The sequence below is a fragment of the Raphanus sativus genome, unplaced genomic scaffold (genome assembly GCF_000801105.2).
Source record: "Raphanus sativus cultivar WK10039 unplaced genomic scaffold, ASM80110v3 Scaffold0183, whole genome shotgun sequence".
Classification (NCBI taxonomy): domain Eukaryota; kingdom Viridiplantae; phylum Streptophyta; class Magnoliopsida; order Brassicales; family Brassicaceae; genus Raphanus; species Raphanus sativus.
The window spans coordinates 1-54964 of NW_026615503.1; the positions used below are offsets into that span (position 1 = coordinate 1).

General features: G+C 31.2%; 5 protein-coding genes and 4 long non-coding RNA genes across 21 annotated transcripts; 4 read left to right on the plus strand and 5 right to left on the minus strand.

Moving 5' to 3' along the window:
* The first annotated feature begins 7238 nt into the window (after positions 1 to 7238).
* On the plus strand, positions 7239 to 7676 carry LOC130501391 (uncharacterized). Its single transcript, XR_008939644.1, has 2 exons — positions 7239 to 7270; positions 7345 to 7676. It is a non-coding gene; the product is annotated as an uncharacterized LOC130501391 (long non-coding RNA).
* A 3051-nt stretch (positions 7677 to 10727) lies between these two features.
* On the plus strand, positions 10728 to 14535 carry LOC108819280 (myrosinase MA1-like). Its single transcript, XM_018592284.2, has 12 exons — positions 10728 to 10916; positions 11039 to 11099; positions 11172 to 11233; positions 11412 to 11487; positions 11562 to 11727; positions 11826 to 12081; positions 12203 to 12318; positions 12404 to 12624; positions 12736 to 12770; positions 13705 to 13822; positions 13934 to 14036; positions 14108 to 14535. The coding sequence occupies exons 1-12, from the start codon at positions 10743 to 10745 to the stop codon at positions 14355 to 14357; spliced, it is 1638 nt and encodes a 545-aa protein (XP_018447786.1). The 5' UTR covers positions 10728 to 10742; the 3' UTR covers positions 14358 to 14535.
* On the minus strand, positions 14304 to 30488 carry LOC108835279 (uncharacterized). Of its 4 annotated transcripts, none has more exons than XR_008939653.1 (4): positions 29860 to 30488; positions 29610 to 29754; positions 29409 to 29451; positions 21448 to 21948 (listed from the first exon to the last, which is right to left on the minus strand). It is a non-coding gene; the product is annotated as an uncharacterized LOC108835279 (long non-coding RNA). The 4 variants fall into 4 exon arrangements; XR_008939650.1 differs by lacking the exons at positions 21448 to 21948; positions 29409 to 29451 and adding exons at positions 27030 to 27594; positions 28581 to 28683; XR_008939652.1 differs by lacking the exons at positions 21448 to 21948; positions 29409 to 29451 and adding an exon at positions 14304 to 14442 and having other exon boundaries at positions 29860 to 30486.
* LOC108821192 (uncharacterized) lies at positions 15959 to 17820 on the plus strand. Of its 2 annotated transcripts, none has more exons than XR_001944506.2 (5): positions 15959 to 16172; positions 16282 to 16387; positions 17077 to 17124; positions 17208 to 17256; positions 17346 to 17820. It is a non-coding gene; the product is annotated as an uncharacterized LOC108821192 (long non-coding RNA). The 2 variants fall into 2 exon arrangements; XR_008939649.1 differs by having other exon boundaries at positions 15959 to 16145.
* On the minus strand, positions 23668 to 25338 carry LOC108821786 (isochorismate synthase 1, chloroplastic). 8 transcript variants are annotated; one of them, XR_008939647.1, is made up of 7 exons: positions 24922 to 25336; positions 24726 to 24840; positions 24527 to 24658; positions 24290 to 24436; positions 24125 to 24205; positions 23953 to 24038; positions 23668 to 23852 (listed from the first exon to the last, which is right to left on the minus strand). XR_008939647.1 is itself a non-coding variant. In XM_056996300.1 (7 exons), the coding sequence occupies exons 4-7, from the start codon at positions 24362 to 24364 to the stop codon at positions 23826 to 23828; spliced, it is 258 nt and encodes an 85-aa protein (XP_056852280.1). In that variant the 5' UTR covers positions 24365 to 24436; positions 24527 to 24658; positions 24726 to 24840; positions 24922 to 25336; the 3' UTR covers positions 23668 to 23825. The 8 variants fall into 8 exon arrangements, 3 of the variants coding, with proteins under 3 accessions (XP_056852280.1, XP_018450282.1, XP_018450281.1); XR_008939648.1 differs by having other exon boundaries at positions 23967 to 24038; positions 24922 to 25335; XM_056996300.1 differs by having other exon boundaries at positions 23967 to 24041.
* Positions 30489 to 32591: 2103 nt separating the features above from the next.
* LOC130501392 (uncharacterized) lies at positions 32592 to 38394 on the minus strand. Its single transcript, XR_008939645.1, has 4 exons — positions 38155 to 38394; positions 37631 to 37869; positions 34918 to 34960; positions 32592 to 34520 (listed from the first exon to the last, which is right to left on the minus strand). It is a non-coding gene; the product is annotated as an uncharacterized LOC130501392 (long non-coding RNA).
* Positions 38395 to 40564: 2170 nt separating this feature from the next.
* LOC130501393 (myrosinase MA1-like) lies at positions 40565 to 43511 on the plus strand. Of its 2 annotated transcripts, none has more exons than XM_056996297.1 (12): positions 40565 to 40781; positions 40891 to 40951; positions 41037 to 41098; positions 41214 to 41289; positions 41378 to 41543; positions 41639 to 41894; positions 42022 to 42137; positions 42216 to 42436; positions 42553 to 42587; positions 42681 to 42801; positions 42920 to 43022; positions 43124 to 43511. In XM_056996297.1, exons 1-12 carry the CDS (start codon positions 40608 to 40610, stop codon positions 43368 to 43370), a joined length of 1638 nt encoding a protein of 545 aa, XP_056852277.1. In that variant the 5' UTR covers positions 40565 to 40607; the 3' UTR covers positions 43371 to 43511. The 2 variants fall into 2 exon arrangements, with proteins under 2 accessions (XP_056852277.1, XP_056852278.1); XM_056996298.1 differs by having other exon boundaries at positions 41037 to 41072; positions 41212 to 41289.
* A 517-nt stretch (positions 43512 to 44028) lies between these two features.
* Positions 44029 to 46420, minus strand: LOC130501394 (vacuole membrane protein KMS1-like). Its single transcript, XM_056996299.1, has 8 exons — positions 46148 to 46420; positions 45789 to 46000; positions 45623 to 45701; positions 45250 to 45549; positions 45029 to 45177; positions 44840 to 44956; positions 44573 to 44752; positions 44029 to 44489 (listed from the first exon to the last, which is right to left on the minus strand). The coding sequence occupies exons 1-8, from the start codon at positions 46203 to 46205 to the stop codon at positions 44334 to 44336; spliced, it is 1251 nt and encodes a 416-aa protein (XP_056852279.1). The 5' UTR covers positions 46206 to 46420; the 3' UTR covers positions 44029 to 44333.
* A 353-nt stretch (positions 46421 to 46773) lies between these two features.
* LOC108822888 (uncharacterized) lies at positions 46774 to 48959 on the minus strand. The gene is made up of 9 exons (XM_018596084.2): positions 48754 to 48959; positions 48520 to 48614; positions 48373 to 48437; positions 48141 to 48184; positions 47822 to 47899; positions 47575 to 47728; positions 47292 to 47480; positions 47145 to 47201; positions 46774 to 47060 (listed from the first exon to the last, which is right to left on the minus strand). Exons 1-9 carry the CDS (start codon positions 48903 to 48905, stop codon positions 46965 to 46967), a joined length of 930 nt encoding a protein of 309 aa, XP_018451586.1. The 5' UTR covers positions 48906 to 48959; the 3' UTR covers positions 46774 to 46964.
* Between the last annotated feature and the right edge of the window lie 6005 nt (positions 48960 to 54964).

A 54964-nucleotide genomic window follows, 5' to 3' on the forward strand; every position in this document is an offset into this window, starting at 1 on the left:
TTTATTACTTCGTTTTTTTTTCTCTTTGAAATACCATGTGATGAGATGGTATTTCATCCTAGTAAATTTGAACGGCAAATCATTTTTTCAATAATCCCAAATAATCATTGATATATTGTTGGTGAAATCCATTTTTTCAAATAAGGGAGATTTTATAGGATTTGTATAAAATGATCAATCCAATAACCATGGATTTATAAGAATTTTTAAAAATACCAAATCCAATAAGGAGAGATTTGAGAAAAAAAACAAAACAAGATGAAATTCCAAGTTCAATAAGCCCCCCTTAGTGAGCTCTAACAAAATTGGAGTTTTACGAAAAAAATTAAAGCCCAAACAATAAAAGAGTTTTAGAGTTAACTTTAAATGGATTTTCCATACTATTATGAATTTCTAGCATACGAACTCAAAATGAATTCCAGGTAGATTGTGTATTTATAAAACAAGTAGATAGCAATATGTGGAAAAGCGAGTTTTTATTTTCTTTTACAGTGCATGAGTCAGTTTCTGCATGTTTGATCTTAATGTTCACGAGCACTAAATCACTGTTGTGAGGGAACCATAATAAAAAAATCTGCACCAAAATTTGCAACTAAATGAAATATATATATTTCAAATGAATTTGAGAAGAACATTGTTTTTTGGTGAAATATTAAATTTATATTAATCTGAAGAAAATTTTATGTACAAAAATAATCAAAGAATGGTACTGAAGCTACTAAGCTATTCAAGAGACTAATGACCCTGGAACCAATGTTGGAGCAGTCCCGTAAGCTTTAAATTCTCAAAATAGCGTGTAGACATGATCCTGTTTCGCAACAGTTTTTTATCAATAAGAGTAATTATCTGATCCACTGACTTGCTCTTCCTGTGTGAATTCTCTCCTTCCATAAGTAGTAGATTGAGATTTGAAAGGCTAGCCGCAGCAGTATGAAGGTTATCCTGTTTATACAGGTTCTCCACAAGACGAGCTAGAGTTGTCTCCCATCTGGATCAGCTTCGGTTCCCAGAAGATCGCCAACAGTCGCCAGCCATACCATGAAAGTGTAGGGACAAGCGAAAAAGAGGTGGTCCCTGGACTCATTTGGTTCCCCACAAAACACACAGCCTTGTACAACTCCCCCAATGTGCCATACGAGAGCCAGTTGATAATCTATCTCGAACAGCAAAAAAAAGGAGAATGTTATCTTTGTTCAAACAGAGCACAAGTATATATGTTGTCTACTAATATTGCAATAAGTTGAGTATCACCAATTTACCATTCAATAAACTTGGCTACAGAACATACTATTTTAACATAATAAATTAATTATTATGTTAAAACAATTTCTGGGTTTATTTTGATCTAAGGTTTTCTTGTTCTCCCTTTCAGGATTTTTTGTATTTTTCATGTTTATATTATTCATCTATATATTTGAATTCATTAAAACAGGGTATAATTAACTCAGAACTCAATAACCTAACTCCTGAATACCCAATATTACTTGTTGGACCAATATAACTAGCCGGACCAATATAACCAGTATAACGTAGTTGAACTAGTATAACCTAATCGAACCATTATAACTATATCAGTGTAATTATACCAGTTGTATTTGGCGATAACTAAAATTTGAAATTTTAAAATTAAGAAATTATAAAATTTTCATATTTTCCAGTTAAATATATATATATAACTTCAAAAAATAAGTAAGAGTAAAAATCAAATTTTCATTTTTATTAAATAATGGAGGGTATTGAAATTAGCAAGAGATCTAATAGATTTGTTTTTCTTCTAGAGGGAGATAATGGCTCCATAGTCGGATTAGTAGATTTTTTGGTCAAAAGTCGGATTAGTAGATTATAAAACATCAAACTAGATTTTGACCTGCATATTCGTGTGGATAATCTTTCATTTTATAAAGATAAAAAATTTATGCTATATTTTTTATATAATCATTTTCAGATAATATATTACTGTCATTTTAAAATAGACAAATAGATAATATATAGTTCTAAATACAAAAAATTAATATATGTAACAATTTTATTTTTTGGAAGAAATTATTACATAATTAACGAATTTTAATCATTCTAAAAGGTGAATGATACTTTTATTTATTTATTAAATATGAAAGTATTTTTGAAAATATATTAGTTTACCAGCTAATATAATTTTTATATGTAATCCATTTATTACTTCTATTTTTAATATTATATAGAATACGCTTATAAAAATTTAAAAATTATCATATAATTTATTATATTTTGTTTGTAATAAAATTTAATTAAAATTAATTTATAATAATATTATACTACTAATTACGAAATTAATCAGTACATAAATTAAAATATTTTGTTAGATTTTTTCTAAACAGCTTTTTTATTACTAAATCTATTTTAAATTTACAGTTAAAATAGATTTGTTATTAATATCCTTATAACTATTTAGAAATGTTATACATTAAATAAACTAATGTAAAGAATAAAAAATGTAATTGGATATATGGACATAGTATGACTATTTTATAGTAGATAAAATAGTACTTCTTTTTTAAATAAAGAAGATGCCGTGGAGAGTAATAATAAGCCATTCAATGTAAAAAAATATACTTTAGGCCACTATATCATAATTTCTTCTTTCTTTTTAACAAGGCTGCAATCATCTCCTATAAATTAATAGATAAATATTTAAAAAGTTGTAACTTTAAGTTTGTATTAATTAAAAAGAGCTTTGCTTATTTGTCACTTAATTAAAATGTGAATTTGGCTTACGTGGCACCACAACAATCAGTTGAAAAATTAGTAAGTCCAAAATCGAATTGTTAGGAAAACTTAATATTAATCCATACATAAATGTATATGATATGATAAATTTAATATTCGATGATCTCATTAAATTAATAGTCGGCGAACTCATTAAATGAGATTTTCTTTAAATGACTCAAGCTTGATTTATATTGTGATCCAACATAATAATTTGTTTTATAAAAGTGTAAGATATACTCTTAGTCCGTATTACAGGGTCATCAATTTAAAATAAAGTTTGCTATATATAATGGCCTAAGTATTCATGCTTCTGCTATAAATCGGAAATTGATGATTTTTTTTAATTAATAGCAAAGAGACGCTTGATTAAAAATAGCAAAGAAATGCACCGATTCAAAATAATATATTAATAAAAGAAAAAAGGAAGAATATTGTTTAGTTCTCAGGTCTTCCTCGTCTACATAGATTTATATAAAGAGTAGTTGTTATTACAAGCAAACTTATATATCAAATATTTTTCCTTGCAACAGAATTTTATAGAACTTAAATAATGAGATTGATATTGAAGATTAAGAAAAAGCTTTGGCACATGCCTAAGTGTTTTTCGTAGTCTAGGAAAACATTAATAATGACCTTTCGTAGTAGTTAATGATATACTAGGTGTTTTCCTGCACCTTGTGCAGTAAGAAACTTTTTAAGTTTAAGTTATATTAATAAACTTATTAAAATAATCAAATTTATTATTTTTTTTTTGATGAAATGTGAAATTTATTGATCATGGTAAAAGAATAATCATTTACAAGAGGGGATAGTAACTGAAACTATAAGCTATGAGCTATATACAGGTAAACGCAAAAGACCTATGTGTAGTCAATAATAATCAAATTTATTATTTCTTAACAAATATTTAATATAAAATTGTTAAACAAAAAATTAAGATAAAAATATTAATGAAAATTGATATATACACACACACACATATATATATATAATATATATATATATATATATATATATATTTTAAAATAATAATCTTAGAAATATATGGGATTGATTTATATATATTAAAATTGTATAACTATCAAAAATTGATTTATATGTATATAATACATTTAAAATAATAATCTTTGATATATTTTTATCATTTTATTTTGGTTAAATATATAAATCAATCGGTATAAATTTATTTAATTTAATGATGATGTATGAGTTACTATTATATTCTAAAAAGATTACAAAAAATAAATTTCAACATTAAATGTAATGTATGAGTTATCGCCATATTCTGAAAAGTTTACCAAAAAATATAAATCAATATTAAATGTTATTTTCCATATCATCTATTTTGTAAATATGTCACTTTATTTTGTGAAAGTGATTGTAGAGAGCACATGTGGCAAAATCACTTCTCAGATAATAGCTAGAGGATATCACATAACCTAATTTTCATCATATACAAAGTATCGGTTGCAAACAAATAATATTATCATCTTTATATTATCATCTTTCTATATTTGGGCTTAAGTATAATAATAGTCGGACTGCAAAAATTTTATTTTGTCTTACTATGGTCCATAACCAAACTATACTCAAATTATAAGTTTAATCCAATTTGTAATTGTCTTTTTTAATATTTTAATTTTCCATCTTATGTTGTCAAAAAGAAAGTAGAAATCTGATATTCTGAAAATTAGTGTAACTTCAAAATCAAAAATATATAAGTTTTATTTACTGATAAGTCAGTAAAATAAAATATCTAATTGTATCGGCCCAGCATATAGATGATTATATAGACAAACAAATTGTATACATATAAAAATAATTCAATCATATATAATCTTAATTTGTCAATACAATATGTTTAATTAGAAAAAACTACTTATTTCGGATTATTTATAATTGAGGTAACTTAAATATTCTTTTTAATTTCAATGAGCTGAAGGAGGATCAATCGTAAACTGTTGCTATTATTACCGTTAGAAGACAATAAAAATACTAAAATCCGGACCAAAATTTTCTGATACACAATTTTAGAATCAAGCTCTTTTAGTGAGTTTAAATTAATTGTTTTATACCAGACTATTTAAACTAATAAGAAACTTTTCCACCAAGTAATGCTTCCACCGAATTTTTAAGTTTTGTACAAAATTTTGAAGAAAGTTCAATATGATAAGTTTAATTTAAGATAATAATATACTTTGTCACCAAGTCTATAATTCGACCGCTAAAAACAACTTGTCAAATATACTTGTTGTAGTTATTGGAAATTTACATAAATATTGGTTCAATCTATCACACTAACATATGGTTTCTAGATAATTAATGCTAAATATTTTAAATTTCCAAAAAATCTGAAAATCTACATATGTCTACTATACATATACAGTTGAGTTTTTCCTTAGAATATGCTTGTTGTAGTTATTGGAAATTTACATAAATATTGGTTCAATCTATCACACTAAAATATGGTTTCTAGATAATTAATACTAATTATTTTAAATTTCCAAAAAAATCTGAAAACCTACATATGTCTACTATATATATACATTTGAGTTTTTCCTTAAAAATACCATCAATGATATGACATTTTATTTGTTTGATTTGGACTTCTATACTTTTTCTACGAGTACCAAATATTTATAGTTAGTCAATTATTCTATACTGGAAAAATATAAATATCAAATATACTGTGATCACAAGAACACATGTATTCAGAAATCATCAGATTTAACAATATGAAAATATAAGTTTTTTAATAAATGTTTCGCAATACGCAAGGCGCATGTCTATCCCAGTAATTGTATAATTCGATTTTACGTCTCTCAAGAATTATGTGATCTCTACTGTGCTTTCATATAGTTGTCTTCTTATTTCTTATACGGTTCATGTTCTATTTGTTGTTGTTGTTCATTGTATACATATATATATATCTAATTATATAAAGTACACTTCCTTCTCTCCAGGTGATGCCACGTCTGATTACAGGTCAGAAAATCAGCTGCTGTACGTGCGACATCTGTCCAATATGATGAAACTCATCGTTTCATTTAATCCCGTGTGTAATGGGTTTTATCGTTTAAGATGTGTATGGGTCTGCATCCTTATTAAAATGGCCCATTTGTAAGTGGAAAATTTACCACTATAACTGTTTCATCTTCTCTTTTCGCCGTCAGACTGGTCAGCTCAAGGTCGAGAATAATATTTCAGTCGTTACGGAATCATATGAAGCCAAGCGACGCCTTTAACCCACATTAAACAAAGCTTTTCACTCCTACCAGATTTCTCCTTGAATGCATCTCCCCTAATTCTTTGTTGGGATCTTTGACTATAAAAAGGTATGTTCTATACCCTCAAATTCATCAGTTTAAGCTTCTTAGTCATAAGCTTTCCAGAAATCCATCTTTTATTTATGGGAGAATATCTAGAATTCAATTTTGTTGGTTGATTTTGTTTCAATTTGTTCTTTTATTGATTTTGTTTTGATTCCTCTCCCTTTGATAATTTCCCTTATGCTTGCCACCTTCGCTTGCTGTTCATTTTCTAGGGTGTTAGAGTAACGCCTCACAGAAAAGTAAATAACTTTATTTGCTACTTACGTTAGATGTATTGTTCTCAAACTTTATTGATGATCACATCTTTGTCAGCTTCGTTATGATCCCGTTCGGGTTGTTAAAGGATACGTCAACAGAAACTTCTTATTGCAGTAGAATGGCGAATGGATCTCTCTTCCTTGGTGATTTGAAGGCTGTCCGGTGTTCTTCCTCCGTCGAGGTTTGAATTCTAAGGTTTTGAGAAGTCATGAACGTCAAACGCAGTCGAGAGTTTATGGGTGTGGACATGCTCCTCCTTGACGCCAAAGGTAATTCCGCTGAAAAACTTATGAACATCATGTGCTTAAAAACAAAAGGTTGTATTAGAAGTCAGTATAAACAACCTTTTGATTCAACAATATTTCTTAAACACATTCGTAAGATGTTTTTCTCATGTTTGTTGATTTTGTTTCGTTATGATCATGTATTGATTATAAAATTTATTGTTTATAAAGCTTTTGTTTATGGGAGTCGACGTCTTCTGAGTCTTGAGATCAGAGCATCACACAGTATCAGGAGGACTTTTGGTCGCTGAGAGAGAGCTCAGGGATTCCATAAGTTGGCAGAAAAGAGATTATAAGAGACTTAAGGAAACAGCGTTGAGGATTCTTTTGCCACACATTGTTTTCTACCTAGGTATCATAATTGAGTCCATCATAATTTGAAATAACACTGTTCTTTATTTCACTATTGAACAGACCCATAAAAATAAGTTACAAAAAACATATCTGACTCTTTGAAGAATACATCCTGTTTGAAATTATCTCAACCATCAAATTATGAAGTTTAGTTAATTGTAACGAGACTAAGATTGAAGGTTCTAACATCAAATAATTTTATCCAAAAACATAAAAAATAAATTAAGAAAACAATCACTAACATAAAAAATAAATTAAGAAAACAATCACTAACACCAGCTGTATAGAACACAGGTAAAAAACAACAGAACTCATAGTGTGGTGCTCTTATCTAGATAAACATCTGATGGAGATTGTTTATCTTTCAGCAATCTTTTACTGCCAGTGACAAAAAGGGAACACCGAAAGACGGATTTAAGGAAACCAGTGTGATAGCAGAAGTGGCTGAAGAGATATCACAAAACGGTGTTGCAGAAGTTGCCAGCGCATGGTGAATCTTATGCTGAGTGCAGCAGCAAGCTGCTTACTTTATCTTGGGTGGTTTTTTTTGTCCGTTTTCACCACCTAATTTGCTCACTCTTTCTTAGGAGTTTGGTTTTCTTTTGGTAGTTGGGTTTTGAAGATGTAGAAGATATATAAGTAAAAATGATTTTGAAGGCTATATATATATATATATATATTCTTATAAATTCAATGCAAATATATCTTCTGTATGTTTTTTTAATCATTTTTATTTTGTTATAAATATTTAAACTTCTTCAATCACAAAATTACAATCAGAATTTTAACAGTTTATTAGTTTATAATCATTTTTACAGTTCAAAACATAACATATAAGAATCATAAGGTGAGAAGGATATTTAGCAAGGCTGGCATAAGAAAATAAAAAATGAGCTTTATTATTTACTCCGCAGAAAATGAGTTGGTTTTTGCGGTATCTATAGAATGTAAGAATTATTTTACGCGAGGAATTCTTTGTTGGTGGTAAGTTAGCGGTGAATGGGACTCTAATGGCTGAGCTAGGGATAGATGCTTACCAACCTAATATCCTGGCCCAATTTTTTTTTTAATAAAAACCTCAAAAAAAATTCTAACAATTTACTCCTACATCTCGATCACAACTTACACAATACTAATAACTTCTCATTTAAATATATAAATAACCAATGATAGTAAATATTAGATGCACCACATAAGTTATTATATGATAATAACATCTAATACAACAGCATAAATACTCATTAGATAGTAAATTATAAGCATATAATATATATAGTTTTAACCCAACAAAGCATTTGATTATTTGTCACTGATATATCAAATTTAATGTCGATATATGATACTTTAATGTTATTTTTCTGGTTTACATGATAATAATTACCCGTTCTAATAAGAAATTACAAAAAATGATGTAATGCCACATCTAATTCTAATGTATAATTAGAGCATATATTTTTAACAAAAGAAAATTATCTAAAAACTTTTACAATGAAAAAATAACTAATTTTCAAGATAACATGGTTTATTTATTCTTCAAGTAAAATAACATGTACAAAATTTAACAAATATGTTTTTAAAATGTTATATATGTTATAATATAGAGTTCTGTTCTAAAATGTTTGCCGCACAGATTAACAAATATCTACTAAATGGGAAAGTAAGGTAAACTTATTTTTAATTAACTATTTGATTTTAACCCGCACGTACGTGCGGATATTTTTTATTTATAAAATGTACTTGATATTATTACAAAAATTGAAATATATAACTTCTATTTTAGTATTATATATTGTGTAACTCTAAAATACTACTATTTATATTTGTTATTTGGTATTATAATTTATAGTGATTTGTTAATACATTTATTTTGTTATTAATTTATTACTTACTAATATATTCCAAGTTATATACAAAAAAAATAAAAATATGAAATTAATCAAATATATAACCTCCTTCAAAATATATTTTTCCTATAATTTTATACATTTTTGCTATCATACATTTTTAAATATTTATTTATTTATTTATATTAAAAAATAAATATGTTTAAGATCATTTATATTTACATGTTGTGTGTTAAAAATATACTTAACATATATTATTTTAGTATTATGGAATTTATAAGTAAAAATATTGTTTTGTTAGATAATATAGCCCTATTATTTTACATAGTAATATCTATCATGTTATTTTAGTAAATTTTATTGATATAGGATTTTTGATGTTATGATATTAAATTTATTTTTTATTTTTAATAAGATTTCAAACTATTACATTGTTTTACTTTTTACAACATATACATTTTTTGTGGTCATTTCAAAAATTTATTCTTTATCATTTATGATTTTATCTTTGTAATATTTTAAATATTTATCATTTTGAATTTGAATATATATTTTCAAATTTTTATATTTTGTCAAGAAAACTTTGAAAAACACACTACTATTTTTGAGTTTGGGAGATTACATGGATTTTGAATTTGTTTTGTTACTTCATTATTATATTATTTACAAAACAAATATTTGAACTTTTGGTAATACTTCGTAAATTTTTCTTAACAGATATTTTTATACTTAAAAAAAATTATAATTAAAATTTGATTGTCATTAATATTTTAAATGAATTACTAAAATTTCATAGTTTCTAATAACATAATTTTAAATAGTATATGAACTAAAATGTTATTATATACTATTATATTTTTGTATATAAACATTTTAAACAATGTATTCGTGAAACTCAAGGCCACAATAGTCGGGGTGACAGCAATATGGCAAGATCAAAGACTAGACATTTCCATAATTTTGTTGATATACTATGTAAAATGTAGAAAAGCATTACCTCACTGCTAGATATCCCACACAATGAATCGGTAAGTCCATCTCCTGCACCACAACTGTTTTGCAGATGATCAATAACGATTTAAAAAATATATAAGGATTGGTTTTTGCTTTCTTTTATCTGTCGGAGAGAAAGAGTCTCTGGTTTCATGTGATAAATCATCGAGCAGCGAAAAATCTATGCGGTGACTGTGATCGGTGAGCCGGTGAGGCTTGTGATGAGTGTGGCCTTTTGGATCACATGATAATTGTTTTTCTTTTTGTTTACTAAGGCACTGTTACTTCAGATTGAAGAGTACGTATAGTATTCCCATAGACTTTTTCAATAACTTTATGGCGTCAATTCTAACTCAAGTCAAATGTAAAACGGCACTGAACATCATCTCCACTAGAAGAAAACGTACAATGGGGAACTTTAGTACAAGGAATCTTGATGCCTGTCGCACTACTTTTGCGCAAACATCTGACTTGACCCACGCTGCATTGTATCACCGTTGACTGATCAATTTTTTGTACATTAGTGTGTGTTTTGCATATCACCTTCCGGTCGACTGAATTTTCATGCCATGCATTCAGATTAGGAGCCCACGAAATCTTACTCAACTCTTTTGATACCTTGTTCTATAATTTCTTTTGCCAAGTCATTCAAATTTCTAACAAATATAAAAATTCTACCCCATTGGTATTTAGCAGATTAACTTTAAAATGATGGTAATCAACCGATCACAGTTAATATTAAAATAATCGATCGAAGAGCCAACCACGGTAAAAAGCCACGGGTTTCATGTCACCTACACCTCTTACAATATATTAATCAAGAAACTAAGATAAGAAAATGCATACATTACTCTTCTTTGTAAAGGCTATATAAACCCTAGATTGGTACAAGGTATACATACAACACAACACACATCTACAAATTAACCATGAAGCATCTTGGGCTCATATTAGCTTTTCTATTAGCCGTGGCAACTTGCAAAGCCGATGAAGAAATAACTTGCCAAGAGAACCTGCCATTCAAATGTAGTCAAACTGGTCGTCTCAACAGTAGCAGCTTCGAGAAAGACTTTATCTTCGGTGTTGCATCTTCTGCTTACCAGGCATGTAACAAATAAAACATTAATATTGTGTTGCCAATACTTGCCATACGTCACATTTTACGTACAAAGAAAATCATTTAAAAGACTACAACCCAAAATTGCGTGTTTATTTTTCATATCAGATTGAAGGTTGCCTAGGTCGTGGACTTAACATTTGGGATGGCTTCACTCACCGATACCCAAGTTTGTTGTTTGCATATATATATAATGTCGGTTACATGTCCTTTACACTTATAGTAATGTATTTGCTTAGAGATAAATCAGGACCCGACCATGGAAATGGAGACACTACTTGTGACTCATTTTCATACTGGCAGGTAAATTCCTCAATATATATGTGTGCTAACTAAAGGCTTGAAGACCTTTTAGACAGGCGTTCCTCGACTCTCGAAAGGAGCTCACTGTTATTTCAATTACAAAAAAAAAACTGATGTTATTCACTGAATTATCTATCAACTACGTGTGATTTGACATGCAATTGTATATAAACTGCAGAAAGATATAGATGTGTTGGACGAACTCAACGCAACTGGCTACAGATTCTCCATTGCGTGGTCAAGAATCATTCCAAGTATGTAACATTGTTGGTCCATGTATATATATGTGATTGTTTGGAAAGAATAAATAGACGATACATATGAGCAGGAGGAAAGAGGAGCAGGGGAGTAAACAAAGAAGGTATTAACTACTACCACGGACTCATAGATGGCCTCATCGACAAGGGTATAACACCTTTCGTTACGCTCTTTCACTGGGACCTTCCTCAAGTACTACAAGATGAATATGAAGGTTTTTTGGACCGCCGTATCATGTACGTTATATTATGCCATGCATGCTGCTTATTAAGGAAAGACGAAACATAAAATGTTTTGGTATTGGGTTAATGAAATGATTCTGTCATATTCGCAGAGACGATTTCAAAGAATATGCAGATCTATGTTTCCGGGAATTTGGGCATAAAGTAAAGAACTGGATCACGATCAACCAGCTTTACACAGTGCCTACGAGAGGCTATGCATTAGGATCAGATGCACCCGGTCGATGTTCTCCAGCGGTTGATCCTACATGTTACGCCGGTAATTCTTCATCTGAACCCTATATCGTTGCACATAACCAGCTTCTCGCTCATGCCACGGTGGTCGATCTTTACAGGAAAAATTATTCGGTGAGTTCTCCATTTTATGACGTCTGTAATCTAACATATCTGGCTTGTAAAAAAGTAATCTAACATATCCGATTCTGATTTAGTCACATCATCGTGTTTATATATATCTGCGTAACCACAGAAACAAGGAGGTAAGATTGGACCTGTGATGATAACTAGATGGTTTCTTCCATATAATGACACTGATCCAGGCAGCATAGCTGCAACCGAGAGGATGAAAGAATTCTTCTTCGGATGGTATCTGTTTATAAAATTAAATGATATTCTTAACACTAATATATGTTGTATATATGAACTGACAGAATATATGTATGCACACCAGGTTCATGGGGCCACTAACAAATGGAACATACCCTCAAATCATGATAGACACTGTGGGTGTACTGCTTCCATCGTTCTCTCCAGAAGAATCCAACCTCGTAAAGGGTTCGTATGATTTTCTTGGTCTCAACTATTATGTGACTCAGTATGCCCAACCAAGCCCTAATCATGTTCATTGGGCTAATCACACTGCCTTGATGGACGCAGGCGCAACGCTCACATGTACTACTCTATATATTTCCACTTAGTTAAAAACTTAATTTATATCTATACATCTATTTTTTTTATTACAATATTTGGTGATCATCAATTATTTCGTATTTGTGTTTACAGATATTAATGCAAGCAATCATGTCATTGGTCCACTGGTATATATATATGCATGATCCAACCCTATTCTTCTTTTATTTGTTAACTAAAAATCTCATTTTTATTAGTATTTGCAGTTATTATTAGGTTCACCCTTAAATTGAATATGTAGGTTCATCAAATAATAGGATTTTGTTATTTCATATTCAATATTTTTATAAAAAAAATATTGTCAAATTATATTATGTTTTTAAAATAAAAAGTAAAAATAAATAAAAAATAATAGTATTTACAAAAAAGTCTTTGTTCTTTAAATATTCTTTACGTTATTAGCAAAACACTAAACCCTAAACCATTGGATAAACCCTAAATCCTTGGATAAATCTTAAAACCTAAATCAAAAGCACTAAACACTAAATCTTAAAAACACTAAACCCTTAATCTTAGCTCTTAAACTCTTGGATAAAAATAAATAAAATCTAGTAATGTTGCTAACAAAAACGAGAAATTTTTAAATACTTTTAACGCCGTTAGCAAAACATATTAAACCCAGCAGAACACATTAAACCCTAAATACTAAACACTAAACTCTAAATCCTAAATACCCAAAGGTTTATGGGTTAGAATTAAGGGTCTGGTGTTCTTAAGATTTAATGTTTAGTGTTTTTGATCTAGAGTTTAAGATTTATCTAAAGGTTTAAAGTTTACTCAAAGATTTAGGGTTTATTCAAGGGTTTAAGGTTTAAGGTTTAAGGTTTAAGGTTTAAGGTTTACTGTTTTACTGACGGCGTTAAAATATTAGAAATTTTTTTTTTTTTGCAAATACTGCTATTTTTATTTATTTTTAACTTTTTATTTTTAAAATATAATATAACTTAACAATATTTTTTTTAAAAGATACTGAATATGAAACGATAAAATCATATTGGTTGGCATGTTCACCCAAAGAGGTGAACCCAAGAACAATTCTAATATTTTGCATCCCATTCTCAGTTCGAGGAAGGCAGTGACGAAACCCAAAATTCCTATTACTACCCTAAAGGCATTTATTATGTAATGGACTACTTCAAAACCAAGTACTATAATCCCTTAATCTATGTCACTGAGAATGGTGAGTTCTATTATCCATCTATAAATTTATCTTCAAATATGAAATGTAATGTGAGATTGATTCAAGAAATTGACAAAAATTGAATTGTTCATATTATGGCGGTATAATTAGGAATCAGTACCCCCGGTAGTGAAACACGTAATCAGTCTATGTTCGATTACAAGCGGATTGAATATCTCTGCAGCCATCTCTGTTTCCTCAGTAAAGTCATCAAGTGAGTTGATGCTTCTCTCCTTCCTGTGTATGTACGTGTGACCTTTAATGATTCATTGTTCCTGCTTTTAGGGAGAAGCATGTCAACGTGAAAGGATACTTTGCGTGGTCTCTTGGGGATAATTATGAATTCGACAAAGGATTTACCGTCAGATTCGGACTCAGTTACATTGATTGGAATAATGTCACTGACAGAGACCTCAAACTTTCTGGAAAATGGTATCAGAAGTTCATAAGCCCTGCCATAAAGAACCCTCCGAAGAAAGATTTTCTCCGCTCCAGCCTCACCTTCGAGAAGAATAAGAAGTTCGCAGATGCATAAAATACCCAACCCACTTTAGTTACATCATCAAGATCATCTTCATAACTCCTCTTTCTATAGATATATCAGGAGCTTCCACCTACCACTGTATAAATTCTCAATAAAGCTCTTTGCAGACTATGATGAAAGTTATCAATAAAGAAGATGATCATTATCAATATATACTTTATTTTCTACATTATGTCGAGGGATGGAGAAAAAAAAACAACCAAACTTAATTTAATGCTTAAACTAAAACTAAGAGGGGGTTATTGAAATCAGAATTTGGAAGGAGTTTAGTGATTTTAAAAATTGACAGATTTTTGAAAGTTAAGTAGAGTTAACAAATTTCCATCACAAACTTTGTATTGATCTCTGTAGATTTTATTAATCAATATGGATTTGCATAATATATTTTTTCAAAATATTTCTCCTTATAAGGCAATGTACAATGATCTTTCTAGAACTTTTCCAAAAATAAAATTTCAATGTGAACCATATATATAAACATCAATTGACATAATGATACACATATCTCCTTTTTCATCTCGTGTGCCTCCACACAGGTATCTATTTCTTCTGACCATTATTTTTTAGGTCTTTGTATATTCATCAGCCACCATTGTTGACCATATACATAGATTTGTGTATTATTACTAGGTGTCTTCCTGCACCATGTGCAGTAAGAAATTTTTCAAAATTTAATTTATATTTAAAAATTAAATTTTATTAAATATTATAGATTTATTATTTTTAACCAATATTTAAATATAGATGTGATTTAGTTAAATATTAAATTAAGATAAAATTATTTTTTATTTAAAAATATATTGAAGAATATATATGTATATATTTAAATTATAATCTTAGATAGTATTTTCTATCTATTTATATTGTTTCAATATATTAAATCAATTTGTATAAAACTAACAAAATGATATACAATTGTGTAATTATAAAAAAATTAAACTAAACAATATTTATAAAAAAATTAGATATATATGAAACTAATGATTTTACGATTAAAAATATATATTTTTTAAGTTGTAGCAATTTTTGAAAGTTTTAGTAATACAAATTATATTATTATGAAAATAAAATAAAATAATATTTCGAAATTTTAATGTTGTATATGAATATATTTATTTTATAGATGATGTATAAGATATTACATATTTAAAAAAAGTTTACCAAACTAAATATCAATATTAAATGTAATGTATGAGTTATTATCACATTCTAAAAAATTTACCAAAAATATAAATCAATATTCAATGAAATCATTCATGTCATATTTTTTTGGAAGTCATGTCATCAATTTTAGTATGTATGTCATATTTTTTGTGAAACTGATTGTAAAAAGTACATGTGTCAAAATCAATTCTCAAATAATATATTAAAGACTTAGATTTAACTTGGTCATGAAGAAATTTGACTGAAGGCCTAAAACATATTTTATCAAATCTATATATATAAAGTATTGTTCACTCTCTCCTCCTTCTGCCACGTCATCAATTAGGCTTCCCTCGCGACGACACGTGTCCAGGCTACACTCTGCGCAGCGTTTCATTTAAGTGTTGTTTAATTGGGCTTTTTTTATTTCGTGTTTGGGCTTACGTTTTTACGCCGTGGATGGCCCAATGGAGGGATTCTCCCCTGTAGACCTAATTTTTGTCTTCTTCTTTCATCTCGCGGCGGTGTAGAGATGTCGTCTGAGCTTCTCCGAAACGGTCTCATAGATGCTTCATGATCGATCGTTAATGGTTCTCATCCCCACTACGTCGTCTTCAATGCCTCTAGATCTGAAAGGTGGTGATTTTTTTGTTATAAATATGTGTGAGTTTTCTCTGTTTCTCTCATCTTATCTTCAGCTCTTATAACTATTACTAAAAGATTATCTTATGACTAATTCTCGAATATTTTTTTCTGTTTTGAAATCCGGCAGGTGCTCATCCGCCGTCGAAACTAGGCTTTTGAGGTTCTGGGAGGCTAGAAACGTGAAGCTTGGCGATGAGTTCATGTTGGTCGACATACTGATGGTTGACGTCAACGTAAGTACCTTTTTCTTATTTTTCTGTTTAATTCAAATTATTCCGGCGAGGATCTTACTGTCGACGTATCTTGAATCTGCTAGCTCCTTTGTGTTTGCTCACCATTTTCTTTAATTTTTTTTTCTTGGGTCTTCGTGCTTATTGCTGATCATGTCCGTTGATACCTCTTTTGATATCCATCCAGTAGTTCGTAGTTTCGGTTTCCCCAGTTTTAAGATTTGAGATCTCATAACTTTAGATGTACTAGGGTTAGTTAGATTTTTTAATAGATAAGAGGATTTTTGACTACTTTCCAGATTATCAACGGATTCTTTGATTTTTGATTCTCTCGGTTTGATAATTTAAGACATGACGTAAAATCTGGAGGAAATTTGTTTGATTGTATATGTTTGCTTCGTGTATTTGCTGATGCAAACGCAGGTTGAATTCTAAACCTTGATTGTCTTCTATTGATACGCTCATTTAGGACTCTATTAGCAACCATTAAAAAATCAGACATGAAGGTTAGTTAAAACCATTTACAGTTACTACTAATACTACCAGGGAAACTGGTCAAAACTTTCTCTCTGTACGTCATGTTCGTATTTCTTTTTATATAATGATCTTGCTGGCTAATTTATTTTGAAATTTTGTGGTTGAGTTGAAGAGTTAACTTACTGGGTACAGTGAATGAATGTATTATCTTACAGGTTCGATATCAAGTATTATTTTACAGGATTTGAAGATATTGGACCTGCGTAAGTCAGATCTGCTTAAGTGTCTGTTCACAAGCGATTTGCTCTCTTGCATAATTTTATTAAGTTACTATTTCTTGAGACAGCGTGGTAGCAGCATATATAGGAACTGGATTTGATTTTGAGTATTCTTTGGTAAGCCAGGGCTTCCAAGGTTTTACTGTCTTCCAAGGAATACTTCTCAAAACGAGCTATATTATTCTTTACTATCTTACTTGATGCAGAGATTAACAAGAGACAAAACTCGGCCTCAGCCTCCGCAGCTGCATCAGAAAATGGGACCGGAAGAGGCTGGAGAAGAGCAAGGACCCAGATTTCCCACGGTGAAGCTGAGAAAACGGTGCGAGGGGGGAAGAGGTGGTGAAAGGGTTGAGAGATGAAAAACGGAATGTGAAGCTGAACAAGAGGATTTGAGTATATTCTTTGGAGATTCAGCAGTTGGAGAAAAATTTGCAAAGAAAATGGGACTCAAGATTTTAAATGAGTTAGCAGAAGGTTATGAGAGTATCTACGAAAGGCTTTCAGCTTTGCCTTCTACTGCTCATGGTGCTTTGGTACTAATCTCACTGTAAAGTTTATGTCTTTTAGTTCTCTGATGATTGTCTTATAGACTTGAAATGTATGCCAGCATGTTTTTCAGATTTATAGCAACCTCTGAGGTTTTCGGTCTTTCATTTATAACTTAGTCTTTTAGAAAAAGGAAGTCTTTCGGTAAAAGAAAAGACTGAGAAAGTTCCTTTTTGCTGTTTGGTTTTGTTTCTAAGTTTTCTCTGTTTACCTCTCTCTTTGTTATGTAGATTGAATATGAGCCAGAATATTTTATGCCAGATTTTGGATCGAACACTTCTAATCACTAAGCATTGATACTATCGAGATTCTTATTCACGACTAACGTCACTGAGAGAATTGGTAATTTTAAATTAAATTTGCTACTAAAATGTGATATTAAGATTATTTCATGATTGAAATTAGGATACTATTTTCTCTAACCTTCCACCAACTTACCAATTTTATGCATTTCAGCGATAGTTACAGATTGTCGTGTGTGCAGATTTGCTCGAGGAGTGGCCATTAAGTCAACTGAGTGGTGTTCGTAATTGACTGCTCTAAACCAGTTAATTCCTGCTTGATTTTGTGTCAGATAATTATAGATGTACTGTACGTCTGTACGTACATATTTTCTCTTCCGACACCACACAAATTTAATTATAGCTAATTTTTATTTACCTTTGTTTTCAATTACACCAATTGCAAATGAATCATATAAAAATCAGGTCCGGAACAAAGATTAAGAAATCCCATAAATTTAAAGACGAACTTATAAAAAAATTGAAAAAATATCAAATCCCGCCCGTAGGGCGGGCCTATCCTAGTAGATTAGATTTTAGAGGTACAAAAAAGTGTGTGACCAAAAAAAGAAAAGAAAAGATGTACAAATACGTGAGATTTTTTATCATCATCATGAGTCATCCCCGTATACGTGAGACAATATTATGTTTAGAAGACAGACTTATGTAATCGACGTAATACATTTTGTACAAGACTCGTATATATATAACTTTTTTTTTTACGGCAACTCGTATATATATATATCCTAGATATAATGTTAGGGTTTTAAATATTCATAAGCCATGTCATCTTATTCACAAGCCATGTCATCTATTTAAATGCGCCTTGTCATATTTTTTTTTGTGAAAGTCTTTGTAGAGATGACACATAAGCAAAATTTTTAAAATCACTTCTCAAATATAGTTTAGGGGATTGTGTTACTTTTCTTATGATAATAATCAGTTTTGTTTTAGTTTTAGCTTTCTTATGATACATAAATTTTATGGTACTTGTTAGTTTTCTTACGATACATAAATTTTATGGTACTTGTGTTAGTTTTCTTATGATAATAATCAGTTTTTTTTTCTTTGACTTTTGCGATTTTTTTAAAACATTATTCTAGTTGTCGTATGAGTTTGATTTCTTCACCATTTTCGAATAAAACGGTTGTTTTGTCAAATATGAAACTATAAAAAAATATAATGAATTACAGATCATGTGAGTTATGTTTGGTGTGTTTGTCTATCAAATATGTAACTATAAAAAAAGATAATAATCTTCTAACTATAAATCACATAAGATAGTGTGAGTTGGTTTACGTAGACAAATATGATGCATATGTGTATGTTTTTCTTATTACACAGATTTCATAAATCTTATGAGTATAGATGATATTTTCAAAGTCTAGTCTTATGAGTAAAAATAAAAGGAATCCACCTTCCAATAAGAATAGAATTTAATAGATTAGTAGAATCCATAATAACTAAACTTTATGAATAACAAAGGATTTGAATGGAATTTAAAAGTCTTCAAACCAATAACAATGGATTTTAATAAGACTTTTAAAATCTATAAACCAATAATAATGGATTCCCAAAATTTTATAAGAATTCTTAAACCAATAACCCCCTCTAAATTGAAATTTGCTTACGCACCAATCAGTTTTATTAACTAAACGATATTTAATGGTCGGTGAGGGAATAATTAACTAAAGAAATTTCGTCACAGAAATAATCCCAAACGTGCAAATTGCTCCTGGTCACGAATTTTACAATTTTAATTCAACTAGAGGGTAAACCGCGCTACGCGCGGTTTATTTATCCATAAAATTTATATATTTTAAATGTTAGATATAAATTTAAATAACAAATATTTTAAAATTAATTAACTTTTTATTATGTTATATTATATCATTTATTTGTTTTGATATAATATTTGACAAATGAGAATGAAATATTCTTTTTTGAAATATCATTAAGTTGTATTCAATATATAAAGCTTTTTTTATTAATCATTTAGTAAGATGTATATTTATTTATTAGACACAATTCAATTTTTTATTAGTCTTTTAGTAATCATGTCTAACTTTTTATTAAAATTTCAAAGATTCTATATTTAATATTTTAAAATTTTATATTATTTAATGTATCATATATTTCGTTATACATTATCTGATTTAATTATTAAAATATTATTGAAGAATAAGTAAATAAACATTTAAATTTTGTAACTATAATTTATTTTCAATATTTTTTTAAATAAATATTTATTATAAAAATGTAAATTAAAGATTTAGTGTTTAGATACTAAATAAAAGTACTTTAACATACATTGTTTGTATCTTAGAGTAGAAACATACTTTCATTGTTATTTTAGACTTTGAAATTTATTATTAAACATTTTAATATAGAGTCGTAATAGCGAGAAGTAAATTGCAAATTTTCTAAAATTTATAAAAGCATCTACAACTCAACTCTATTTTTAATTTAAAGTGAAGTTTAAAGTTAAAATGCTTCAGCCCCATTTCATTTTTTATTCTATAGTAGAGTAAAAGATGAGTTATACTTGAATGATATTCTACTTTAAAATAAAAAATAGAGTAAACCTTTGGAGACGGTATCTACCTTCTCAAAATGCATATGAATAGGTGATGTTCTCACCTAAATTGATCTTTCATTATTTGGTATAACATTATAAATAAATGATGGAAAAATCTATGGTATATATGATAGACTCGAGGTAATATTATTTTATAAAAATAGTTGTAATGTGATTTACTTAGTGTAATCAAAAGCCATAAACATATCTTAATTTTTTTTAGTTTAATAGTTCTGTATAAAACGTATAAAAGATACGGATTAGTAAAAATCACATTACATTTACAATGAGATAATTTTAGAATGATGCTTAAATTACTGGGAAACATGACTGGAATATATATATCCTCATCGATGAGATAATCTTATGTCGATTGGTTTTAGATTCACACAAAAATCTAACCTCTAACCGGAATCTTTTCGTTTTCACTTGAAGAACTTAAACGTAAGACATATCACAGAAATGAAAAATAGTTCAGAATTTTTATGGCAAACACAAAGTTTCTAAAATTAAGATTGAATGCCAACTTATATATATATATATACACTCGCCTCTAAAAGTTAGAGGATGGACCGTGGACGTACTGCCCGATGAAGACAAAGGTCTTGAAGTGAGCATCGACGATTTGACCGATATTCTCATCGACATTGTTCTGAAGCTTAATAACATTGCTATTTTTTTGTTTGTTAACTTGATGATTAAGCCTTACATTCGTGTGCACCTTCGTTTTTAAAAACAGTATAAAACGCAATAACGCTATAATACCTATATCGAAGCTGAGAGAGATGGATTTCTCAGGGGATATCAGTGAATGTAGAAAGCAAAAAGAAGAGATGAAATGGGACTGACAGAAGCTGATATATAATGGAGGAAATTCATAGGATAGAGAAAGAGAAGAAGTTGAAAACGTATGTTATTCATTGGTAGGGAAGCTAAACAGATTGAGAATAGAGCTGTCTATTTACATATTTACAATTATTAATATTATTTTTTTATTGTTTGCTTTAAAGAACCTAATCTGTGACACATTTATAGCTAAAATATCTTTAATATGCACTGAGATTAGAGAGTTGTTTTGTCTCTTCTACAAAGCCAGTAGACATCCTCGTCTGTCACCGGATTCATCTTCATTTTCAATTTTATTATCATTGATGTTGACACCAAGGTCTGAAAAGCTCTTCTCGTGGTGTATGCACTATCATGTCTTGGAGGACCACCAGAGCTTTTTCCCTTTTTCTTGTTTTCTCAGGTACAGTCCAATCTTGCAACAGCTACTGGCCTTAGTTGCCCCAAGACTGTGCAGCCATGGGATAGTCTACCGTTGGCTCAGTGTGTGAACCAGAAGGAAGAATTCTCCTCCAATATAAAAAAAGCTGAATCCTCAAGTTTCCAGCTTGTTGCCTTTCACCGAAAAAACCATAGTAATTTTAGTAGTTTTACACAAATAAAGAGAACAAAACAAACTACCAAAGGAGCGTTATGAATCACAAGCAACAATATTGGTCTCTTTCTGGAACCAACCAATTAGTCAAAAGAAAATAGAGATAATTGGTGTATTATACCTTAGTGGACTGGAAATTAGGAAACTACCCTAAAGCCATCAAAACCCACGATCACTGTGTCTTATTGTCTGTGTCTTGCCAAAAATATCCCTATAGCTTAGTGAAAGAATGAGGAGAGATAGAATTGGTTAGATCTTTTCAGTACAATCGTAGGATTGCATAGAGATGTAGGGTCCCAGCTATTTTCTTCTCCAGCCATTCGTTTGGTTACACCATTGTGTAAGGTACAATCCTATTATCTTCTTTTTACACTTACTAGGGTTTTCACCGCGCTACGCGCGGTTAATGTCTTTAAATTTTGGTAATTTATCACTTTTACAATCATATTTAGGGGTTTGGTTCTTTCAATTTTTGTGTCTTTTATTATGTAGAAAAATTTTGGTTCTTTATCAAATTTGGTTCGGTTATTTTTGTTCTCAATTCGATTCGTGTAACAATTATTATTAAGAACCGACTAATATCTGATAAACTTTTAGTTCTGTTTTGATTCCGGTTTTCAATTAATTTTAGATAATTCAGGTAAAATACATTTTTGGTTTCTTGAATAAAAAATTGTGTAAATCCATAAATTTAATAGTTTGAATAAAACTGTTCACGTAATTTGCTTCTTGGTGGGGGGGGGGGAGTTCAGATAATTTAAATATTTTGAACGAAAAATATTTGGTATATATATATATATATATATTTAGTATATGTTTTTCAGGTAACTTGTTAAGGAATATTTTAAAACTAAATTAAATAAATATTTTAGATATAAACTGTTTTTCATACATTCGTGTACTCATTCGTTTTCGGTTCAATTTCAGTTTTGGTTTTAGAAAATATGAACATATTGGTTAGTTGTGAATTTCGGTTCGGGTTTTGGTTTATATGCACATGCCTAATTATGTGGATTGTTGTATTTGATTTTATATTTTAAATCTATATATAGATTTATAATTTTCAATATTTTTCTTTTTCTAGTAAACGTTTAGTCTATGCCAATATATTTTGCATTTATAAAACATGTTTACAACTCATTAACAAAATGACTTGCATCACTAACACACTCAGTTTGGTGTTATTTTTTCTTCTTAGCCATTAATCTCTGTTGACTTCGTACGTGATATGATGTTATATTTTTTATATTTAAAATTTTTCTTAATTGTCATTTGTGATTTTAAGTATTGTTTATGGGATTATTAAATTAAATTTGGTTAATGGTGTTGTGGCGAGTATTTATCACGCACTATTTTGATTGTTTTTTTAAAATATTTTCTCTCGGTACAATTAAGAAATGATTAAAGACTAACATGAGCTTTGAGGATTCTCTAACGGTGAAATGATTAAAGACTAACATGAGCTTTGAGGATTCTCTTTTGTGCAGAACCCAAGAATATGTTCATATATACAACAATACTTAAAGGTTAACTTCCCTGAAAATAAGATTTTGCTTGTGAAGCAATGTCAGGAGATAACTTGTATATCTCTCTATAGCCCTCAAACGAATGCTTCCAAAGCAATTGGTGAGCTTCCTTTCATAATCCAGCCGATATTTGTAATTTGGCAACAAAATGTATGACAGAACTCATAAGCTAAAACATCTGATCATAAGAATTGAATACATATTGCTTTGTAAGTTAAAATATTAAAAGGGGTTAAAAATAATTGTGAACCCTTAGAATGATCCTGTTATTTAGACCTAGTAGTAGCCAAAGCTTCACTGCAGACACCTTACTAATTCTTTTGGAAAAGTCTCTCAGGCTGTTCCACAAAGATCATGTAACATAGACATGTTAATGTGAGGCCTGTTTCGCCCTAATACATGTGAACTACTGAAATCAAATAAAATGTATAAACAGACTTTTTGTAACAAACCGTGTTTCCCACAAAATCTGGTGCACCTGGTGGTTGGAGACAAAACTGATGATAAGCATCATGCCCTTGGTGCTGCTACATAATAATAATTATAGTGAGATTCACGCATTAACATTGCGTTTATAGTTCTACTACTACTATAAAAATCTATGGCACACCTGTAACTGTGGAAGCCAAGCAATGGGGTCATAATGGTATATGCTATATCTTATAACTATGCTGTTGCATGCAAGAACGACCTGATTTTTCAAAAAAGAAAACAATAAGTTGAAGGGGAATCATAATTGTGTAATAAATAGATATGAACATGGTCACCTAACTACCTTGCTAAGGGATGAACGCTTCTGCTTTATCATCTCCGAAGCCTTCTCTACAACAGGGTAATACGCCCCTTTCATAGGGGCATGAATCTTCCTCAGAATAAATACTCCTAGAGGTTCCCTTTGTAACCTCACCACAGCATAACAAACCTGACCCTACAAAGTTTTCGTTAGTGTAAAGACCATTCAATAACTCAAACCAGATTTTACAAAAAAACAAAGGATACAAAGAAAAGTAACCTGAATTCATGTGTTAACCTGCAGCATAGTCTCCTGAAGTGATTTAATATAATTTTCCTAGAGTTCTTCGTCACAATCAAAAGTTGCAGCTAACACTGAGCTCCCACCAAACTCATTAAATTCTACATGTACCTGTATCAGCCAGTTTTGGTCAAAGTACTCCATAAGTTTTCTTATAAGAATCAACTGTGAAAGTTACATGAGGCACTGCAATGTAAAATGCACCAAGAGGTTCCACTTCACAGAGATCTTGCCGTTATGATTAGCGCATGCCTTGATACACATAAATCAGAGGTGACTTGGATGTCGGAAACCTTCACAATTTTACCATTCAACAATCAGATAACTGAGAAGTGAAACACATCAAAAGCTCGATGAATCTTCCAAATTATTACCCTCGAATGGATCTCCAGTCATCATGAGAGAAAGGGAGAGAGAAATCATGATGCTGTTATTGGAGCGGAGAAGTTGAAAGATAGGAGAAAGGTTACTCTCAATAAACGCTTTAGCTTATACGGCTAATTACCGGGGGTATGAACCAATTTCATGGCCATCGGTTGATATTAAAGATGTTGTAGATTTTGGTTAGACGAAAGCTTTAATGAATGAATTTATATAGGAGGATAAACAAAGGGAGGTGAAAAGATAAAATCTGTCATGTAAATAAGAGTAAAGAATATAATTGAATGAGATCGTGATAACTGTACATGATGATATGCAGAAATCAATCGGCAACGATGATGGTAAAGTGGAAAGTGGAAGAGGCGATACAATTGGTTGCAACGAATGGGTTAGGAAGAGTTTGCTAACATGAATTGGGCCACGACAAATATTAATAGGTAAAAGGCCGCGTAAATTTTGTATCGATAAAACATGTATGACGTGGCAAAGTAGAAGTATCCTATTGGCTGATTTAAATTGAGGACGTGGACATGCTGAGAGTTGAGATTATTTTCCTTTTAGTATAGGTATGATTTTATTAGGTAATTGTGTAAGGTACACTAAGGGTTTGATAGGTAGAGCATTAGCATTAGCATTATACTCCATATTATCCAATCAACATTTGTTAGAAAAGCATTTAGAAAAACATTTACTAAATGCTAATGCTCTCTAAATGCTCTCTGGCAAATGCTCTCATATGAAGCTTTTGGAAGAACATTTGCATTTACAATTTATAAATTTAAGAAATAAATATAATTAGTTCATTTTGTTGATTTAATAATATTATAAAATTATTTTTATATCCAGAAAATGAAATTTTGATTTATAAAATAAATTTACAATATAAATATTTTTTTTAAAAATAGTATTTCACATTTAAAATATAATTTAATTATATAAATTATATTATATTTTAAATGCAAATAATATTTTTTAAAAATAGATATTTTAATTGTAAATTTAATTTTGTAAAATAAAAATTTGATATAAACATAGTTCTTGAAATTAGTAAATAAAATAAATTATTATAACTCTTTATATATTATATATAAAATAAAAAAGATATATATATATATATAATGATAATTATTTATTTTGTTTAATAATATTCAAATTATTTATATCCAAAAATAAACTTATATTTTATTTAATAATATTCAAAATTATTTATATCCAAAAATAAATTTATATTTTAAAAAAAATATTTCTTTAAATAATAATATTTCACATTCAAAATTTAATTAATTTTATGTTATTAATTGAGATTCACTATTTTAATAACAAATATATTATAATATATATTATATTTAATATATATAATATATATATATATATAATTTTTAAAATAAATATATATATTATTACTAACTTTTATAAAAAAATTAAAATTGTATACTGCTACTGCTCTACCAATCATCTTATTAAAAGTTTTAAGAAGAGCATACAGCTTCTGCAGATACTGCTTCTACAGCATACTGCTACTGCTTCTTCATCAGCTGTACCATCGAGGCCTAAAACTGAAAAAAATCTAAAAAAATCTGTATGTAGCAGATCAAGTATTGGCACTAACCCAACGTATGTGGCATGTGTGATCTTACAACGTATTAGTTTATATTGAATGTTAATGTTTGATCTTATCTGGTAACTAAAATGTCTGTGTTATTTTAATAGTTGACCTACAATCAAAGTGTTGTTTAATAGTTGACCTGCAACCAAAGTCGACATCTATACTTGATTAGATCCAGCTGGAGATTACATTGACACCTGCACCATTCAATTGTTAGCCATAATTACTTATCGTATCAATTACCATTCATAAGAGCTTTCATTTGTTAGCCTTTAACATGAAAACGTAAAGTAAATTAAATAACTGGTGACAATAACGGTTTATTATCGCTGATACAGCTATTCTCTGTTACGTTCGTTTATTAGCGTAATTCAAAATGAAATAGGTCAACATTAGCTATTAGAAACTAAGATGAAGTGTACTAGTGTTTTTGGACGTTACTTTATGAGATAACGTTCTATTGGTAACCTTAGTCTCTACTATAGTAGCATTAAAGATAGTTTACCATATAATCTGAAAATAGTATAAACAAACCTAGTGATTGTAACGTCTACTACATATCTTAGATGGAACTTTCTGAGATTACATCATTTTTTATAATTATTCCTATACCATACAAATATTATGAATATTTCGATAAGATAATGAAAAAGATTATTATTGACACCCACTAATTCCCTTGGAAGTTACGCTTCTGTTGCGACAGCGTTGTCAATGTTAGGCTTCAGATGGGACTGAACAAGGTTTGCAATATGGTTATGGTAAACAACATCGGAAGCATCCGTCTCAGGTGACCCCGGGGTGCTCTCTCTTTCTCTCTTCTCTTTGGCCTCTTTCTTCTCTTTTGCCTCCTTCTCTTTTTGTTTCTTATTTGCTAATACGAACCATGTCAGCTGCAGTCAATCCTCCAGTGAACATTGTGTTTAAAAAAAAATATCCTCCTTTTGTTAGTCCGAGAAGATTGTCGATGGCATCATCCTCAGTTTCATCCTCAGTTTCATCCTCCCATACCAGGTCCTCAGGGGGGTGTTCCATCCTCAATGATGGATATCACATCAATCTACAAACACAGATAATATAATTTGTCAACAGATTATTTCATAGATCGTAAGTATGGTAACACAACAATTAGGCATATATATTCCAAAACAAATAACTGCAACAAACACAAATAGATGCTACACAAACTCATAGCTGCTACGATAACAAGAATCACAAATATATACTCAAAGCGCTACAAACACAATTAGATGCTACAAAAACTAATAGCTGCTACGATAACAAGTATCACATATATATACTCAAAGCGCTACAAACAGAGATAGATGCTATAAAAACTAATAGTTGCTACCCAAACTAATAGCTGCTTCACAACTAACACAAATAGATGCTACACACCTGATAGCTGATACCCAAACTAATATCTGCTACATTACTAATACAAAATAGATGCTAGACAACCTGATAGCTACTAAACCAACTAATAGTTGCTACATTTACTAGTAACAACAAATATATACTGAAATCCTGCAAAGACAAACATCTGCTAAAGGTCTAATATCAACAAATATATACAGTATCTAACATTTTGATGTATGCCCCAATGATAGGCAAGAAATTCTTCTAGAACTCTGATCATCTCAACGTGCTCTAGAATGATACGGGGGAGGTGAGAAACCAAATCTTGTACTTATTCTTCACTCTAAACATACGGACGATGACAAACTGCCCAAAACTGCCGGAGAATGAAGGAAATATGATCTTCCCAAACTTGGTGTTGTGAAGGAAATAAGTAGTTTCAACATTATGTGACGCGCACTCGGACTCAGCTATCAGACTCGACCAAAATCACAGGTTCAAGAGGCTGAGCAACTTCTTTAATCAAAGGGACAGAGGCCATAAGGACGAGTTGAATAGCATCAAGATATCTAGGCAAGGCAACACTAGCTTGGGACAGACAGATTTCATCTTTTTTATTTGTAGCAGACACCAACAAGATAGATCAAATCGAAATGCAAAATTAGAGAATATTATGATTTTACTTACATATTATGAGAAGTTGGATACTGGATTGCGGAGAGTGGCGTCTCTTCTTTCCTAGTTAGATCTGAAAATGGCGTATTCTTGATTTTTCCTCTCCCTCTTCTTTCTGGGTGTAAAAAAGTGATTATTAATTATAATATATATATTGCTAACGTGTTAGTGTGGCTCTGATCTGACATAAAATACGACCTAGGATAATGTAGGAAGATAGGGTAGTAGTATATAGGTGTGTAATGTCATAGGGTTAATATGGTATTAAATTAAAATGTACAGTGCATGTAATAGTGATCGGGTACTTCGCAAATTATGGTCGAAATGGTGTATATACACCCTAATTTCTCAAGAAAATAAGGTCATATGAAAAGCAATAAACACAAAGAAAATAAGAATCTCCATCACATAAACCCCTCGATCACAATGCCAGATCGTATCACCACAGAGATGAAACTCAATATACTCTCAATCACATAGTTCTTATTGCATAAAAGCTAAATCAACCTAACTTTGCCACAAAAAAAAAGGAACAACTTTGGTCCAATCTGTGGTTTCAACTCGACATCCCAAAGTGTCAGTCTGTCGATATTATCTAAGCTCTATCCGAAACTCAATCAAGATATAGAAGAACTACAACGTAAACTAACCATAAAGTTTTAATTTCTAGTTCTAAGTTGTCTTGGTGTTTATAAGATTTGCTAATTTGCTACCAAGGTTTCTTAAACCCAATTGTAAACAACAATAGTGGTTTCGAAAATCAATAAAGGCAAAATTAGAAAAGAAGCTCAATAATATGCATCAAATAAAACGTAGATAAGCGGACGTTTCAGAGCTTACTGTAGAGTTCTCCCATGAGTGAGTCCACAGTTGGACTCAAAACCTTCATGTAAGTGGAACAAATGGTTAGGTATGATCAAATGAGCTATTCTAGCTTCTTTTTTCCAATCTCTATGGCAATAAACACGCCTCACAAAGTTGTCAACATAAAACATTTGTGTATGTGTCTGCCTTAAGCAGCTTAAGTTCTAGGTTCGATACCTGCGTTGTCTTTCCCGATTCTTCATTCGACCGATAGTAACTTCATCTTTGTCTCTGAAATCATCATCTTTCTCATCAACGCTCATCATAAAAGCAATATCTTGTATCCCTCCACTCTCTCCTTCAATTCCCATTACTCAAACCACTGATAGGAAAAAAAACCCTACAAGTTATAAAAGGAATAGATTTGGAAGAATCTAAGTAACGGTATAGAACCCTAGAAGTTAAGCTGCTTAAGGCAGACACATACACAAATGTAAGGGTTTTATAGGGTGCATATGTGGTCAAGATAGAAGAAGAACAGAGCTGTGCGAGAAACAAATGGTTACACGCAGATCAGCTACTCCATAGATCTCTTTGGGCTTCGTAAGAAGGAAATTGAAGAGAATCAATCATACTTGTTCGTCAAGCTCCCTCTCCGATTGAAGATAGAAGATAAACTGAGAGTGTCTGTGAAGATCCATCCTGCTATCGACCCTCTTTAGTTTATAGGGGTTGAATTAATTTTTCGGTTTCATTGTATCCGAAGGGAGACGGAGAGTTTGAGATTGTAAATGGTTTTAATGAAAAAAATCCTTTATTATAAAATTTAAGAATTGACAGACATTAAAAGAGTTGAAGGTAAAAAGTCATAAAGACTCGTCTTTTCACAAGCTTAGGAAAAACAGCAGGGATGGTCAGATTGAAGGGACGAAGAAGAAGAAGAAGAAGAAAACCTAATCAAACCAATAAAAACGGCACACTTTCCTCGACTAAAATATAAAACGTTAGAGCTTTGGTCGATTGCCAAATAAAACATCAGACCTTTTGTTCAAAATGGGTTATATAACTAAACATTAACCAAATGGTCTTATACCTGGCTTGGGCTTTTTGTGTATAGCTCGGAAATGTGGGTGACGTGGCCTAATTCAACGCTATGATAGGTTGATTTAATTTTTCTATGTGGACACTCTTAGAGAGCTTCATATTCTCCTTTTAGTAGTGTTATTATAGATTATACAGAAAAAAGAGGAATTGAATAAAAAATAATTCTGGGATCAGTTAAAAGAATTTATATACGTAGTAAACAAACGTTAACACAGGTTGTATGTAAGACCATCATCATTGGTCTGCCCTTAAGGCAGCCCTTAAGGGAGAAGAAGAGAGGACCAAGAAGAAGAAAGAGGGAAAACCCCTATATAAGGGATATCCAGGATATCCTTATGTTGCCTTTATGTTTTTATGACAAAAAAAAAAAAGATTAGGGATTTTTCACTTGCCCACCAATAATGATGCTCTAATACATGAAGTCTTTGCATTACTGTTGCTGTACGACGTGTAGAGATGTCAAATGGGCGGGATAAAAATGGGCGGCTCGTGTCCAAATTGATATGGTCTAAAATGGGCAGGTCCATTTTGGTCCGTAACTAAATTTTTGTCCATATGGACAAACCCAATTATATCATGGACAATATTGGACTTAACCATTTGGACAATGGGCAGCTCAAAAATCTAAAATGTCTAGGTTTAGCAAATTGGGAAAAACTCAATATTTTTTTCGACATTTTCCTGAAGCCTAAAGGTTTGATTTATAACTGTTTATGTGTGATTTTTGTTATGGAAAACATAATTTCTGCCAAAACTGAAAAACATAATTTTCCGCCAAAGCCGGAAAAAAATATAGTTGTCTGCCAAAACCGGAAAAGCGTAATTTCAGCCAAAACCGAAAAATACAAATTTCCGCTAAAATCGAAAAATCAAAATTCCCGCCAAAACCGAAAAATTAAATTTTCCGCCATAACCGAAAAATACAATTTCCCGCCAAAACCGGAAAAATCAATTTCTACCAAAACTGAAAAACCCAATTTCCCACCAAAACTGAATAATTCAATTTCCCGCCAAAACCGGAAAACGCAATTTCCTGCCAAAACCAGAAAAAAAAAACGTAATTTTTCGCTAAAACTGGAAACACAATTTTCCGCAAAAACCAGAAAACACTATTTTCCGTAAAACCGAAACATAATTTCTCGCAAAAACCGGAAAAACACAATTTCTTGCCAAAATAGAAAACGCAATTTATCTTTTGTGAACTTGTGTGTTTTTATAAAGTCTAGAACATGAAATTTAGAACTTGTATGAATTTTACTTTTTAAAACTGAAAAATTGTATTGTTTACATTAAGTGGTCGTATAGGCCCATGGACTGCCCAACAAATGTAATAAATCATGATCTTATTTGGTTTTGGTCTCATTTGGACATGGTTCTATTTGGGTTTCGACCAAATATGTCCAGCAAAAAAATAAAGCCCGTTCGGACACGCCCAAATCCGCCCGGCCCGCCCAATTGACATCTATAGACGTGGGAATAAAGAGGAATGTGGAATATAGAATTTATGAAACGTTGATATGGTATTGGGGTGTCAAAATGAGAAATCTCGCTCATCTCGGATCTTTTATAAGTTAGTTCAGCTCATTTTATTTATTATACGAGTTTTAATATGCAAATTCGAACTCAGATCATCTAGATCATGAGATAAATGAGTTAACTCGCGATCAAATATAAAAAATAAAAAATTTAAATTTAATTAAACATAAAATATAGAATATTTTTTTTTATAATATAATTAAAATTTAAAATTTCGAAGCATTAATATTAAATACTAAATAAAACAAGGCCTAATAATATATTAAATAAAAGCTAAAAATCAGTGATCTAAAAATAATTTCACATAAGAGTCTTGTGATGATTTATCTTCAAACTCTTCATCTATTCAAATCGTAAATATATATATTCTGCATGAGAATCGTAGGAACATATTTTTAATTCTAAAGATATATGATGTGAGGATTGATATCAATATTCTTGTACATTTTATATATATTTATTATTTTTTTGTTTTACATTTTAATTTTAGAAGATAAATATGACTAATATAAAAAAATACTTTTTCTTAAATAATAAAAATAGAAATCATCTATATATATAATATAAAAACAACCAAACTCATGAATCAGATCATGTTCATTAAAAATCGTTTATATAATTCGTGATCTAATTTAATCTCGATTATTTAACTCATTTATTAAATGAGCTTAAAAAATAAAGATCATACTCATGAAAAATCGAGTTGAATTGAGCGAACTCATGAGTTATAACTCATTTTGACACCTCTATTAGAGACTCATTGAGAATATTCAAATATTTGAGAAGGAAAAAAACTATATGGCAGATCTTTCTTTATTTTCATTTAGGATGAATGTTCGAAGTTTGACGTCGTAATCTATAAATACAAAGTTAAGTTTATGAGTCAATTTAGGTTAACAAAAATATTGAGAGAAAAGGAAGAAGACGAGTGTCAGTCTCATTTGGAGGGCACAATTCTACTCGCTCTCCCATGAAACAATTTGGGTTGAAGACTGTGATTGTAGATCGGTGAGAAATTTAGGAAGCGGAAATTAGGGCTTCTGGTCTTTGAATCTAGGAATGTGTCATTCTGATAAATACAATGCCCTTTATCTAAAAATAAAATGAGAAACTATAGGATAAGACACTTTTCTAAACTTACTCTACATCATTAGACACTTTCTAATATACTTTCTGTTTTTTATGTGTTTAATGTTCAAAATAGCTCTCCAACTCAAAACACCACATTGCTGCATAACTAAATTACTAGATTTTGAGATGCACTTTGAAAACTTGAGATTTGCAGTCTTTGTCACAAGACTTTCTTGCTAGCCGTGGGTACTAAAATGTGATGAAGACGTGTTCTTGCAAAGCCGTGGGTACCAAAATGTGATAAAACGTATTCACAGTCTGTCTAAAGACCTTTTTTGGCATGCCTTTGTCTTAATGCATCCTTTTTCAATTACCAGCGTTTGTCTTGATACTTTTTCATAAGCCGTGGGTACAGATGTGATGAAAAATTATTCAGTACCTTTCTTCAAGCCGTGGGTACTAAATTGATGATTCACAGTCTTTGTCTCAAAACTTTCTTGCAAGCCGTGGGTACTAAACTTTATCACACTTTGCATCCTCAAACACCCTCTATTCATAGAGCTGTGGGTAAGCAATGGATGTGGTTTAGATCTAGAGTCTTTGTCTAAAGACTTCTCTGTCAAACCGTACATACCAATACTGTCTAAAACCCTTTAACAAAACCGTGGGTAGCAAGATTTTCCAATTACTTTCCATGACTTGTGATCGTTATTTCCATCCAACAAGTTCAAAAGCAATTCATAGCCTTTGTCTAAAGACATTTTGTAAGCAGATGGTCCTTTATCCACCCTTCAATTTCATAGCTAGACATAGCTATTTTCTGTCTAAAAGACTCTTTTTTTTTTAAGCCGATGGTTGTTTTAGTAAAGCCGTGGGTACTAAAGTATGTTTTACTTTACATCCCAAACGTATCTTATAAATGCACTACCAACCAACAGTTTCCTCTGGGTCTAACCTTCACGCAACAAGGACTCGGGACAATGAATCCTTCCAACAATCTCATGGCTTCTGTCTAAATGTAAGCCTTTTGGTCCTTTATCCATCCATCCATTCATCAATTTCATAGCCTTAGACAAAGTCATTTTCTGTCTAAAAGACTCTTTTTTTTTCTTAAGACGATGGTTATTTTTGTAAAGCCGTGGGTACTAAAGTATGTTTTAGTTTCCATCATCAACCAAACATCTACCTCTGGGACAAAGCTTCACGCAACATGGACTCGGGACAATGTCCCCAAATAAGAATCTGGCAGAACACTATTAGATTAGTGTCTGCCCATGATCTTTTTGGAGTTTGATAAAACTTAAAACTAAAAGTAAGTAAGAATCAGCGGTAGAAGAACTTATCTGTTTTATGTCGCTACTTCTTTAGCCGTTCAAGTCAAAGATTAACACTTTTATCTTCAATCTGTCAATGATGGTTTCTCCACACCCCCACGTACTGTAAACATAGAGAGAGAGAGAGAGAGAGAGAGAGAGAGAGAGAGAGAGAGAGAGAGAGAGAGAGAGAGAGAGAGAGAGAGAGAGAGAGAGAGAGAGAGAGAGAGAGAGAGAGAGAGAGAGAGAGATTATCACTTACACAGTGAAAACAACTAAAAGAAACAATCTTTGAACTCAGAAATGTGTGTATATAATCAATTTGAAGTCAATATAGATAGATAGATAGTATCCATAACAGAAAATCAAGTAGCCCAAATCTAAAGCACGATCAAGTTCTAAGTTATAATACTGTAAATCAAAATATCATGGCAACTACTAAAACACAAACATTCATCTCAAAGAAAACTGTCGTCCAAACAAAAAAAAACACAATTTGCGTAGACAGAGACAAGACGTACCTCAAAGATGATTCCATTCCGATTCAAGCGATTTCCAAGATCACTAAAACAATAATTAACTAGGCTTAGTAAGACCCACTATTTCAAACTTTTTTACGCGTATATGTTATTTTAAATATTATTAATTTTCATGAGATTCTTATTTTTCATCGTCTATGTTTTAAGAATGCAGATAGAAGATATTTGGATTTGTTTAAGAGCATCATTAACGCTAACAACCTTTAAAGGGTGCTTAAATTTTTTTCTTTTTTTAATTTTTCTTTTCTGATTTAAAAAAATAAAAAATAAAATAAAAATAACCAATTACTGGCCGCCATGTGTCAGTGGGGCCCGCAAATTAAACAAAATCCGACGCTTAAAGAAGCAACATATCTGTTGCTTAGATTTTACTGGGACCCATTCATTTATTTAATTATTTTTTAAGCAACACCCCCATAATCGTTTGCCGTTGATGATGCTCTAAGCATTGGTTATATACTGTGTACTGTTGATACGTGAATTCACCTATTGACCTCCATTAAGAGAAAGAAAAATACATGTTAATCAACATCTTGTATGGTATAATCTTTTTTTGTATGGTATAATCAAAATAGATTATTAAATATAAATTAAATAATATTTTCTAAAAATAATAATTAAGAGTTGGGTTGTCATTTTTCATTATTTATGAATTTTTTTATAAAAGTAATACAAATGATTGTAAGATACTAAATTGTTTATATACAAATGCACAAAACACATATTTTAATGTTATTAAATTTACAGGAATTCTAATTCTACTATAAATTTGATATAATTTTCTGAATTTACTTTTTTTAAAATAAGTATATCTATTAAATTATTTATAATGGTTTAAGAATAATTTATAAGAGTTTATAAACTCAAATGTTATAAATTTTTGTTTGAATTTAACTTATGGTATGTCAAGCAATGTTTCATTAAATTTTGATATTATATTCTAATGTGTTTTTATCTTTGTAAGAAGTTTTCAAAAATATTCTGTATATATATTTTTACAAGTTAGTAGCTTTGAAGTTTATGATATAAAAAGAAAATTAACTATTTAAATAGGAAAGTTAATTAATTATAAAAAAATATTTTGAAATAATTGTTCTACAAATTTCTTTTTTTGATTTGCATTTGAAGAAAGGGAAACTATTATTAAACAGTCTTTTATAGTTTTCTTATGTTTAAAATTATAAAAAGGACAATTACTATCAAATAATTTCTTTTGAATTTTAGAAAAGGAAAATTAGTATTAAATAAAATGTTTGATAAATCTTTTTTGTTTAAAATTTTAAAAATAAAAAGTAGATAAAAATAATATTAAATAATTTTAATATTTTTTTGATTTTTTTTAATATTATCTTATTATATATTTTATTAATCATGAGTTATTTTAACTTGTGTCAAAATTTTAAGAGGAACATTAATATCAAATTATCTTTTACAATATCTTTTCTTTAGGATTTTAGAAAAGAAAACTTTATATTAAATAAATTATTTTACAAATATTTTTTCTTTAGGATATCTTTTTTTAAAAAAGGAGTTTTCTAGTAAAATTACTATTAAATCATTTAAATTTTAGTTTTTTTGTTAAAAAATATTGGTATTTGTTTTTTTAATTTTTTTCTCTTATTTTCTTAGTATATATGTTTTTAATCATGAGATATTCTAACGCATATCAAAATATTAAAAGGATAATTACTATCAAATAATATTTTGGAATTATATTTTGTTTAAGATTTTAAAAATGGAAAATAACTATTAAATAATATTTATAATTAATTTTTAACCAAAATCATTTGTTATAACTGTCATGTGTCACAATCATATTAATTATCAATTTTGAATACCAAGCGTAATATAATCTTTTATAATTATTTTTCATTCAGATTTTTGATCGAAAAAGAAAATCAGTATTAAATAAATTATTTTTCAAATATTTTTTTTTTTTGGATTTTGGAAAAGGAAAATTTCTAAGCAAAATTACCATTGAATAAATTTTATTAGTAAATAATTTCTAAAATTTATTTTTATCATCTAATTATATATATTTTTAAACATTATATCTATTTAAACAAATGTAAAAATACTAGAAAAATTACTATAAAATAATATTTAGCAATGATATTTTATCTAGAATTTTAAAATTGAAAAATACTATTAATAATATTAATAATTACTTTCTAACAAAATTCTATTTTTGTTATTATTTTATTATATATATTTTTAGTTATGAGATATATTAACAGTCACAATCTTAATTGTATAATTACTTTCTAATTACTTTATATACAATGTGTCGTTATTATGTTAACTAGTAATTTTGAATAACCAATTTTTATATAATAAGATAAGTGCAATTTAAGCAGAGTAGCAAATTAGCAATTGAAGATTTGTTTTTTCTTGAATCTTTCCAACAAAACATTCTCTATGGAATATCACAGGGTCATAATTTATGACCCAATAAGCCTCCAGCAATCTCATAAAGGCATAATCCCAATTCCTCCTAAGACCATCATTATTGGGAAGTCCTTAAGGCAGTCTTTAAAGGTGAAGGGGAGAGGACTGAGAAGAAAAAGTAGGGAAAAACCCTTAAATAAGGGCTGCCCTTAAGGCTGCCTTTAAGTTTTCATGACAAAAAAAAAAAAAAAAAAAAAATTAAAGCTAAGGGCTTTTGTATAGTGCCCTCCAATAATGATGCTCTAACCTTTTTTTGTTCTATAACGTACAAATCCCACCAAAACAATGCGTCAACGAGGCGAAAATGAGAAGAGAAGCTGCATTTTTCTTGTTTTGCTTTGGTCCTTCTGATGTTGGAGCATTAGAAAGAAAAATCAATCTGAATGAGTAAAAGCAGCTACTTCTTTCTCTTGCTTCTTCTTCGAGTGTCTCTGTGCAGTGGCTGTCACAATCTTGAAGAAGTTGAGGTGCATTAGCCACACTTTTCTGCATAGCACACAAACACAAACAGAGCAAATGAATACGAGCTAAAGGATGAACTAATAATTGAATACTAGGCTTAAATTACTACAGATGGAAAAATGGGACACATCAACAACTCAGTGTAATGTGTGGTTTAAAAACGAGGTATGTCTAATGTTAGTAGTTTTGTTGAGAAAAAAAAACTTTTGTTCGAACCAGACGTGCGTAGCAACCGGCATATTACTTGGCTGTACAAAGAGGTAGAATATATAAAGTCTCGATTTTTAACACAGACAGGAAGAATCTAACCTAAACCTCGACGGTTCTCCAGTCAAGAAGATTTCCAACATAGGCCTAAGAACTGTTCTGTTAGCTTATCAGAAAAAAAAAACTATTGGTTAATGAAAGAAACAGTGTTTATACGTATGAAAAGCACCAGAAAAATAACAGATACAAAGAATACTGCTTTGCAGATGCAATAACCTCCACTGTTCAATAAGATTTTAATAATATATATGCATGCGTTGGTCTTTGTTTTCTTTTATCGGTTGGTGAGAGGTGTCTCTGGTTTCATGTGATAAAGCATAGAGCAGCGCAAATCAAAAGGATATGCGGTGATTGTGAGCGGTGAGGCTCGTGATGAGAGTAGCCTTCTGGATCACATGATTTTTTTTTTTTTGCTATCTATGTTACTCATCGATCAATACATTCAATGGCGTAACTAGGTGGGGAGTGGATGGGGCAGCTACCCCCAAAGATTTTTTTCTTTTGTGTAATTTTGCTTAGAATTTTTATAATGCTCTGAATGAAAATTTGAATTTATAAATATATTACTAATGTTATGTCGTTTTGCCCCGAGTAAAAATTCATCCTAGATCTGCCACTGAATACATTACTAACCATCCAAATTAAACAAGCATAACCAGTAATGGAAGCAATGAAAGGGTAAGAGAGTCAGTTGACCCTTATCAATTTTAAAATTTTGGTTCATATAAGCCTATAACTTTTAGTATATATTGAATAGTTGTACATTTTCAAGGGTTTGACCTCTTTGTTTTTGTGAAATCTCTAATGATTTTATACATATGATTTGACTCCACGGAATTTTGTTTCTACCTCTGCTATTGTGTCTATCTAACTACATGTATATGTTACGCATAGCAATATCCCTGTGAACTACAACCGTCTAGCTAACTACTGATTTGAATCGAAACATTAGTTTCTGATTTTTCTAATTACTGATTATAGTCGGGTAGATTGGATTTAAATTGATCAAACATGAGAGTTAAAAGGTGTTAATGTTTTCAACGTTCATATGCTACTTTATGGATTAATAAAATTAAGTTTGTGATAACATCATTGAGTTGAGAGATATTGCCATGCATAACATAAACTTTGTATAGTATACATTAGTTTATTTTCCATAGATATCCTGATCAGTACTTTATGTAACTAGCAACCATTTTTTTTTCCTTAACCAAGTCACTGTTATACTATTACTATAGACTTTTTCATTAGCTTTTTTGGCTTCGATTCTAACTCCAAGTCAAACGTAAGAGGGCACTGAACTTCATCTTGTACGTACAAGGAATAGTTTTTCTTTCTTTGTGGAATCTTGATGCATGTCGTTCTACATTTGCGCAAATCGCTGACTGGTAAACTCCTTGTTCAATTAGTGTGTTCTATGCCTATCATCTCCCGGTGGATTCGATTTTCATGCCATGAATTTTGAAGTTAAGACTAGGACTTAAAAACACTCTTTGAAAAGGAAAAAAGGTATTTTAGAAGCCAATGAAATCTTAGTCAAATATTTTGATACATTTTTTTTCTTTATTTTTTTGCCAAGGTATCAAATATATGTAGACTATATCTACTCTTTGTAAAACCTAGACTTTCATTTTATATGAGATACCATGTAGCCAAAAGAATAGTACAGTAGAGGTTTTTCATATGTAGTTTCTAGATGGATATCTTAATAGAAAAAGGGAAAGTTACAATTGAAATTTTCAAAGAAGACACTATGAAACCCATTGAAAAACGGTGGTGACACACATCTTTCTTTCACTAATGATAAAAAAAATATGTGATCAAAATATTTAACCATTACCTTTATTGTTAAGAAAAAATAATCGTCTACATCTCATTTGAGACTCTCTTAATAGCAGAGTAATTAGTTAAAGTACAATTAATATTAATAACAATTTCGAGATTAGTAATTTTTTATTTCCGTGTGAACATTTTTACTAAACTGTTATTTCATTTATTATCATCATATAAAAATACTAGAAGCATGTGGTCTATATATATTATCTTGGAGTTCTATACTAAATAATATTTAGGGTGTAATTGTTTATGATAAACCAAATGAATTTTTAAAGTACAATCAAATAACATGATAAATTTCATTCCATCTTTTTGTCGACAGTTTCTCTAATTAGCTAAGAGCTAGATAGGAACTTGTCATTGTATTATATAAAATCTCTCGCCATGTTTATTACCAGATTAACTTTTAAAATGATTGTAATCAACCAATCACAATTGAGATAAAGAATACAACGTTTTTTCTCAATGAGATTTCAATTGAAGAGCAAGGCACTGTAAAAAGCCACGGGTTTCATGTCACCTAAACCTCTCCCAAAATGTTAATCAATACACTAATTAGATAATAAAATGCATACGTCACACTTCTTTGCAAAGGCTATATAAACCCTAGACTGGCACAAGGTTACATACAACACAACACAAACATCTACGAATTAACCATGAAGCATGTTGGGCTAATATTAGCTTTTCTATTAGCTGTGGCGACTTGCAAAGCTGATGAAGAAATTTCTTGCGAAGAGAACCTGCCATTCACATGTGGTCACACTGATCGTCTCAACAGTAGCAACTTCGAGAAAGACTTCATCTTTGGTGTTGCATCTTCTGCTTACCAGGCATGTAACAAATAAAGCATTGTGTTGCCATACGTCACATTTGACGTATAAAGAAAATCATTCACAACACTAAATTCTAACGTTGCATGGTTGTTTCTCTTCATTTCAGATCGAAGGTAGCACAGGTCGTGGACTTAACGTTTGGGATGGCTTCACTCACCGATATCCAAGTTTGTCTTTGCATGGTTACATATTTATATAACGTCGGGTATATGTATGTATGTACACTAACAGTAATGATTTGTTTAACATCAGATAAAGGAGGACCAGATCACGGAAATGGAGACACAACTTGTGATTCATATTCGTACTGGAAGGTAATTAAATTCCTCGTATATGAATAATTAATATATATGTGTGCAAACTAATATTACTCGCTGAATTATCTATCAACTACGTGTTGATTGACATGCGACAATATATATAAACCAGAATGATATAAAGGTGATGAATGAACTCAAAGCTACTGGCTACAGATTCTCCATTGCATGGTCAAGAATCATTCCAGGTATGTACACGTTATTAACCATGTATATATATCGTAATATTTGATTGTGATTGTTTGGTAAGAATAAATATACAATACATATGAGCAGGAGGAAAAAGGAGTAGAGGAGTAAACCAAGAAGGTATTAACTACTACCACGGACTCATAAATGGCCTCGTTGACAAGGGTATAACACCTTTCGTTACGCTCTTTCACTGGGACCTTCCTCAAGCACTACAAGATGATTATGAAGGTTTCTTGGACTCCCAGATCATGTATGTTATATTTATGTCATGATGCTTATTAAGAAATATGATAACATATAAAGTTTTGTTCTTGTATTAATGAAATGATTCTAAAATATTGGCAGAGACGATTTCAAAGATTATGCGGATCTATGTTTCCAAGAATTTGGTCATAAAGTAAATAACTGGATCACGATCAACCAGCTCTACACAGTGCCTACGAGAGGCTATGCATTGGGAACAGATGCACCCGGTAGATGTTCTCCAATGGTTGATCCTACCTGTTACGCCGGTAATTCTTCAACTGAACCCTATATCGTTGCACATAACCAGCTTCTCGCTCATGCCACGGTGGTCGATCTTTACAGGAAAAATTATTCAGTGAGTCCTCCATTTGCGACTTTTGTAATCTAAACATATCTGACTTATCAATTATCAAAAAGTAATCTAACATATCTGATTCTTATTTTAATCACCTCATCGTGTATATATATCTGCGTGATCACAGCATCAAGGAGGTAAGATTGGACCTGTAATGATAACCAGATGGTTTCTTCCATACAATGACACTGATCCAGACAGCATAGCTGCAACCGAGAGGATGAAAGAATTCTTCTTGGGATGGTATATGTTTATACTATATTCTTAGCATTAACATCTGTTATATATATAAACTGATGAATAAAAATGTATGTACACCAGGTACATGGGGCCGCTAACAAATGGTACATACCCTCAAAGTATGATAGACACTGTGGGTGAGCGGCTTCCATCGTTCACTCCAGAAGAATCCAACCTCGTAAAGGGTTCATATGATTTTCTTGGTCTCAACTATTACGTCACTCAGTATGCCCAGCCAAGTCCTAATCATGTTGATTGGGATAATCACACTGCCCTGATGGACGCAGGAGCAATGCTCACTTGTACCACGCTATCTATTTCCTAGTTACAACCTTTATATATAGTATATATATCTACATATCGCCCTTTTTCATTACAATAATTTGTGACCATCAGTTATTTCATTTTGTGTTTATAGATCGAAATGCAAGTAATCATGTCATTGGTCCACTGGTATATATGCATGATCCATTCTTATTATATTGTTCATCTGTCAAATATAAAGTCCATTCTTCGGATTCACATTAATTTGCTTCCCCTTCTCAGTTCGCGGTAGACAAACATGACGAGACCAAAAACAGCTATTACTACCCAAAAGGCATTTATTACGTAATGGACTACTTCAAAACCAAGTACTATAACCCTTTAATCTATGTCACGGAAAATGGTGAGTTCTACTGCCCATCTCTAAACTAGTCTTTAAATGATAAACGTAATTTAAAAAATGGTTCAAGAAACTTACAAAAAGTATCGCGGAACCGTTTATGTTGTGACGGTTTAATTAGGAATCAGTACCCCCGGTGATGAAACCCTTGTGGTGGCTATGTCCGATTCCACGCGGATTGACTACATCTGTAGTCATTTGTGTTTTCTCAGTAAAGTTATCAAGTGAGTTGATGCTACTCTGGTTCCGTCGTTCTTTATATATATATATATATGCATGTATGTAATGTATGACCTCTAAAGATTCATTGTTCTTGCTTTTTAAGGGAAACAGGTGTCAACGTGAAAGGATACTTTGCGTGGTCTCTTGGGGATAATTATGAATTCTGCCAAGGATTTACCGTCAGATTCGGACTCAGTTATGTTGACTGGAAAAATGTCACTGATAGAAACCTCAAAGATTCTGGCAAATGGTATAAGAAGTTCATTGCGACCAAGAACCCTGGGAAGCAAGATTTTCTCTTCTCCAGCCTCACCTTTGAGAAGAAGAAGAAGAAGTTGGCAGATGCATGAAAGATCCAAGCCACTTTATTTACCTCATCAAGATCATCTTCATGTTTCCTCTTTCTACTTGCTCCATAGATAAGGAGCTTTTACTACGTACTGTACTAAATAAAAAAGATCCAATAAAAGAAGATGATCAGTTTTAATAAATACTTGGTATATTACTTACTACTATAAAGTGTCCATAAAAAATAACTGAATCGCATCTAGAACGTTTATGCAATAGATATATTTACTAAAAGTATGCTTTCATTTTTGATATATATCGATCCTATAAATTGATTTTTTTTTAAATGGAACTCTATTATTAGTCAGAAAAGAAATCATCCTCGCTGCTTGTAAATCTTTTATTTTTATTTTTTTTGCTTTTTCTAAAACTTTTCTTAAATTCTTTTATCAATTAAACCCTTAGAAAGGATATAACTTGTTACCCAAACAAACAGAGAAAAATGAGGTTTAACAATACCAAAATTCATCATAATGGCAACAAATATCAACATTCGCCTTTACCACCTTAACTTTTTTAATCTTTTTAGAAAGATTGATAGAACATCATAGAAACATCATCTTTATACTCACAATTATATTCATGTCCTTGTGAGATAAACATGATCAGTGAAAGTAAAAGTTGTTGATGAACGCAAAAGACCTAAAAACAAAAGAAAAACGAAAGTAGTCATGGATTGGGGCATAATAGCTCCGATTTAAATAAGTAGAGTAGCAAATTAGTAACTAGAGCTTTTTTTTTTTCTTCCATTCTCTGAATTATTCAAACAAATCATTCTCAATGGAATCACAGGGTCAAAATAAGCCTCCTGCAATCTCATAATCCCAATTCCTCCTAACCATTTTATGTTCTATAAAGTACAAATCCCACCAGAACAATGTGTCAACGATGCGAAACTGCCATTTTCTTGATTAGCTTTGGTCCTTCTTCAGTTTTGATGTTGGAGAGCATATAAGGAAGAAAGATCAATCTAAATGAGTCAAAGCAGCTACTTCTTTCTCTTGCTTCTTCTTCAAGTGTCTCTGTGCAGTCGCTGTCACAATCTTGACGAAGAAGTTGAGAAGCATCAGCCACACTATCCCATTCCAGATTGATGCAAATGAAAAATCCCATCTTTTCACCTAAACCCAACAAAAAAAAAAAAAAACAGAAAAGCATATTCAATGCAAATGATATGAATTTGCTGGTTTGTCGGTTTGTTTACCTTGATATGAGATGGAACAGGAGGTGGTGCATCAATATACTTTTCTTTCATGGCATGGAGTTTGGCTGTGAGTCCAGGCAACACAGCAGCCAAACCGGGGACATGGCTAAGTATCCAGATCAGCTCGTTCTCCATCCAATCGAGCAGTTGGTTGTTACAGACACAGATGATAAATATCGTCTTTAAACCAAACAAAAGAAAGTTAAAACCCATTTAGGACAGAGGTCCAGAGAGGTAAAAAAATATCAAAAATATGAGGTTCCACACCTGTATGTGAGTTTTGATGATCGCTTTTCCGATCAAAGTAGCCAGAAAAAACTCCCAAAACGGTATTCCAAATTGTCCACACATTATCCCAGCTAGGTCAAACAGAGGATTTGGGACCTGCAGAACCACTGTGTAAGTATAGATCACTGTACGTAGTTCCCAATCAGGACATGACATAGATATACTAACCGAAGCAAGAACAAAGACGGTGAAGAAATTCAAATGCTGCGAATGCGTTAACAGCCAACGCTTAATCCGGTTCAGGAACTTAGCCATAAATCCACTATCCTCAGATGGTGAAGCATCTAACTCTTCCACCGTGCCCCCAGAGATACTAGCTGATTGATACTAAACCATCAGAACCCATGCACACACGCATTGGCCAAGTAAATAGAAGCAACAAAACGAACCTGCCCTTGAGATGAAATATGGAGGAAGCTCTCCAAGAGCCGTCCCAATACCCCATAAGATGGCCTCTAGTTGGACTTGCGGCAGTATGCTTGTAAGGGGAACACGAGATCCAGCAGCTGAGATCATTAACGGAGGACCAAACTCTGAGCAAGATTTGTCTAGCCACGAGGGAACCCGTTTCAACTGAATGGTATCGTAAGGTGCAGATTTGAGATCGACCCGCCCACATTGAGTTGCTTTTAGAGTGAACAAAGCAATGTGTGGACCCAAATAGAGAACAAAAGTGTGTAGACCAGATCCTGAATAGAACAAAACAACAAATGTTAAATGCAAAAAAAAAAAACACTAAAAAGAGTTTTATGTGTGACTAACCAAGACCAATAGAAGATGCAACACCAAGTGCTATCCACCACAAGCTGTACCGAACATACTCTAATAGCTCTTCAACATGCTGTAAGAAAACAATTACACACAAAAGTGTTGGATTTGGAATCCTTCTTTTACGAGTGAAGGAAGTCCAATATAAAGAGTGTTTTACCTTTCCATGAGGTCCATCAACGGTCGCAAGCAAAACTCCAAATGCGAGCAACAAAGTGGTTACAAGCAAGAACCAGCCTCCATGAGAGAGTAGATATGATATAGAGCGCTTGATGTAAAGAAAAGTAGCCTCAACGAATAACTTTAATGTATAGAAAGGTTGTGAGGTGAGTGTTAGATTCTCTACTTCCTTCTCATGCTTCTCACGCAGAGCTACAAAGTTTTAATACAGATTATATTATTATTAATCCCCACTATTGATTCCAATAACACAAATAAAAAAGCCTGTGATTCGGATCTGGAAAGCCAATTTTTCATCGAGAACAATTGATCAAAGGGGTTTAAAAAGGAGAAACTTGCCTGAGATTGCAACATCAGAAGAAGAAGAAGAAGAACTCGCTACAGCGGCGGATCCCATCACTGTGTGTATGCGTCACCACCAACTACTGATACTAACTATATCTCAACAGGATAAAGATGCGATTTTTAACATAGATTCGGATGTTTTTTTAAGGATTTTGGATTGGAACATGCGTTCTGTCGAATTCGTGATGGGCAGAAACAGATTTTGCTTGGAAACAAAATAAAATTAAACGACTTTTAAAGGTTTTCTAGGAATGGTTTTTATTTATTTTTTGGTAACGTGACGTGTGGGCTTTGGTTGAGATAGACCAGATGAGAGACCTGGACTTTTGTTGTAGAAGCCATCCAGTTATGGAATCAAGAGATTCGGAAGCAAACGCAAACGTTAAGTTAATAGAGTTTCGCACGCCAACGCTAGTGACATCGATGAAGGCCAATGGGCTGTAAAGGCCCATTATGGTTATTACGGTGCTTACCGGTTGAACCGGATATCCAATCCATCTTTTTCGGACTTCACTTTTGTTTGAGAACATCTGATGCAGTTATCTGTGTGATGTTAATGTAAACAGGTCAGGATGATGTAATGTAATTGTTGACTCGTTCGTTCAAAGTTCAGGTGAAGCTACTGCATAAGAGTTCCATTAACAAAAAGCAACAGAAACATGTGTGGCAGTCATCGACTTGCAACAAAACTTGTTGCCCGAGATTTTGCTGCTCACAACACAAATAACTTATGGATAATAGGTCTACCACAAACTGTGGTCCACAATAGTTAAATTATTAGAAGTTTTTTTTTTGTTTTAATTTGGTGGCATCACAAGGATGAAGAAATCTTGGGAAGCCATTCTTTGTAGTAGTTCTGGCAATCCACATCAACCTGAGAGAGAGCTCCTATCGGCGTCACTGTAATCTGCGTTTCAAAATAGCATTTTACCATCAATTTTGAATAACAGCGTGGAGATGAGTTCAAGAGATATTATATGAGGATGCTTACATATCCTTCTCGTAGGAAGTGAAGATCAGTGCCTTCTTCAACCACCACTGTCCTTAGCTATTCAATCCAAAAAAATATATATAACCAAAGGGATTCAATTCTATTATGTACACCATAGGAAGTAAAGAGTAGAATAGGTATTGATACCTCTCTCTTGAACAAACGGCTATCATCTTTTGAATGATGAGCAGATGTGTGGTTGTTGTTGTCTGAGACCACTCCTGAATCTGTTTCCATTGACATTGTTGACAACATCTTTGCACCTTGTGCTTCCTCCTCCACTTGTCTCCATCCCATTCTACCCAAGCTTTTTCCTTGTCTAGTTAGCTTGTATCCCTTCATTTAGATAAAGAAGAATCAATTCATAAGAAACTCAGGAACAGTGACTAAAAGAATGTCTGTCAAGTTAAAATCTGCCGTGAGACTTTACCTTATGGTTAGCAATATCAGTAGGCAAATCGATATTCAGAAAGCAGTTAGTTGGGTGAGTTTTGTTCTTGATGGCAGTGAGCATGCCGTTGATAATAGGCAAACAAGCTTGCGCAGCGAGGACAAAATCATTAGCATTGATGTCTCCACGCTTCCTAGAGAGAGAGAGAGCATTAAGGATGAATAAATTGAAAGGTTGAAGGCTTAAAGAAAAAAATATTGGCTTCTCGAGGATACTATACACGTACCAATCATAAGAAATGGAGGCAGAAGGGACATCATAAATGAAGGCTTCACGAGCACCAGCAACAGTTCCAGAATAGACGCTGCAATGGAATCAACATGTCAGGTAAGTGCTAATTTGATTTAAAAAAACGCAGGCAGAGATCATAGAAGCATAACACTTTGGACCGGCGACAGAAAGAAGGTTGGTGGCCAGTTCTCAAATATTGTTCTCATCTTGCAAAAGTTTCAAATTTCTTGCAAGTTCTATGGAGCTTTAAAGCAATTTTAAAACAGAAAAAAAAATAGCGGTTGGTGGAAAGAGAGAAGGAAATGTAGACATACATGTTATATCCACAGTTGCTACCCACGTTTATACCACTAAGAACCTGCATGAAGACAAAACAAACAGACAAAATGAAAGACTACATAATTAAAGCAGAGTAGCTGTTATCAAACATAAACCAAAGCTTCTCTACTAACTAACACATTAATGAGGTCACATTCCGTTGCATACTATAACATTCACCAGGATCACTGTAATAATATAATTTGGAGTAGAATGATGGGTGATTACCAGGTCAGGAAGAGAAGGGAAGAGTGCTTCCGATATCCCCAAACCAGTGCAATCCGCAGGGGTTCCTTCACATGTACATAAAAATAAAACATTTTAATCTATTAATCAAAAATCATTCAAACCTATGTAAGCAAACAGAAACCAAACCAGAAACGGCATAGGCCTCAGCTCCTTCAATCTCAACTCGTTTTGCAGTGAGGGGCCTACTCCATATGATACTGTGACTTACAGCAGACTTCTCCCTATTAACAAAGTTCAAAACACTCACAAATCACAACCACAAAGGCAAGGCGATTCATAATCCTAATGTACAATCTCTAAGCGTCTACTCTAAATCGCTATCCAATTTTACAAAAAAGAAATTAAAGAGTAGAACGTTACGAATCGGGAGCGCAGACGCGGACTTGGTAGAGGTTGGTGGAGACGAGGACGCTAACGAGAGAGCGGAGACCAGGCGCGTCTATTCCGTCGTCATTGTTGATCATTATGATCGGGCGGTCACCGGAGATGCGATCTTCGCCGTTAATCGCCATCGCTCTCTCTGTATATCTTATTAATAAGTCTTTTAGATATAAGAGAAGGAAGACGAAGAAGCGTTTAATTTATAGGCTCACATCACAATAAGTGAGAGTGAGAGAAAGGGTTAACACTTACATACAATAATTTGTGCTAATTACCTTATTTATTTATAAGTATATAGTATACTGAATCGCTTCCGTGTTGAAATGAATGACTCCTTATTATACTATACAAACGGCTCCCTATTTTCAAATATTTGTTTTTGTTTTATTTATTTCAAGATAAGTTAGTGTTATTATCTGGTTTACGTCTGTTGACAATATTTTCTTACATCTAACTTTCTAGTTAACAATTTGCTAAGCATAACAAATGCTATTCAAAACTACACATGTGTTTGAAGCTCCAATAAGTGAATCTGACAGAGGAATCTAAACAATAATTTGTGCTAGTTACCGTATTAAGTAAAACGGATCGTTTCCGTGTTAAAATGAATCTTTACCTAATCTGAATCTTTACCTAAGCTCCATTAAGTATTTGTTTTTTTTGACTAAATAGTACTATTTGTTTTATTCTCATCAATATATTACTGTTATTCTTATCAATTAAAGTTTTGGTCAACATTTACCTACCAACTAATTAATAATTTTCTAAAAACAAAGCTATTCAAAATTATATTTAAATTTACGTTACAAAGTTCAGTTAATACCTATTCTTTTTTTTGGTCAAAAGTTCAGTTAATACCTACCTAATCCAAACCACTTTTTTTCTAGTTCAGTTAATACATGTATTACTTTTCAAACCACTTTCTCTAAAATGAGTGTAATAAAATAGGTCAGAATAAATTTGTCTTTTTATATTTTGATTTTATAGATTTTTTCCCATATACATTTGATTATTTTTGATATGAAATTAAACTTATTACCTACTAATTTAATTTATAGATTACAGTTTATGTTTAATAGTCATGTAATTTATGTTTTGTTTATTTATTAAACTAATAATTTATGTAACTTTTACAATATTTTAAATATATGTATTATACCTCATCAATTCTATTTTCAGTAAATAGTAAAAATTAAAAATATTTTCATCCAAATATATTTTAATTTCGTTTTTTATTTATGTAATTTATAAAATATTTTAATATATGTATAATATATAATCAATTGTGTATTTATTAAATAGTTAAAAGATATTCATCAGCTATAATCTAATTTCATATTTTAATTTTATTTAAACAAATCATAATAAACTAAAATAAATTGATGATATTAATAAAAGTAAATATAAAAATAGAAAAACTTATTTATATTGTATATAACATCAAACCTTTGAAATACATATAGTATTTATTTACATATAAATAAAAAATGCATTAACTATAACTTATTAATTATATATCAGTCAAATATAAATACAAATTACATTATCTATAACATCAATTTTTTTTTAAAAATAACAACTATGTACTTTTATAAATATTATATATACTAAAAATTGGAAAAAGAAATTGCTCAGATAAATTTAAATAAAACTGGTTGTGATTGTTACCTAAAATTTTCTTGACCTAAAAAATAGAATAAATTGAAACTATAAACTATATATTCTTCGTTGAAACTCGTATAATAAGCGAGGATGAATCAGCTTTCTTCGAGGCCACACGGACACGACCAAAAGAACCGTACGAAATCGATTTTTCCGCGAGTTGGGTCAAACAGAAACAGGTCAAACAAGCACGAGAAAACCCATTTTCCATCCCTAAATTCACCACACACAAACCTCTTATAATACGGAATTATATTATCAACCAATTACGAGATGATGACGCTACTGCTACAACCACCGTCATTAAAATACGAACATTGGATGGCTGTCATTATCACATCATCGTTGCACGAGTCAAAATTCTGACTTATCCACGTCATCATTCAACTTCCTTATATGTTTGCCATTTTAAAATTTTCGTATGCAAAAATCACTTCATCACTCATTTTTTCAGTAAAATCTTAACCGTCTGATTAACGTGTTATGGATCGTCTTTCGAACATGGCGAGTTGACTGAGATGACTCAGCCGAGTTTCAATGATTTTCAGAGACAGATGTCACAGATGACGAGCTGCAATCTTCTCTGGAAAGAATTCTCCAAGCATTTCACTTAGATGTAGAATAGCCTGAAGAAGAAATTTGAAGTTCTGAAGTATATGATTGAAAGCCTACCACTATATACCACAGCGTTGAGATTTCAAATGACATTCAAAGTAAGATTCATATCAAGAATGACATCATACTGCAGAAAAGAGACCGTTTAATCTTTCATCTTGATCACTCATGATATGTGGTGAACTGGAGAGATAAGAGCTCGTCTTCAGGGATCATTTTATTGGGGCGACCCAGAAGTTATATAAGACGGCATAGAAGTGTGTAGCCACACTCCACCACATCCTCCCCTAGCATTCTGTCACTCTGGTCTACAGTTATGGTTTCGAGTTTCGTCATACAAATGCCTAGATTGCAGTTGTACGGCATATGTCCATTCCCGATTCAAGAGCCTTGGACAAAATAGTCTTATCTGGTTTAAACTCCAGCTTTGTCGTCTTTTTGTCCTGCTCCACCATTACTTTATATGACCGAGCCACGATTTAACGAGAAAGAAAATTCTGACAATTTATTGTTGAAAGTGTGGTTTTCTGGAAAGAGAATGAGAAGAAATCTATTACTATAAAAAAGGATGTTTCTCTCCTGGTGACACGTCAGATTCCAGGTCACAAATTCGTTGATCCTGACGTTGACATGTGTCCTGTTTGCAAAGTGCAGCGTTTCATTAAACTTATTTCGTCATGGGTTTCGTTCGTATGTGTGGTTGGGCTTGAAAGTAGAAGGTGTATCTGACCCAGTTAGATTGTTCTGCGCTCCAATCCTAATTTTGTTTGATTGAAAAAAATATCGTCTCTCTTCTGCGTCAACGGCGACGAGTTGACGTTTTTGCTTCTCCCTAATATAATGAACGGTCCGAGTTATGGGTTTGTGTTAACTCCAATTGATACACTCTCCCACTATGTAGGCTTCAATGCTTTGTTTTGATCTGTAAGGCGGTGTCTCTAACCCTATAAAAGGTAACTTTACTTTCTGTAGATCATCATCATCATCTGTACTCTTGATTTTGCATACGTTTGTTGATTTTTTTGTATTGTTCATGTTTTGCAGTCACGATCTCCTTCTTCGCCGTCAATCATCATCGCTCCTCTAACCGGTTAGTTTCTTCTTTTTTTAGTGTAGCACAATGTGATGTATTCTTAATATATACTGAAATTATGATTGTGTTTCGTGTTTCAATTAAATTGCATGTTACTCTAGATTGAGAAACTCGATTTTGTGTGTTAGATGAGCAGTAAGGGTTTCTTCACTTGGTTCAAAGTATATGGCTGCTTCAGTTCCAATAAGACTTATTCTCACTGTTGGATCCTTTGAAGATCTAGGACGCATAAGCAGTACTATCTCAGTTTCTAAGCTTTTTCTTATATGTAAAAATGTGAACATTTTTTTCTTTGATCTCTAACTGCTTCTCCTTTCGCACAGCTAAGGCATCTGGGAATTTTTTAAGCTCTCCGCCATGTCATCAAGAGGTTGGTGTTTAGATCATGAAAATATTTTCATGTTACTTCCATTGCATATAACTAAGATCTACTTTTCTTTAGATTACAGAGAGTTCGGAATCGCGGTGACTCTTTGTGATTGTATCTATGCTGAGTCTAATCTACAAATTGAGCAGATGAGGTTGGGAAAGACTCTACAAGCAATTGTTTTTGAGTTATCTGAAGTTTCATTAAGAATTGTGAGGATCATTTTGTTCGTCAATGAGATCTGCTTTTTAAAGACAAGTTTTTAATGTTGAACTGTTTAATATTGTGTCTTTATTTCTGGCAGTTGTGCTTTGTCCTTTGAGCGTAACGGACGGTGGGCTGTGGGAGACAAAAGGTTCACTCCAGAACATGATGTTCTTTGGTATTCTTGAGAATATCTAGCTGCTTACAATCGATCTCTCTACCCAAGATTCTGCGAAGATTTTTTTTCTCCCTACTTATTGTTCTCAGAAAGCTGTTAAAATTCTGTCAAGATTTGGATTATTATTGATCTTTTCTATTGCAAGTGTAGATCTTTTACTTTTGTTCTGCAAAGCTACAGATCAGTGTGCTTTACTTCTTATGTGTTCTATTTATCATGCGTTGTGTTACACCGACGAAGTTAGTAAACAAAGTCATAACTTCAAAATAGATATTTAATTTGTTTATCAGTGCGACTTTGTTCGGTGGAATTCTTGCTGTTCCAAAATTTTAGTAAACAAAAAAAAAAAAGATTATACAGAGTAATGGAGATGTCTTTTTTTTTTCAAATTAATGGAGACGTATTCTTATTACAGTACTAGGGTTAATGTGTTGTTTCTAACGTATGATATAGCATTGCTGGATCAAGACTTCTTTTCTCAGAATGCCACGCAGTATGTTGTATACTTGATGAACTCAAATACTAAAGAATCCCAACAGTGTTGCTTCACTAGGAAAATTCATCGACTTTTGAACCGTGATATCAAAATCTGTCCATTACAAACTTACTTTAGTCATTTTATAACAGGGCTAGAATTTTTATTTTTTGCGAGCTGGTCTATTGGTGGACTTGAAAATGAAGTATCGTTCTGATCTTTATTGTTATAATTTAATGAACCTATTTTACCGAAAACATTCTCTTTTAAAACAACAAGTAAAAAAAAATTAATATTAGTTTGTTTACTCAGTAACGGTGGTAACTATTTTTCATACTCGGATTATGGATTATTCGCACCGTAACTGACTTGACAAGCACGCAAACAACAATAATGATAGTCTTCTGTTCCACCAAAAATATGCTTAGTATGCCAAAATACAACACGAAAAATAAAAGAATATTATGTATTGGTATTCATCAATACTTTTAAAACAAATACATATCAAATAAATCAACGCAAGTGGTACACACCTCACAAAATATAATCAATACAGCAGCAATTATTTTGACATAATTATAAAAGTAATAATTTTAGAAAACAAAGTAACTAATTAGTACATCCATAATATTGTTAGGTTTAAAAAATAATTCATTCGCAAATTCTGATAGAAAGAAATATATATAAATAAAAATTCAAAAGTAAAATCGTTTTAGTATTTCCTAAGTGTTGTTTGAAAATTAAAATTTAGTTTACTGTAAGCAATATATATATATCAAAGATATTCTATTTAAATATTTAATTATATTTATATATTATGTATTTAATGTAAATGATATATATATATTAAAAAGATATTTTCCGCATGATTTTAAAATCATTTGCATTTTGTTATAAAAATTTAAACTCAATCACAGATTTCTCATTGTGAACTAAAAATATTCAATTACAATGACATGTACAAAATTTAACTAATATGTATATTTTTATATGATAAAAATTTATATTATATGTTTACTTAATTGCTGAAATTGTTTTAAGATTCACATCCCGCCCGTAGGGCGGGCCGGTCCTAGTAGTTGGATATATTAGGATTATAGAAAAAAATGTGGATGTTTGAGGAAGAGGAAAAATGTAATTAGTTATAGAAAGATGAAAAGAAAAAGAGATTTTGTGGTTAAATGAGATAAAATCTCTATAATATTATTTGAGAAGTCAGTTTCATATGTGTCGCGCTCACGTTGATTCTCATGATGGTTGATTACGTGAATACCCTTAATGAATTAATTTTAGTTATACCTAATTATCATTACTAAAAATTGTTTAGTTTCCTTTTTATTAATAAAGCTTTTAATTATCTTTTTATTATAGTTTATTTATTTTATAAACCCATATATATAGTAAAAAGGAAATATCTATAAAATATATAGATTTTGTATATACAATAAATGAATTTATTTTTTCCTACTTTATATTTTTGCTAAAAATATAAATAAAAAGGTGAATATCTAATACTTTTCAAAATATATAGGTGTATATATATAATTAAAAAATAGTTAAGATAATTTTTAAGAAAACACATTTTTATAATGATTA

Coding starts and splice junctions, on each gene's coding strand:
- LOC130501394 (XM_056996299.1), bottom strand. CDS start 46,205: ATGGGATCCGCCGCTGTAGCGAGTTCTTCTTCTTCTTCTTCTGATGTT. Junction 45,178..45,249: donor ATATTTCATCTCAAGGGCAG/GTTCGTTTTGTT, acceptor AGTATCAATCAG/CTAGTATCTCTGGGGGCACG. Junction 44,490..44,572: donor CTGTTCCATCTCATATCAAG/GTAAACAAACCG, acceptor TGTTGGGTTTAG/GTGAAAAGATGGGATTTTTC.
- LOC130501393 (XM_056996297.1), top strand. CDS start 40,608: ATGAAGCATGTTGGGCTAATATTAGCTTTTCTATTAGCTGTGGCGACT. Junction 41,544..41,638: donor TTCTTGGACTCCCAGATCAT/GTATGTTATATT, acceptor AAATATTGGCAG/AGACGATTTCAAAGATTATG. Junction 42,138..42,215: donor AAAGAATTCTTCTTGGGATG/GTATATGTTTAT, acceptor TATGTACACCAG/GTACATGGGGCCGCTAACAA.
- LOC108819280 (XM_018592284.2), top strand. CDS start 10,743: ATGAAGCATCTTGGGCTCATATTAGCTTTTCTATTAGCCGTGGCAACT. Junction 11,100..11,171: donor CTTCACTCACCGATACCCAA/GTTTGTTGTTTG, acceptor ATTTGCTTAGAG/ATAAATCAGGACCCGACCAT. Junction 12,319..12,403: donor AAAGAATTCTTCTTCGGATG/GTATCTGTTTAT, acceptor TATGCACACCAG/GTTCATGGGGCCACTAACAA.
- LOC108821786 (XM_018594780.2), bottom strand. CDS start 24,364: ATGAAAGGGGCGTATTACCCTGTTGTAGAGAAGGCTTCGGAGATGATA. Junction 24,042..24,124: donor CTTGGCTTCCACAGTTACAG/GTGTGCCATAGA, acceptor ATTATTATGTAG/CAGCACCAAGGGCATGATGC. Junction 23,853..23,952: donor AACACGGTTTGTTACAAAAA/GTCTGTTTATAC, acceptor TTTGTGGAACAG/CCTGAGAGACTTTTCCAAAA.
- LOC108822888 (XM_018596084.2), bottom strand. CDS start 48,905: ATGGCGATTAACGGCGAAGATCGCATCTCCGGTGACCGCCCGATCATA. Junction 47,729..47,821: donor GCCTCCATTTCTTATGATTG/GTACGTGTATAG, acceptor CTCTCTCTCTAG/GAAGCGTGGAGACATCAATG. Junction 47,061..47,144: donor ACTTCCTACGAGAAGGATAT/GTAAGCATCCTC, acceptor TTTGAAACGCAG/ATTACAGTGACGCCGATAGG.